The 69415-nt window shown below is 37.1% G+C and overlaps 9 protein-coding genes across 19 annotated transcripts; 7 read left to right on the top strand and 2 right to left on the bottom strand.

Moving 5' to 3' along the window:
- The first annotated feature begins 17465 nt into the window (after positions 1-17465).
- On the top strand, positions 17466-19716 carry LOC140004089 (uncharacterized). The gene is made up of 4 exons (XM_072074405.1): positions 17466-17785; positions 17935-18016; positions 18915-19091; positions 19206-19716. The coding sequence occupies exons 2-4, from the start codon at positions 18005-18007 to the stop codon at positions 19455-19457; spliced, it is 441 nt and encodes a 146-aa protein (XP_071930506.1). The 5' UTR covers positions 17466-17785; positions 17935-18004; the 3' UTR covers positions 19458-19716.
- A 1949-nt stretch (positions 19717-21665) lies between these two features.
- LOC113726063 (protein NUCLEAR FUSION DEFECTIVE 6, mitochondrial-like) lies at positions 21666-23256 on the top strand. Its single transcript, XM_072074404.1, has 3 exons — positions 21666-21881; positions 21993-22128; positions 23119-23256. Exons 1-2 carry the CDS (start codon positions 21730-21732, stop codon positions 22123-22125), a joined length of 285 nt encoding a protein of 94 aa, XP_071930505.1. The 5' UTR covers positions 21666-21729; the 3' UTR covers positions 22126-22128; positions 23119-23256.
- Positions 23257-24284: 1028 nt separating this feature from the next.
- Positions 24285-26514, top strand: LOC113726062 (protein NUCLEAR FUSION DEFECTIVE 6, mitochondrial). Of its 3 annotated transcripts, XM_027249560.2 has the most exons (4): positions 24301-24694; positions 24785-24909; positions 25766-25799; positions 26201-26514. In XM_027249560.2, exons 1-3 carry the CDS (start codon positions 24543-24545, stop codon positions 25783-25785), a joined length of 297 nt encoding a protein of 98 aa, XP_027105361.1. In that variant the 5' UTR covers positions 24301-24542; the 3' UTR covers positions 25786-25799; positions 26201-26514. The 3 variants fall into 3 exon arrangements, with proteins under 3 accessions (XP_027105362.1, XP_027105363.1, XP_027105361.1); XM_027249561.2 differs by lacking the exon at positions 25766-25799 and having other exon boundaries at positions 24285-24694; XM_027249562.2 differs by lacking the exon at positions 26201-26514 and having other exon boundaries at positions 24290-24694; positions 25378-25795.
- Positions 26515-28127: 1613 nt separating this feature from the next.
- On the top strand, positions 28128-31939 carry LOC113726060 (protein NUCLEAR FUSION DEFECTIVE 6, mitochondrial). Of its 5 annotated transcripts, none has more exons than XM_027249546.2 (4): positions 28128-28395; positions 29330-29454; positions 30224-30257; positions 31577-31939. In XM_027249546.2, the coding sequence occupies exons 1-3, from the start codon at positions 28244-28246 to the stop codon at positions 30241-30243; spliced, it is 297 nt and encodes a 98-aa protein (XP_027105347.2). In that variant the 5' UTR covers positions 28128-28243; the 3' UTR covers positions 30244-30257; positions 31577-31939. The 5 variants fall into 5 exon arrangements, with proteins under 5 accessions (XP_027105347.2, XP_027105349.2, XP_027105346.2 ...); XM_027249548.2 differs by having other exon boundaries at positions 31352-31939; XM_027249545.2 differs by lacking the exon at positions 31577-31939 and adding an exon at positions 30795-31092.
- A 1527-nt stretch (positions 31940-33466) lies between these two features.
- On the bottom strand, positions 33467-35490 carry LOC113726059 (uncharacterized protein At4g28440-like). The gene is made up of 2 exons (XM_072074402.1): positions 35027-35490; positions 33467-33911 (listed from the first exon to the last, which is right to left on the bottom strand). Exons 1-2 carry the CDS (start codon positions 35343-35345, stop codon positions 33718-33720), a joined length of 513 nt encoding a protein of 170 aa, XP_071930503.1. The 5' UTR covers positions 35346-35490; the 3' UTR covers positions 33467-33717.
- Positions 35491-37500: 2010 nt separating this feature from the next.
- On the top strand, positions 37501-43128 carry LOC113726056 (protein DEHYDRATION-INDUCED 19). 5 transcript variants are annotated; one of them, XR_011839002.1, is made up of 6 exons: positions 37501-38071; positions 38181-38320; positions 39978-40055; positions 40196-40479; positions 42456-42578; positions 42999-43128. XR_011839002.1 is itself a non-coding variant. In XM_072074400.1 (5 exons), the coding sequence occupies exons 1-5, from the start codon at positions 37963-37965 to the stop codon at positions 42508-42510; spliced, it is 666 nt and encodes a 221-aa protein (XP_071930501.1). In that variant the 5' UTR covers positions 37501-37962; the 3' UTR covers positions 42511-42770. The 5 variants fall into 5 exon arrangements, 3 of the variants coding, with proteins under 3 accessions (XP_071930501.1, XP_071930502.1, XP_071930499.1); XR_011839003.1 differs by having other exon boundaries at positions 37503-38071; positions 42467-42578; XM_072074400.1 differs by lacking the exon at positions 42999-43128 and having other exon boundaries at positions 42456-42770.
- A 660-nt stretch (positions 43129-43788) lies between these two features.
- Positions 43789-44271, bottom strand: LOC113726058 (SART-1 family protein DOT2). Its single transcript, XM_072076750.1, has one exon. The coding sequence runs from the start codon at positions 44269-44271 to the stop codon at positions 43789-43791; it is 483 nt and encodes a 160-aa protein (XP_071932851.1).
- Positions 44272-55903: 11632 nt separating this feature from the next.
- LOC113726055 ((+)-cis,trans-nepetalactol synthase NEPS2) lies at positions 55904-59966 on the top strand. The gene is made up of 2 exons (XM_027249540.2): positions 55904-56461; positions 57185-59966. Exon 2 carries the CDS (start codon positions 58817-58819, stop codon positions 59600-59602), a length of 786 nt encoding a protein of 261 aa, XP_027105341.1. The 5' UTR covers positions 55904-56461; positions 57185-58816; the 3' UTR covers positions 59603-59966.
- Positions 59967-67997: 8031 nt separating this feature from the next.
- LOC113726054 ((+)-cis,trans-nepetalactol synthase NEPS1-like) lies at positions 67998-69113 on the top strand. Its single transcript, XM_027249539.2, has one exon. It carries the CDS (start codon positions 68051-68053, stop codon positions 68843-68845), a length of 795 nt encoding a protein of 264 aa, XP_027105340.1. The 5' UTR covers positions 67998-68050; the 3' UTR covers positions 68846-69113.
- Positions 69114-69415: the final 302 nt, after the last annotated feature.

Below are 69415 nucleotides of genomic sequence, written 5' to 3'. Positions count from 1 at the left end.
TTGGCACAAGAAGATGGATGCCACAAGTTTGACTTCTAATCAATCAACAAGAAGGTGTAGAACCCTGCAATTGCACGGCAGCAGGCAGGGGTACTGATGATGTTGGGGATGCATTGGTGAAACTTTTATAATATCGTGTTAAAAGTGGCATGTGGTGTGGGTGGCATGTACAATAGTTCCCATAATGATCGCTACCATCATCTTGGTTGTACCACACAAACAAAAGACTGCAATTTAGTTCATGCGCAGGGTTTCTTCTCTCAACGTGACAACTTGACAATTTGGCTTAGAAATCTTGTGTCCTTCCTGACAGGTTCACTGAAATTGTAGTGAAAGCACATGAGGGAAATTGCATATATAAGCCTCCTAGGTCTGTAATGAGAGTTACGTTTGACGTTACTTAGTCTAGATTATCTGCTTCACTTGCCCTGACCTCTAGGTTATGTTGGAAATAAGCATAAAGTAATTTCACTTCTGTCCTTGTCCTCAATTTGTCTTTGCCTATGCTCATGTGCTTTTTATGTGTAGGACAACTAATTAAGTTACGGTGTAGAGGAATGGATTATGCTTTGTGTAACCTAAAGTCCTTTGCCTTAGCCATTGTAACAAATCTTTAGGCACGCTAGGACTATGGTTGAAAAGGTTTCAAATCTTTTGTCAATCAAATTGGTTTAATTCATAAGGACGGACATATGCCTAAATCATACGTTCAAATTTTGTTGTCGATGTTTGGGTTGTATTGATAAACGATTTATAATAATTCCTACAAGCGATTTATATAATTTCGAAGCACGCCCTACTCTGTGATGATAATTGAAACCCAACCTCCCAAACTTTTAATTACCAAAAAGAAAAAATCATGCCAAGAAGAGGCTTCCCTGCCATGCCAAGAAATCATGCATGGTTACTGAAAATCTAAATCCAACTTTTTGGACAATTTTGGCAAAAAAAACTAAGGAAGAGTACTTAACTAGCTAGAATTCCAAAGTTTTATCTTCTTTTCGTTCGTGTTTAATAATGGGATCAAAACATTTAGGTTGAGATCGCAGTCCGAGTGTCCTACCACGATAAACTTGGTGGGAATTAAAGACTATCAGAGACTTGTTATCGAACAACACAGGACCTACCCGTAGGGACTAGGGATTGTAGATTACACAAACCTACCCTTCCACTCATCTCCACTGCTTGTATCAGCGTATGAATGCAACATGCCATCCACTACGTGCTACAATTCAATGTTGGGTGATCAAATAGGGTCCTCCTGAACTCCCACCTCTGCTAACAATAATGTAAGCACTTACTATGCTAATGTTCTCAAAGCAAAAATTCTCCCGAGTCCTAGAATGTAGAGCTACGGTTTCTCCAATTTGCCACGATTATATCCAATTTTAAATTGTATAGTTACTAGTAAAAAATAGTTCGATTTGTTCTCCAAATCCAGTTTAACTTAAAGAGATATCCCTCAGTGACAATGATGTTTTTTTTGGTAAGCAGGTGGCAATGAAGCTATTAGTTCCGCTCTCAGGTTTTTTTTTTTTTTTTTGTGTCATTATCTTTTTTTATAAGAGTTGGAGTCTCCTTTGAATTTAAAAATGGATTAATTCCTCGACTACCAGGAAAGAGAGAGAAGAAATATCGCACTAGAATGCGCAGGTAACATTGGGCCATTGTTAACTGAGATAGATATTTTAGCCCAGAGGCTTAGGCATTTCAGTACCATTGTGTGAAGTCAACAGATTAGATCAGTCTGGCGTTATGGTCCAAAAGCCTCAAATACATTGACCCAAGTAGAAATGCACTTCTTGGGGGGCAAAATGGAATTGCGCAAGATTAATACTTCAGCCCAAATTAAATGGTAATGAAGTAGTAATACGAAATTAAATTTCGAATTCACTCCTCTTTTTTTTTTTGGTCTAACTATACAAAGTTATTTGGATCTTGCCTAGGTAAGACAAAATTTATCCACCAAAAGGGAGTGGTCCTAATCCAACGGGAGCTTGATCACAATTAATGAAGTGATAGATGGATTTCACTCCTAAATTTTACCAAAAAAGAAAAAAATTAGCACATTTGTTTCCCTCTCTAGAGGTGTGCTAGAATAGTGCCTGCATATTTTGGGATAATGACCCACAATCTTCCACCAAGGCAGTAGTTATGGTGGAGTCTCATGTTTCCAATCCATGAAGTCTATTGCACTCTTTGAGTCCGATTCAACAATGATCTTGGAGATGCCTTATCTTTCGCGACTTGAAGTCCTGCCCTCAATAGTCCAAAGCTCGGCAACAAGACTTGTTGTGGTGCCAATTCTTCCATGTTACCCACTAATCCATGATCCTTGCTCGTCTTTAAGTACGCTTCCAAAGCCTGCATCCCTTGGGTTTCCTTTAGCAGCTCCATCTATGTTGAGTTTAAGAAAACCTGACAAAGGAAAGGTCCAATGTATTAGTCTTGTTGTTTTAGTAATAGACCAAGTCGTCCTTAGTAAATTGTGGGTAACAATACTTGATTTAGTTTGATCTTGACCGACACTATTAGATGATTGAATAAGGCCACTTTGATCCCAATCAAATGAATGAATTCGGCTGCGTATGCTAAGGACATCCACGATGCTTTTCCGGTAGGTGAAGGTTCCCTTTCTTGAAACTAGACTCAGTCTATTATTAAAACAACAAAGGTTGAACCCCAAGAGTTAAAGGTCCTCACTTCATAACTGTGATTTGTGATCTTGTATGATACTAATGTTTGGCATGCTAGTTGTAAATATATATTGTTAGCGACTTTGTAATAGTAGAAACGAAAAAGAGTTCACTTGATGTAGCTCCATAAAGCTTCCTTGCCTTTACTATTTTTTTTCATTTCTATGAGATACCGAGCGATATTATAAGCTCAAGGAAGGATAGGTTGAATAGTATGTGTGCGCGGGGGAGGAGAATTTAAATGAAATGTCTCGAGTTGGAAACCTCCTGCTTACACTTAAAAAAAAAAAGTGATACAATAAGTCCTGCAATCTTTTTTTCTTTACTAAACAGTCTAAGCATTGTTTTTTGATTATCAGATTTGCAATTGTTGTTGGCAAAAGAACCTCAGTGATGTATAGTGTTGCTGCACTTGTTCTTAGAGTCATCCATGCATATATTGTCTATTCTGTAGACCGCTCCCAGCTTATGCAATGTTTAAACATTGTTTGGATTGCTATTTTTGACAGAAAACTTTATGTTTTTTTTTTGTAAATATTCCTTTTTATACAGTTTCCAATCATTTTTTACTCAAATATGTCGCATTCTAAAAAAACCACTATAGTAATTTTTTCCTAAAAGTTCTTAAAAAATTGAAATCCAAACACCTCTTAGAGTTCATGAGTTTCGGTTTAACCCCTTCCTCTAGATTATTAAAACGTGATGTATTAATTAGTAATTTATGTTAACATTTCCGTTTGAAGTTGATTTTCAAGCGTACTAAGCCACTTACAAATATGAGTTGCATTTTACAATAGTTATCTGGTTTAGCTACAGAGCAAATGAACAGAAGTGAAGCTTAATGACAAATTTCGTGACAATCCAAATCGGTGGTTAGGCTGGAATCAGTATCAAGCAACATAATTCCTTTATCAATTCACCTGATCCTGTATGGAAGAGGAAACAAATTTTTAATCCTATTCAAGTTGGGTTGGATTCTTTATGGAGAGAAACTTTATCACTGTTATTCTTTCCATTTTCATGGATTTTGAATTCGAAACCTCATGAATAAGAGATATAAGCCCTTTTCACTTGCATCAACATCGATTCAACATGACCATTTTCTTTCCTTAGCCGAAATCAGCTTCGTGGAGGCCACCGTTACACATAGGGATGGCAACGAAGGTAGGTGCCCACGGACGCCCGTCTCGCTAGTGGAGTAATGTGGCGGGGATGGGAGGAATTTTTCTTCCCCAGTTTTAAATGAGGCGGGAGACGGGGGGCGATACTCCCGCCTCGTCCCCCGCTTCAATTTATTAATATAAAGAAATGTAATATATTATGAGTAAATTTTATATACACCGATAATATATACAGTGTCATGATTGGATACACGACACATATGCAAAATTTGGATTTCAAATTTAAATTCGAATTATATGTCATGCATCTAATGGTGAAAGTATATACACTGTCAGTGTATAGAAAATTAATCCATATATTATATAATCTAATAATAATAAATTTAGAATATTTGGCAACTAAACAAAACCTTTATCCCATTTCTATCCAAATTTCTAGTTGATATTTGGCACAAACATGTTACGCATTCTATGAGTATTCCCAAATATTATTTATAAAATTCAATTGAGTTTTTAAATTTTTTTGGTGTTTTATTTCAACAATTTTCTTGTTTCATTTTTCTTTTATCACTTTTTTTAGCTCCATAATTTATTTTATTTTTGAATTTAGTTTTGAGCTATTGAATAAAGGTTTTTAGAAAAAAAAAATCAATTTATCACCCGCAAGCACTCGTAAGGGAAGCAAAGCAGGGCGGGGCAAGGTAGGCATAGGGGGAAACGAAGGCAAGGGATGGGACAAGGCCGAGGGGAGTTTTTTGGCAACGCGAGGGGGTGGGGTGGGGGAGGGAATCCCCTGCCTCAAACTTGCCTCGTTGCCATCCCTAATCACACAAGCCAGTAATGGCAGGATAGGCCGAGCATGAACCCTGCACACACTTGATTTGGACTCGATTGAATTTCCTGTCAGGGACTTGAATCAATGGTGGCGAATTGTTAGTGAATCAGTAAGGAAGAAAAGGAAATCTGGGAAAGAGGGAGAGAGAGAGAGAGAGTAGCGAGAGAGAAAAAAAGATTAGAGAGAGAAAGGAGACAAATTCAATTCTGATAACTAAATCTGTTACAAGCTGTGGGTCCCATTTATTGTCAGAAACTAACTAATCGTAACTAACTGATCAATTGGCCAAACGATGCCGTTTGGCTAAGTAATTGCCCTAAGCTCCTAAACGGTGCCGTTCCACCCAGTAATTTCCCCAATTCCTTAAACGGTGCCGTTCCAATAATGTCTTCATATCTGCTGGGCTGACAATCCCTTCCCCTTGCGAACAGGCTTGTCCGCAAGTCTGCAAGAAAATTCTGGAAATTGGTGCTCGATGAAGGTTTTATCTTCCCAGGATGCTTCATCAAAACTGAGGTGATTCCACTTAACCAAGAGTTGTACCACAGGCTGTCCATCACGTAATATTGCTCTACTCTTCAGGATCATCTCTGGTTGGAGGGGGCACAGATCATGCTCATCCCACTCTGGTAATGTAGTTGATAGTGGTTGGAGAGGACCTACCTTCTTCTTTAGTAAGGATACATGGAAGACCGGGTGCACCCTGGCCCCTGCAGGGAGTTTCAGTCTATAAGCTACATGTCCAATCCGTTCTTCAACCTGGAAAGGACCATAGTACTTAGCAGAAAGCTTCAAGCACTTGCGCACAGAGATAGATTGTTGCCTATAAGGTTGTAATTTTAAGAATACCCAATCCCCTACCACAAATTCTCGCTCAGTCCTGTGTTTATCAGCAAAGTGTTTCATCCTATTTTGAGTCTTGGATAAGTGTTCCTTGATGCTAGCAGTGATTCTGGCCCTGTCCTGTAATGTCTGAGTTGCAGCAGGTATCGCTGAGTCCTGGTATGGTCCTAGAGGAAGAGGTGTTGGTTTATAGCCAAACAAGGCTTCGAATGGGGAAAGTTCCAAGCTGGTGTGGTAAGCAGAATTGTACCACCATTCTGCAGTAGGTATCCACTTGCTCCACTGGGATGGAAATTCACAAGTCATGCACCTCAGATAGGATTCCAGACATTGATTGAGCCTCTCACTTTGGCCATCTGTTTGCGGGTGGTAAGAAGAAGAGTATTTGAGCTGAATCCCCATTAGCTTGAACAATGCCTTCCAGAAACAACTGGTGAACACTCTATCCCTGTCAGTGATGATCGATTCTGGCAACCCATGCAATCTGAAAACATTATCCAAGAACACTTGTGCGACCTGCCTAGCTGAGAAGGGATGTGTCAATAGCAAAAAATGTCCAAATTTGGTGAACCTGTCTACTACAACCAGTATAGTGTCATAGCCCTGAGACTTGGGAAGCTTCTCAATAAAGTCCATAGAAATGTGGGACCAAGCCTTTTGAGGGATGGGTATGGGCTGAAGTAGGCCAGGATATGGAAGATGTTCAGACTTGTTTCTTTGGCACACATCACACTCTTGTATATAGGCAATAACATCCTTCTTGAGCTCAGGCCAGTAAAACAGGGATTTGATCCTATGCCAGCAACTCTTCTGTCCTGAGTGCCCCCCTATTGCAGAATTATGTAGAGCTGAGACCAATTTGCTCATGATGTCATTTCCTGTCCCTACATACAGTTTCCCTTGGTATCTGAGTACTCCTTCTGCTAGTGTATAGGATGGTTGAGATGTAGAGTCTAGCAGTAGTTGGGACATAATCTCTTGCCAGTGAAGGTCACTTTCATAACTTTGAATTAGTTCCTCCATCCAACCTGGCTTAACAGCAGATAGGGCCAAACAGAAACTAGTATTGCTGTCCCTTGAGGCATCCCTCCCCTGTCTCCTTGAGAGTGCATCAGCAACCAGATTTTCAGCACCCTTTTTGTATTGGATTTCGTAGTCCAATCCCAGTAACTTAGTCAGCCACTTGTGTTGTAGAGCAGTATTGAGTTTCTGGTCCAATAGGTACTTCAGAGACTGGTGATCTGTCCTGATGATGAAGTGATGTCCTACCAAATAATGCTTTCATTTAGTGACAGCCATTACTAGAGCAAGGAGTTCCTTTTCATACACAGATAGCCCAAGATTTTTGGGAGATAGTGCCTTGCTCAGAAATGCAATAGGATGGCCATCCTGCATTAATACAGCCCCTAGACCTCCACCACTGGCATCAGTCTCAAAGATGAAAGGCCTACTGAAATCTGGCAGTTTAAGAACTGGTGCAGTGACCATTAATTCCTTTAATTTCTCAAAAGAATTCTGAGCACCTGCATTCCATATGAAACTATCCTTCCTCAAGAGTTCAGTCAAAGGCTTGCATATTTGTCCGTAACCTTGTATGAACCTCCTATAGTACCCAGTCAACCCCAAAAAACTCCTCAATTCCTTCACAGTCTGAGGTATAGGCCACTTCAAAATACAGTCAATCTTAGTTTGATCCATACTAACACCCTTTTCAGAAATAGTATGCCCCAAATAGTCTACTGTTTTCTGAGCAAAAGAGCACTTAGATTTCTTTGCATATAGTTGGTTCTGTCTCAGAGTATCAAGCACTATTTTCAGATGCTGCACATGTGACTCCAATGTAGGACTGTAAACCAATATATCATCAAAGAATACCAAAACGAATTTCCTCAAATATGGTTGGAATACCTGGTTCATCAGAGATTGAAAGGTGGCTGGCGCATTGGTAAGGCCAAAAGGCATCACCAAGAACTCATAGTGGCCACAATGAGTCTGAAATGCTGTCTTGTGAGTATCCTGAGTCTTGACACGAATCTGATGATACCCTGCTGTTAGATCCAGCTTTGATTTGAACACAGCTTCTGCCAGCTCATCTAATAATTCTTATACATTTGGTATTGGATATTTATCCTTAACAGTCATTTCATTCAATTTTCTATAGTCTACACAGAACCTCCAAGTGCCTTCTTTCTTTTTAACTAGCAGCACTGGAGATGCAAAGGGACTGGTGCTATGTATAACTATTCCATGCTCCAACATTTCTGTAACCTGTTTTTCTATTTCTTCCTTTTGAGAGTGAGGGTAACGGTATGGCTTGAGCTTGACTGGTTGGGATCCTGGCTTCAGAGTAATTTCATGGTCAATGCTCCTTTTAGGAGGTAAGGAATCAGGGGTCTTGAAGACATCAGCATATTCACTGAGGATATTTTCCACTGCTCTGGGTATAGTATAGTCGTCTCCATCTTTATTTTGCTTCCATTCCATGGCTGCACACATCTGCTTCTTATACTCAATGAAATATCTCAAATCCTTTCCTCTGATCAGGTCCATGTCACAGTTCTCTGCTTGTCCTTGTAGGTGTACTGTCTGTCCTTGGCTGAATAGAGAAATGCTTAGCTGATGAAAATCAAATGTGATTGGACTGAAGTGTACCATCCAATCCACTCCCAATATAATATCCCATCCTCCCAACTCCATTACTTTAAGATCAAACCTAAACTTGTACTGATTGATTTCCCACATCACACTTGGACAGATTGCATTACTGTTAACACAGGTGCCATTCCCCATGATCACAGAAAAAGGATTTGAAACCATTTGGTACTTGATATCCATGCCAATGACTAACTCACTGTTGATGTAGCTATCAGAGCTACCAGTATCTACTAAAATCAACACCTCCTCTCCATCCAGCTTCCCTGTCAGTGTGATAGTCTTTCTTTTTAAGGCCTCCGACAATGCATGCAGGGACATGTCCATCACTTGACCAGGGTGTCCAGTTTGGTCGTCTTGTTCTCCCAATGCATCTTCAAACATTGATTCCTCCTCCTCTTCGCTGATCAGAAGGTTTAAGTGTCCTGGCTTACATTGGTGTCCAGGTCCATACTTGTCCCCACACTTAAGGCACAGTCCCAGGCTCCTTCTGTGCTGAATTTCTTGAGGTGAAATTCTCTTAGAATCCTGAAGGTCAGTTTGTACATTCTTAAATCTGGTGTTCCTGAAATTTCCAGTTGAGGGTATCTGGTAAGTGTTGGTGCTGCCTGCCATAGGAGTCGTGCCTTTGGTCATGCCAAACTTACTTTCTGCAACATTTCTGTGGCCTTCTCTAACTCCTCTGATCTGGATTTTGATGTTGCGTTCTTGCCACAGCGAGATCTCAAAGGCCTCTGATAGTGTAGTCGGTCTCAGCATCTTCACCATAGGCTTAATTTCTTCTTTCAAGCCACTGATGAAACTGGAGGTAAAGTAGCTCTCATCCAAATTACTGTTCCTGGCCAACATTAGTGGCTTTAGTTCCTCAAACCTCTCCTGGTACTCTTCCACACTCCCTTCCTGTTGTAGTTTGTTGAATTCCTCAATTATGTCCTTATAACCATTCTCATTGAATCGTTTACACAGAATCTCCCCAAATTCTTCCCAGGATAGTCTAGGTTTCTCAATCCTAACCCCTTGGAACCACCTATCTGCCTTACCCTCCAGATACATCTCTACAATGGCTAATTTCTGCTCATTCGGAATTTGGTAGTTAATGAAATACTTGTTACATTTTCGCAGCCAATCTCTCGGATTTTCTCCTGAGAATAATTGTAAATCAAGTTTTGGGGGATTTGGCGCTAGAATTCTACCTTCATGCCTGAAAGCACGCGTAACTTCTGCGTCTGGATGCAATCTGAATTGCGGAGGGGGAGTCGGCAGCAGTGGCGGTGCCTGTTCTGTTCTTCCCCTGGCTTCTTCATCTGGCAGCTTGTCCCTCGCAACAGCCACATTCAGCATGATTGAGCTGAATTTTTGTTCCAAGAAAGCGCCAAATTTCTGCTCCATTCCAGTTATCAAGCTTTCCATGCGCCTATTGTTCTCTTCCAGTTCTTGACGAATCTCTCCTCTGAGCTGCTGCTGCGACGATTGCGAAGATTGAAGATTCTCCATGATTTCTTGTAGCTTAGCCTCCTGTTTCCTCACTTGTTCTTCCAAGGTCTTGAATCTGGTGTTTTCCGCCATGATTGTGTCCAAGGATTCCGCTAGCTCTGGTACCAATTTGTCAGGGACTTGAATCAATGGTGGCGAATTGTTAGTGAATCAGTAAAGAAGAAAAGGAAATCTGGGAAAGAGGGAGAGAGAGAGAGAGAGTAGCGAGAGAGAAAAAAAGATTAGAGAGAAAAAGGAGACAAATTCAATTCTGATAACTAAATCTGTTACAAGCTGTGGGTCCCATTTATTGTCAGAAACTAACTAATCGTAACTAACTGATCAATTGGCCAAACGATGCCGTTTGGCTAAGTAATTGCCCTAAGCTCCTAAACGGTGCCGTTCCACCCAGTAATTTCCCCAATTCCTTAAACGGTGCCGTTCCAATAATGTCTTCATATCTGCTGGGCTGACATTTCCACTGGCTGCAGCTTGAAATTGATGCTACCACTTAATGCACAAGTCTCGGAACTTTTAGACCAACGGTCCAAAGCCAAAATGCGTTGAAATGTTTTGAAATAAAATAATTTACTTCACAAATTTCAATCACATTTTTATCTCATGTACATCACATCATAAAAAATGTTACAGTAATTATTTCAAATAAATCACCCAAATAAACTCCTATCCAAACAAACACAGAAAGCAAAGAAGGAAAAAGTATCAGGTGGGTTTTACATTAATGAGGAGCCAATTGCAAATTGGCATGTTTGTCGAAGGTTTGCACAAACTTGCCTTCATGTATTTATTGTCTTGTTTTTAAGCTTTGAAATGTCAAATTAGTTATTTAGAATACTTTCATACCTTGCGAAGTATACTTGGATTGATGATTCTCAAAGACGCAATCGGTCTCCATGTGATAACAATTTAGGAGATTGTTGTTAGATTTTTATTTCCTATCTTAAAAAAAAAAAAAAAAGGGTTAGCGTGCTTATTCAAATCGAGACATTGCACCACTTAACCACCATCACAAATTATACAATATACTGAGGAATGAGGAGGCCATTGTCACAAATAGCAAATTGGCACCTTTGTTGGAGCTTAAACAGATTTGCCTTCATTATTTGTTGTCTTGTTTTTACGTTCTGAAACATGACGAATACTTTCAAGTAATTGGACTGATAATTCTCAAAGACGCAGCGACCTCCATATGATATCAGTTGGATTAATTTTTTTTACCATCTTTTCTTCTTTCTGGGAAAACCAATCTAAGGTAACTCTAAATTTATCTAACCAAGAAATCACTTGCAAACATTTTCTTTTTCTGATAATGCTACGACAAACCCTAAATGGCTGGACCAATATTATGGTATTACAACATGCAAGAGTATATCAAGCCCGCAAATAATAAGACAAACACTAACATGTATAGTAGACAAAACTCGATTTCCAGGATCTCTCTAACTGCTATTGTTTCAAGTTTAATTGTATTATTATTATATTATTAAACCAAAGCCTTGTAATCTCATCGACTACAAACTAATTCTTTGAGGGCATAAAGTTTGATGAACATGCAAGGAAGATCGACAAGTATTTGATTGTTTTGTTGCACTTTAACTCACAAGTACATGTTTGTGTTTATATATTTGTGATAATACTAGCCTTAGAATGAACTCAATGAAACGTGTTCTGAGAAAATAAGTAAACAGATATGCTGAAAATTATAGTCCTCTAAAGTAATCTTTCAAAACAAATTTTGAAAAGATGAAATTTAAGAAGTAGGAGGAGACATGGGGATTAAAATCCAGGACTCTAAAAGTATGATTTCCTTGTGGTGCAAAAATGATGCAGTCATACTTTTTCAAACTAGAGATACTGCACCAGTTATTTTTTCTTCTTTTCTTTTTTTTTTTTTTTTTGGAGAACTAGCAAGCTTTAATAACAAAATAAGAATTTACACTCTCATCGTCAACTTTCCCCTCTTATTTTCCCCTCTACAATTCTAAGAAGATGAGGGGAAAATTTTGACTCAAAAATAATTTTATCCACCCTATTGAGATAACTAATCATAAAGTCAACAGTTTGATTACATTGGTGATATACAAAATATATAATTAGCTCCTTGAAGCATGAGATTAAATCTTTTACGATCAGAATATGCAACCGGAGCCCTCCAAAAAGGGGTCAATTTTGCTGTTTAAGATATCTGCAGCAAATTTTGAATCAATGCGGCCCTCAATCAGTGCACCGGTTAATTTCCGTCACAAGTCGAGTAAGAGTGCCGTTTCAGTTGGGTTTGTCGAATTGGCAATAAATATATGGGGTGTGTTTTGTTTTTTTTTTGGGTGAAAAGGAAACTAGGGAGTTGATTTTAGAAAAACGTTGTAGGTGGGAGTCCGCCAACAACCAGAACAAGAGTCCAATGCGTGGTTGTGCCATTTCCGCTGCGGCAACTGTCAAATGATCGTATTTATTGCTTGTGCGTGGGGAAGGAGGTGAAAAGTGCAACTCATAAATGTGTCACACTTCAAAGTTTTTATAGTAGTATTAGATTTTTTTAAAGTATTTCACTTTATTTTAGATTTTGATTTTAAAAATTGTTTTACCTTTATCCCTTAAATCATATTTTTCGAATAAGTATAGTTTATTTTACCAAGAGTAAACTTTTTGTTGATTCTTTTTAATTAGCCTTTTTACGAAATCTACAGAGAATTGCCACCGTACTTGCCATGCGCGCGTTGACAATTTCCTCGACGAACTCTTTATTAATGATGACCAACAATGTATAAATTCAAATTGAATGTCCGCATCAGCATAAATTTGCACCGAGAAAATTTTGAACTTGAAAACGTATTGATAACGGCGATGACTTTGAAAGATTTTATAAACAGGAGAGAAGGGGAAAATAAACAACTTATAAAACGTACTTGATTATACTTTTTTTTTAATATCAATTCAGAGTTAAAAATGTGATCTAATTCTATCATGAATAGAGTTTTATTATTATTTCATCGGGTAAATTATTATGCACACACTGGCAAAGTAGAATGTATGCACTTGATCATAAATCAACATTATTTTTTTTTCCATAGAAGGAGAGAAGAGGTGGGGTGAGGAATAAGACCTGTTTGGAGTTATGGTGGTATGTTTAGAGAAAAAAAAAAAAAAAGCGCTTACAAGCACTAAAAGTACTTGTAAAGTGTTTGATAAGTAATTTTTCACAATTTAAGGAGTCCAATTTTTAATAATTTAAAAGCATTTTTGTTAGAAACAGTTGTGTTATGTTAAAAGTGTTTCTTTATAAATGACCGCAACTCAAAATGGACTCTAAATAGAGTCTCAAGAGGTTGCAAAATGCCACCGTTTATTTGAAGTCATCCACCCCAAGACTCCCACCATCTTTTTTCCTTTTTCTTTTTGGTGTGGGAAGTATGTATGTATGTATGGTGGTTAGATCATAGATTAATTGGATACAGCATTGATGTACTCCAAATCGCTGTCACTTTTTTTTTTTTTTTTTGGATAAGAAAAAGAAAAAAAAATTTTTATAAATGAACTTGCTGAATAGCATCCAACAGCAATTGTCGGATACGGTCCGTCACTAATCAAGTGCATGACAAACGGTATCAAATAGAAGCACTGATTATCATTATCTTTTCTTATTGCTATCCTAATCAAAGGAAGGAGATTAGAAAGCTGGTACAATGGTGCCCCGAAGTCCGAACCTCCATTGCTTTGGTGCGCTACGGAGCAGGCAAGCTATTCAACTGCAATACTGCAATTACGCAGTCGCTCTCCCAGTTTTGGACAGAATGTTATCTGGCAGTTGTCCTCCAATTTTGCATGGATTGTAGCTGGACAGTTGTCCAGAACAGTTAACTGTCGGCGTACTTTTTTGGATATTACTAATATGATTGCCATAGTTTTGTTTTGTTGTACATACAAAAAATAATCAAATCCGAGACCTTTAATCTCTCTAAGGATGTGTTTGACAAAATCAAAATTTGAAAATTGAAGTCTGAAATCTGAACCCATTAAATTATTAAATTGTTAAGTATTAAATCTAATACATTTGAGTGCATATCACATTTAGTGATAAGTGAGTATTTTATCATTTAATTTTAGAAGCAAGTTTAACTTAAGAAATTCAGTACCACTTAATTAATTCAGGTATTCAATTTTTTGTTATCAAATGATTTGAATATGTGAAGATCTGAATCCATTAAATTTAAGTACTGAATTGGGTTATCAAACAAGACTTAAGTTTGCTTTTGACAACAACATAAAGAGTTTAGTGCAAGTTAGGCGTCCGAAAAATAAGATTATCAGACATGTCTTGCCCCTTAATAAATCAAATTTATTTTGGCAATGGACCCACCTATCTCTTCATTGACCTTAGGCGTACTTAGTATTACCCATGCCTTAGTTGAATTGGTACGAACGAACAATTTTCTCATTAAAGGTTGTGTATGGAATTCAGCTGCTAATGTAAAGATTATGTTTGTATTCAGTTACAAATGTGAGGATTATATTAATGGATATTATGAAAGTACTTTGTAAGTAATTTAGGAAAATGCTACAATTCTTTTTGGTAGGAATGACAATTGGAGTGAATGCCTTGGGGTGGGGCAGGGGAATTTTTCCCCTTGTTAAAAAATGGGATAGGGGACGGGGGAGTATATCCCTGTCCCCTCCTTTGCCCTGCTACCCATTAAAAAAAATTAAACATATATATAAAATTATATATAATATATTAAATTTAATTAGTTACAAACTTATAATATTATCCTATATATATATAAAAAGGAGTTGGTATTTGACTGTTGGGTGATTTTCATCTGATATTTTGAGGGGCAAGTTAGTCAATACATCAGGAGTTTACAACTAAGTAAGGGTTCAGTACCAGCATGATATGCAGATTGATGCGCACTTTGCCTATCTTACCCTTAGTGGGCTGATGTTCCAGCTTTTACTCTTGAAAGTGGCCGTTAGTGTTGCAGTTAAGACAAAGAGGTCTTTTAATGGAGCTTGCAAAAAGAGTTGGAGGGATTACGTTGCATGCATTTATGTTGAATGCAGTTACACAAAACCAATTGAGCAAGTCATGATTAGTCTAACATGAATGCATTTACAACACGATTAATTATCTATTTGATAGTGGAAGTTTAACTGCAGACTTTGTCTCTTCTAAAGTTTCACAAAACCGATTGATTGAGCGGTAAAGAGTTGGATGATTATAGTAAGCAATTATAGGTTATTTAATGAAATAGTAATGGACGGAAGATGAGAGACCTATTGGAAAGCATGTCTGAACTAAAACGGAAATCCTCTTGATTTTTTGAAGCATTTGCTGAGCAGTTTTTTTTTTTTGGGAACCTACAACAATAATAGGGGTTGTTAACAAAAAGTGTGGTTGTATGAGGTGCTTAACTAAATGGGCAAGGTTTTTGCTCTGTGTTTTTCCATGTACATACCAGATGTGTGCATATCAAATATCTAAATGAACTAGTGAATTCATCGTTCCATTTAGAAAGGCCAACTATATTTGTAACTTTATTATGTAATTTCCCTGTTTTGCAGATTAAGAAGCAAGAGAACTGTACTACAGAAACTTTGTCATCAAGGTACTTTCCAACAGCATTTCTGTCCTTGACATATTATATCAAATAATAGTTACAATTAACTCATTATTTTGGTGTGCATGACTTGCTATTATTTTAACTGCCTTTTAATTTGTGTGTTCTTCTCTTTTGTGTGTTAATGACCATGGCAAATTGCATCTGACCACTGCAATTTGGACTTTGGAATTAGCCTTATTTCCTCTCTTCCAAATTATGTGCATGGCTATGTGTTTATTGAATTGCAGTAGCTATGGTCACAATTTAAAGGCTTATTCTATTTGTGTTAGCACTTAGGATGGATATCAAAAACTACTGATAAACTTAATTGTAAAAGACAAGCTCACAATCAAAAGGCTAGAGAAAAGTACGCTGCCTTATCAGTGGAAGATAAAGAAAAAGTTCGACAGAAGCAACGAGATGCTTACAATAAACGCAAAGCATCAAAACAAAATAGACTTACCTCTTCCATTAAATCTGCATCAATGAGGAATGATAAGTTACAGATATTAAAAAGTATTACAGTTGATAGACATCTTTGTTACCTTACTAAAATCCACTAACAAAAAACTGTGTAATCCAATTATTGTTGGATGTCGAAAAGGAGATTATATACTGAATACTACAAACTGTGGTGATTAATGCAAACACAATACACAGTGAACAAGTAAAAATATTTGAAGGAAAGGATGATATGTAGAAACATAAGGAACATGCTACTACATTTTCCACCTATGAAAGAGGTTAACATATCTGTCAAAATTCAAATACAATTAGCAGAAAATATAAATTCATGTATAGGATTATGTTACAGCAAAATGTTACTTTTACATATAGGCTCTACATCTAAACTTTGCTACCAAAGAACCTCAGAAGAAGCAACAGGAACAAAGCAAATAGGTTTTCTCATTAGTACATTTGCTGTTCAAGATAGCAGTGTTATAAGTAGACTTATAGCAATAACCACAACTTATTTATGTTATAGATATCCATCCAATCTGCAATAGTTGCTATAATGATTAACCTTTCTTTTTTTATTACAATAACCTTTCTTTTTTTCTTTCTTTTCATCTATATGACGATTAATTTGCTATGCAATAATAAGTCCACAATTTCAATTGCATAATCACCTACATGGTTGACTTAATTGAGTAGGCAAACTATACAATAGCAATTCTTACAATTACATTACTATTGATTGCAATTTCCGTTTACAAGCTACATCCCCCGCACAAGTTACAACTCCCGCGCCAAGCGCGGGTGCCACCCCTAGTTATTATTAGTTATAAGTATTATATAATGTATATTAGTATAGATAATATAATTAATATTATCAATTATATTAATAATTGTACATGTCTACTAATAGAAATTATTAATTAGTTATGCTAAATTTACTAATATATTTATACTAAATTCCTAATTATAACTAACACATTAACACTTTTTTTCTTAAAAAAAAACACAATAATGATTTGATGATTATATTTGTCTCAAAAGTGAAAACTTTACTACTTTAGTTGTATTTGTTTCATCATGTTGGATTGTATTCAAATAACTTTTATTTTATTATTTTTATGAGTTTCAATTATAAAATTATAGTGGATAATGATTTGGTGATATATTAATATTCAAGTACTTAATTTTTGGCTAAAATTTAACTACAATCAATTATAAAAAAAAAAATTTTTGCTTCTCCCTCGTAGGTGCCCCGTGAGAGAAGCATGACGAGGTGGGGATGGAAAGGGGGAGGGGGAACTAGTGGACAGCAAGATAGGATAGGAGCGGGGGGAAATAGTAGGCTGCAGGGCGGGAGGTGGGGAAAGGATCCCCATCCCACCCTCACCCCGTTGACATTCCTATTTTTTTGGATATGATACCCATGATTCTAATCCATTTATATTTTACTATATCATTTCGTGATTTTAACTCTTGAAATAATCCAAGGATTTATTACGATTATTTCATATCAAATAGTGAATTTTGCTCTAAAGGGGCTGTAGAATTCCTTAGTGACTTATAGTTCATAGCATGCCCTTGACTTTGATGGCGGCCGAAGTCGAATCACCCAAATTCTTTCTTACCCGAGAAAAAAAAAAAAAGTACTACTGTCTTATATACCCCAAAAAGAAAAAAAAAAAAAACCGTATACCGAAAAGATACAAAGAGGTGACCGACCATGCATGGTGTCAATGAATCAGCAACCCACATAATTATTTCTTATATCACTTCATCCCCGTAGTTTTATTCCACCAAATTGAAGTGCAGCTCTTCAATCACCATAATTATCTGACAGTTGAATCGGCCCCTCAATCTTAATTGCTTCAAATTGCAAATAATTCGTAAGTAGACTCAACACCTTACATTGGCAAACCGAAAGCAACTTCAATTCAAACCCTTCAACCGCTTGGAACAATGGCGGTAGATTAAAGCAGCCAAAAGGGCCCTCCATGGATACACGTAATTATCAGCTCGGAAAGCAAACGAGAAACGAGAGGTGCAACTGTACAAGGAAGAGTGCTATGGTACAAAGACTGAAACTCTGAGGTGGGACCATAAGGACTAATCAATTTTGGTGGCACTACCTAATAAATTGTTTCAAGGAAGAATGTGAGGGGTGTGTAGATAGAAAGCTTCTTTCAACGTATTTGCTGGTCTTTACCTAACAAGCTTTCCTCTTTGCTTTTGCCTTTTAGGGGATGATTCTGTGATCATCATCATTGCTCATCTTTCTCCCAGCACAGAGGCTTCTTTCTGGTCTGCAACATGGTTGTCGAGGTACTTACAATTTACAAACCAGTCTTTATCATGGTTTAGTTTGCTGATAGCATCATGGATTTAATTGATATTGTTAATTTGCTGTCGCTAGATATATTTCGTTCTTTGAATTTGAAGCTGTGAACCTTTTTTGGTTGTTAAAGCTTTTTTTTCCCCTATGTTGCTGCTTTATTTGCACTTGCTGGAAATTAAGAAGTATTACATAGTCTCTGCTTCTGAAATCATCTGGTAATTGTGGTTCATCTTCTACTGTTCAAAGGATTAGGTGGAGAATAAGTTGGATACTTGAGAAAAATCTGAGTAATCCGGCTCAGAATTTCGAATTACAGATGAATTTGAGAATATTTGGCTTGGAGGAATCTATGCTGTATCATCATATATACCTGCTTCGTTTAAATCTTGGTACTTAGGACAAAAGAAAGTTGGATGGAATTCAAAACCGTGCATTTGCATTGGTCCATCTTACCATTACTACTACTACTACTTAACCATTGGTTAAAGACTTGGGCGATTTGCTAGGCAAAAATACCTAGTGCCATCGCTTGAATCTTGTTGAAAATTCCGTTTTCTCACTGCTTCATTAGTACGAGACATGCTTACCTTCAATTAAAGTTGCAGGACTGACTGATTCAATTTGCAACCATCCTGTTTTGTGGATGATTGAACGTGTATTCGATCGATCAGAAACAGTTGAAAATGTGGTGTTTGGGTAGACTTACATGTAGTAATAAGCTTGTAACACCGATTATTCACCTGATAAACGGATGTACAAAGGAATCCACGACCTTCTCATCATCGCGACTGTTGATTTTATCCTCTATACAAGTTAATTTTTGTTACTAATTCGATTGAACCTCCTAGTATGCGACTATGTAAGCCAATAAATAGTCCTATTCAGGTAATGGAGACAAGAAACGGATGGCCACTTGGGCTAGGTAACATTAATCTGAGACTTAGAGCCACACTCAACTTTGAGGCAGCAGCACAAGCAGCACCAGCAAACGAATTGTCCTCAGAAATGCCCTCTCCCAGTCCCAGTTTCACCTCATTTTCATCCTCCAATCTTGATACTGAGGTACACTAAAAATTGCTTCCAGCTCTTTCCCAACTGTTTTTTCATTGTGTGAGTATCCCCTTCTCATTTTGTAGTTTCTTGGCTGGTATTGTTTTTTTTCTCAATATGCACTAGTCCACAGCATCATTCTTCCAAGATCAGAGTGTGCCGCTGGGACGGCTTATAGGAATAAAACCTGCGAGCCGAGGAAGTTTGCAGTTCCCGAGTACAAATGACTTCAGACAGCATAGGAGTTTATCTAGTGGAAGATCAAATGCAGAGGTCTCCAGAAATCCTGGGGTGGAAACATCTCAGGGGCTTTGTGTCCCGTTATTACACAATGTCATAGAGAAGATGAGCCGAAGTAAAAGCACCTCAAGGCATTAATTTGAGACCAAACATCTATTTTTGGTCCATATTTGAGATCCAAATGATCGTCACACACCTTTGATTGCTTCCCTATTGGATGACTCATTTGTAATTGTTCTTCTGTAAATTTTTCCAAATCAGCTGCTTGCTGCTTTGTCCTGAGGACTAGTTCAAGTTTCTTGTATCAAGTTAGGTAACAGAATACATGACCAGTTCAAGTTTCTTCAAGTCAACTTAGGTAAGAGAAATAAAGGATTACGCATCATTATTTAGCCAAGTTCAGCTATGGGCACCATTTTGAATATTGTAAAACACTAAGCAATTCTAGTTGGACTTTCCTCTGCTCGAAACAGTCAAGTCAGGAGGAAAGATGGGCACAAAGATACTTCAAAAGACTGTACCTTAGGATTTTTTTTTTTTTTTTTTAAAAAAAACCTTATAAATTCTCAAGTAGATAATTGTTGCATAATTGAAATTTTAGTTACACCAAAGCGCACACACAAAAAAATCTAATAATAAAGGACACTAAAGATCCTTCGGATGTTTGACATAACTATTGGTTTCAAGGCTTAAAATTCCAGTTTACGGAAGGCAGTATCTAATCTTTGAATTGCTCTGACAAAGAGTGGGCTAAACATAGCACTGTCTTTTTGTGAAAGGGTGGATTGGACCAAATTTCATAATTAAAGGGCTGATTGAGTAAACAAGATTTAAGGGTGAGTTTGATAAAATTGAAATCTGAAAATTGAAGTTTGAAATCTGAAATCTGGATCCATTAAATTATTGAATTGTTAAATATTAAATCTAATACATTTGAGTGCATATCACATTCAATAATAAGTGAATAATTTATCACTTAATTTTGAGAACAAGTTTTGCCTAAAAAATTCAGTGTCATTTTAATAATTCAGATGTTCAATTTTTCATTATCAAAAGATCTGAATATGTTAAGATCTAAATATATTAAATTTAAGTGTTGAACTTAGTTATCAAACAGGGTCTAAGTATTTGCTTGGCTGAGGCAATTGTAATGTTGGAAGTTATTTTGGCAAAACTAGCACGAGAGGTGCTCAGCAGATGCATTGTTGGATTTTAAGGAACAAATTGAAATTCTTTTTAGAGGGCATAAGAGCATGACTGGAATTAACACTAATAATTATCTTCTTAAACGGCTAATTAGCAAGAGGATATAGATATGGTAGAGATTTATCACAAATTTGTCCATATATCTAAACATAAATGTGAAAATAATAGTAGCAAAGATTATAGTAACAACCTTGAAAATTTGCCTAAAAGTTCCCTAATTTTTAAAACTTTTTGTGCCATATTCAGAACATTTTCCAAGTAAAAAGGATGAGAGTTTCTAATATTTATTGTGGTTTGCTTTGAAGGATGGATCTTCAAGTATAAATATCTGATTCAATCCTTTAAAAGCCAATTTCTTTTGAATGCAACGGATATCATAGCAAAAAATCAGAAGAATGAAACTTTTCTACGACCAATAAAATCCTTGGCTTTGGAAAGTCATCCCAAAAGGTCCCATCCCCATGCACTTTTAATAAGACTAATAATTTTATTTCATTTATTGTAAGATGGTGTTATCAGTATTAGAAGTATTCCATCCCATTTTACCTCTGTCATCTTCAAAAGTATTTCATTTATGAGTAAAACGTGTTAATTAAGGAAATCCCATTATCTTCAAGTACATAATCATTTTGAAAAGAATTTGTATACAATTTATGGAAACTTCGATATTACAAGATGGAATTCATGTTACAGTTTATCTTGTACTACTTGGATTGTACCCTTTTTTTTTTTTTTTTGAAAGACACAGCAAAGCATTATTACAATTTATTACCTAGATTTTTTTTTGAAAGGTGAAAATGATTGTAAGTAGAAGAACTCTTGCTTTTATAACAATAATAATAATAATAACAATTATAAATTCTGTCTGAACCTGAAATTAAATACATTCTAACATGACCATTCCAAAAATTAGTTGATACTTGATATTTGAAAGTTGAAACTACAAAATAGGGAAAGGACCCACGTAAAAAGGCTTTTTGGTCATGGGAAAAATTGCACAAGATTATTGGTTAATGATTTCCATAGAATATTTCAATAGAACATTGGAAAAAGAAGGGGCGTAAAAAGAAAGAGGGAAAAGGTTTAATTATTATTATTACGTATTTTTTTTTTTTTTTTGTCGCTTAAACCCTTCACAAAGCCAGGACCCTCATTCGAAAGTTATTTCTCCCGTACCCTCGTTCGACCTCTTTGTTCAGCCACCATGGCCGCCAGCGCTGCTAGATCTGTGTTCCGTTCTGCCACCACATCCGCCCGGACTGCGGCGGCGAAAGTTTTTACCGGGGCCAAGCCAAAGCCCAGTCGCTCAACCTTCCGCATCCCCGGTCAAAAACCCCTCTCGACTCGCATATTCAGGTAGTCAGGTAGATATAATCACTTTTTTTTTTTTTCCAGATGCAATAGGATATAATCTTTAAAATGAAATGGGAAATATGGAAAGATGATTTTGTGGGGTGGTGTTTATAGGTCCCCAGTTGAAATGAGCTGTATAAGCGTGGGATCGATGTTTCCTTATCACAGTGCAACCGCTTCGGCATTGCTAACTTCTATGCTCTCCGAGGTTTCTCCTTGGACTTATAATTGGTCCCAAGATTCTTGATAGGTATTTTTCCACTTGAAGTTAACATATATTCATTTTACTCTTTTAACGTTAGAAAAACGTGTTGAGTGTTTTTGGTGGTGAATGGAAAATGATATTCACATTCAAATTCCCAATCTGTTTTTGCAGTATTAAACCAGCTGCTGCATTATCTGAGCATAGAAATCTTAGGGTGTCAATGGCCACTTGCTTTTTGATGAAAATTGGTGCCTTTTTCAGAAAATTTGGGATTTATGCCCTCAGTTTGTTTGATAAATAGGTTGTTTAGCTCGTCTCTTTTCAAGGTTCTGTTTCTCCTTTCCTGTTGGCTACGTCCTGGATGTAAGTAATTTTTTTTCTTCTTCCATTGTTGGTCCCTTTGGGAATCATCTGGACTCAATAACGACTGAGATATGGCTAGACCGAGGTAACTGATTGTTAAGAAAGTCCATGGTTTCTAGAATTTACATCATCTCGTTGTTTTCTTTTGGAAGTTGAATGTGTTGAAGGAGATAATCTTCAGGATGAAGATGTCGAATACAATATTTTATATCTTCAGCTTCTGTCGGGATCCTCCCACTCTTCTGCGTTTTCTCTATCCCTCCCTCCCGAAGTAAAAGTGTGTGCTCATTATACCTTGAATGGCAGAAGGAGGTGAATTAATTGAAATTCATTTCTGTTATATTTAACTCTAAAGTACATTGCCAGTATTTTCTAGTATCATTTTTCAGGAAAACTTATTCAATATGAGCAAGGCTTCTTAAGTTTGATTATCAACCGAAAAGCATTTGAAAGTTTTTGGAATGGCAAGGCAATAATACCATAAGGCCACTTCAAATGTGTTTTCTGCCGGTGTACGAAACGGTAGTGTAATACGCATAATTCACAAGTTAAATGAGAAATGAATCGTCAACCTTCGGCTGGAGAACTGCTGATTTTAAACTCTGGAAAAGTAATACTTCTCTCCTAATTGATTTAAGCTCATTTTAGCTAATGATCAATATTTTATATCAGGTTATTGAGGCACCAAATAGGCAGCCACTTGGACTCAGAAACTTCACCATGGGACTTTGAGCTGTGGAGAACTCTCGGGTAACACCTGCAGCAACGGCAGAATTATTGTCTTCTACACAAGCGCCCTCACCTAGTTTCTCATCATTTTTATCTTCCAGGCTCTACGTTGATGTACTTGTCAACCAAATTCCACATTTATAGTAGTGAATATTTTCTTTCCAGTTTCTGATCTTACGTTCGCATGCTTCTGTAATCAAAACATCAACATTACATATTCATACTACCTTAGCCAGCTCTAGTGTTGTAGAGTTTGCATTTTACCGCAATGAAATTGCTTGGAGCTGAGCTCTCTCGCAATTTGGTTTTGTCTTAGTACTTGAAATTTCTTGGTAGCTTTAGTTTGGTTTCCAATAGAACTGTTTGACAGCATCGTTCTTCTAATATCAGAATGTCCTATGGTGACTTGTTGGAAGACGACTTGGGAACGGAGAAGCTCGGAGTTTCCAAGAGCAGTCTACCTCAGACAGCACAGGAAATTATTTACCCGAAGATTGATTTGATTAACAGAGATCTCTGTTTCCAATGGTTGCAAATGCCATAGAGAAGATGATAATACGTAAAAGACCCTCAAGATAATACTATGATTGGCCTAGCATCTTTATTGGTAATCCATTCTAAGACGAGGGTTGATTGATGTTCCTAATGGATAATTCTGTACATCTTTGCTGAGAATTTTACCTAGACCAGTCCCGTTCATTCTTGAGTCATGTTCGGTAAATCTTTCATTTGGTGCGCTTTCTCACTAAAGCTTTTCAGTTAGTAGCAATAATATTCTTTCCTAGCAAAAAAATGAAGATTGATGAGGATCTAAACATCTTTGAAATGCTCAAGCAGACAACTGCTTACTTCCTGAATGTATTAGACGCCTGCTCATATTCAAAATCTTTCTAGCAACCATGAATAAACCTGATGCGCCTACAAATTTGCCCTTCAAACTTGTTTCTTTGTTTTAGTGCTACTGCTCTCTTACAAGCCTATCGAAGGGGCCAAGGTGGCATGACATTTAGAATGATAAAACTGCAATAATTTCAGGGGCTGAAAGTAGAAAGCTAGTGTTTAAGGTGGCTAATTAGCAATTATCACGACCTCTTATATTGGGGGACCAAACTGCAAACCTGTATGTTGAGACGGTTTAATTGATACACAAACATATTTTGAAGGGCTTAACCGGAATTAAACTTCCTTTCGATCTTCTACGAACAGTGATGAGATTTACAGAAGACAAAAGAAAAGAAAAGTATATTCCCCTGTTGTAGTCCCCCAAAACCCTGGACCTGTTCGAAGGACGGCCACTTCTCTAATAGTCTAAACCCTACTAATTCAGGTTTGCTACTAATTCAGGTTTGTTTGGTTAATCCGCCACCATGGCCACCGTCGCCGCTCGGACTATGCTTCGTTCCGCCACTACATCTGCCCGTACTGCGGCGGCAAAAGTAGTTACTGGTGCCAAGCCGAAGCCCGCTTTTTCCCCCTTTAGCATTCCCACTCAAAAACCCCTCTCCGCTCGCATCTTCAGGTGAATTTAATTTGAGTTCACTTATTCACTCGGTATAATACCAGTATCTAACGAAATGGGAAATATGTTTTTCTGTGGTTTAATTTATAGATCGCCGGTTGAGATGAGCTGCGTCAGCTTGGAATCGATGCTTCCATATCACACTGCAACCGCCTCAGCATTGCTGACTTCGATGCTCTCCGTTTCTCCTCGGAGTTACGATTGGGCTCTTGATGGTAATTTGTGAAATTAAGTGTATGTCAATTGATAATTCATATTTGATTTGTTTGTACAAGATTATGGATCTTTTTCTTCTGTTGAATTACTATATGGGATTATTGTTATGTCTTTGGCAAATGTGGAAAGCATAATGTATGTTTTTCCATACAAATGGAATCTACGAGAACCACAATCTCTGCCACGTGAGTCACATAGGAAACTTTTAGTACGATTGAATAAGTACCATGTAGCGTTACAGATTTTTGAATACTATTGTAAAGAAGTAGAGGACTTATTTTGCGTGCAGTTATCCTTTTCAGATTGTTTGTTGACAGTTTGGTGATTCTGGGCTTTTATATATGAACCTTTAATCGATGGGATGTTCAGGTTTTCTCATTTTGATGCGTTGTTGCTCATTGCATGTAAAACACATTCTGGATTTTTCTCTTTTGGTTTACTTTTGTCTCGTCTCTGCCTTTTTGTAGTTATCTGGACTTCATAAGATAGAGATGTGGCAGCGTTGAGGTTGCAGATTGTTAAGAATGTCCCAAGTTGCTCGGGTTTAGACTGTTTAAGTTGCTTTTGTTTTCTGAATTCTGTGAAATTGATGTATGTGCTCATAGGTAGTTAAGGATTATGATCCTTTGATAAAGATTCTTTCTTCAAGTAGACAAATATGTACTCTGCAAAATTTTCAGACTTCGTGTTTCAAGCCCAATATATAAACTATTAGGTTCATCTTCAGGAATGAAGGAATTGAATATCGAATACCTGCATCTTAAATTTCTGTCCAGATCCTCCCTTTTCTCAATTCTTTGTCTGCTTTGTTCCCCACCTCTGTTGTAAAAAGAGTGCATTCTTTTCATCTTGTAGGGAAGGAGAGGACTAGCTGAAGATTGAAAAGGAGGTGAAACAATTTAAATTTTTTCCTGACATGTTCAATTCTAAAGTACTCCGCCACTGTTTCCCACAGCAGTTGCAAAATTTCCTTTCTTAAATTCAACATGGGAAAGCTTTCTAAAGATTACTTTGTCATTTGAAGTTTTTGGATCAGGAAGGTGATGACTTTTTAGTCATTTCCAGAATGTGTTCTCTGCATATATATATATATATATATATATATATATATATATATATATATATATATATATATGTAATGGTAATTTCAACAAGGATGATTGACTAGAAGAATGGCCGACAAAGGGATCAGTGGCCTTTAAGGAGAATAACTGGTTTTAGACTCCACAATTTCACGCTGTTCACTAAATTGATTCAACCTCATAAGCTGATGATCACTAGTTCTTTCAGGTGATTGGGGCACCAAATAGATGGCTACTCGCACTTTGAAACACCAACCTGAGACTTAAACCTCTGGCAGTGTCTCAGCATGATAGGGACAACTCTACCAAAACGCCTTCTCGTGGTTTCTCATCATCATCATTTTTCAACCCGATTTTCTCAAATGGTATCTTGCCAGCAGCACATACGGATGCGCGGTCAAATTTTTTGTCTAGTCATTTTGTTTAGCAGCAACCGTATGTTTGTTTAACAATTAGAAGTAGTATGCTTCGAACAAATTACCGCATTACCCAGTAATTCTATCAGTTGTTCTTATGTCTCCATATTTGAAAGTTGTTGAAGGTTTGCCTTCTGGCTCAATATACAGTAGTCCATAAAAAGATCGAATCCACTTTTGGCATAGAAAGGTCTCTGTGTCACTTTGTTAACTGATTGTCCTAATGGTGTAGTACCGTGGTACTTGTTCTATAAAAACTTTTCAAATTCTCTCATCATTAAGAAGATACAAACTCTCTCATCAGGATCAGGTAATGCCAAAACATACATAACAACCTACCCGCCCGTCCACCTCCCCTTTTCATTGTTCAGTTCAATTTTCGGCCACAGTAATTCCCCTTGCGAAAGCGTATTCTAAACCACGGTTATATATGACAACATATATCATGCAGAGGCTCAAATCCTTCTTCGTTTGTACCATGAAAAGTTGGTTCACAATTCTAGTTCGGTTGAAGCATTGTCGAAGTTCCAAGTCTGCTTTGGTTCTTTATTCTGGCTGATTAGACTGTGTTATTATGTGGCTTTTGCCTGTGCACTATTTCTTGAACATTTTATACAAATTGTACCAGACACAATTATCATACATGTTGGTTTGATAAGTTGGCGAAATAAATTTAAATGAACTCCAACCAAGTCAAGTTTGATGTGAATTGCAAGAGCATGTAAATTTCTCTTTATATACAACGCAAGAAGGTATTCAGGAGTATTTATTAGTGGCATGAGCCTTGATTTACATAAGCCAAGTTTTGAACTGATTTTGGAAAACCTGACTTTACCTTTTGATTTTTGAAAAGTTTTTTTTTTTTGCTTTCTTGTAATCACATTTTAGAATTAATTATCTTGCGCAAAATTTAAAGCAAACGTCCTTGATTCCAATCCAGCACGTATGTTCCAAACCAACAATTAATTAAATAACCATTAAGAATGAAATAATCTTTTAGTTTCATTTTGGTTAAAGTCCCTTGACTTACTTGATTTTCGAAAAACTATTTTGTTCTATTCTCAACTAATTTTAAAGACTGATTTTACATATTTTTTCGGCCAAAGAAATGCTGAAGATCAGGTACAGGTCGCAAGGTACTTCTTCATATAGACAAAATTATCCTTCAAATTTTAACATAGTTACTAAATTATCTAAAAATTAGATAACTTTTTACGATGTTCCCATTTTCTTTCTATTCTTATCTCACTTCCAAATTCATCCATGTCCCTTGTTTTACTCATCTACCGTTTAATCTTCATGAGAAAATTAATTAATTACATCAAAAATTATTTGATTAGTACAAAAATTCAGTTATGTAGCATATAAGGGTAAATGGTTATGTTTGTTGTCAAAATCAGCTTTTTACTTTTTTTTTCTTTTGAACATCTATTAAAATAGCTTTTTTTAACAGTAAACGAGAGCACTTAAGTTATTCTGAAAAATCTGATTTTCAAGAATAATTCTACAAAATTAGAATAAGTTGACAACAGCACATAGTCAAATTTTATGGGGGAAGTAATTAGGAAAATATAATAATTTAGCAGCCGGTAATTGGGCTCAATGTTGTAGAGCCATAGATTGAGATGGTAAATGCGTTGGTTACTGGCTTGCCCGGTTCCCCTTTTCTTTTCTTTTTTTTCTTTTTTTTTTTTTTAAATCTAAAGGTGAGAAGGCTTTTCTGGCTTAAACCCCCAAAATCCAGATCCCAAAACCCTGGGCGCAGTGCGAAAGAGGGCCATCTCTCTCCCATTTCTCTTCGGCGTCCTCACTCCTCTTCGTTCAGCCGCCCATCCATGGCCGCCATCGCCAGTAGGACTATGCTTCGCTCCGCCACCACTTCTGCCCGGACTGTGGCGGCAAAAGTGGTTACTGGGGCCAAGTCGAAGCCCTCTTCCTCCCCCTTCCGCATCCCTGCTCAAAAACCCCTCTCCGCTCGCTTCTTCAGGTATTAAAACTTTAATTGCAATTAATTTTCTAATTTCTGCATTATGTTTACTCAGCATTCAGTAATTCTCGAACGAGAAGATGGGGATATGTTCTTGTGTGGTGATTGTACGTGGGGCTATTTATCTTACTATTGAGGTTTTGGTTTTAATAGAGTTCAAAAAAATATAGAAGTCGACTCTTTAAAGTCTATTTGTATGAAGCCGGCTCCTCAGAAGGCAAATTCTAAGTAGTTTGAGAAGTGGATTTTGAAGAGGAAGTCGACTTCCATTTTCCACAGGTTTGCTGCCTGCCTTCACTTGATCTTATTCCCATGATACATTACATGAAAAATGAAAAAAAAAAAAAAAAAAAAACAGATTCCAGATTACGAGAAAGAGTGCTATAAAACTGTTATTCTTATCAGAAGAAAGCCAAGGAAACAACAGATCACAGAGTAAAAAATTAATCTTCTCGGAACATGATGGTTACAAACTCAAGCACACTGCTCATTGGACTTATTTATAACCTCCCACAACGATGAATAATTCTTCAAAATTTAGGCAAAATTTAACTTATGAGGCAGTCAACACTTGCAAAATTTCCCTCGAAGGATAGCAGAGCAGTTATAATAGCCGGAGAAAGAGGAAACAAAATTTAGTGAAAAAAGGCGCATAGGGCAAAAGCGATACTGATTAAGAAAGGAGAGAATGAGAAAGGAAGGAAGAGGCAGAAGATTGCATCAGTTGAAGAAGGCAGAGGGAGAAGATTGGGCTTGTTGAAGGAACAGGTGCCAAGATAAATTTAGTTGAAGGGAAGAAGAAATAAATTTTTTGTCTTGGATAACATAAGTAAACTTCCATGGTTTTGGAAATCTATAAAAACCAGCAAGGTTTTCTACTTTTTAATAAAGAAGCACCGTTTGGGTAAATAATCCCATGTACTTGTATTCCCAGGTCACCAGTTGAAATGAGCAGTGTTAGCATGGAATCGATGCTTCCTTATCACACTGCAACAGCTTCTGCATTGCTAACTTCAATGCTTTCCGTTTCGCCGCGGAGCTACGGTTGGACTCTTGAAGGTGATATTCTAATTGAGTTAATTTAGTCGTAATTATTTGTGTTTTCATTTGCTCTTGGATTGGAAATAACCTAGTGGTGTTAAAGCTCTTCGCACTCTTGTGTGTTAGGATGACGGTTCACTTCTAATGATCTGAATTCCATCCAAACCTTTTCCTTGCAAAGAAATAAGAAAAAAAAATGCTTGTTATATTTCGTATGATCTCTATAGTAATCTAGTGAAGTTTTTCAAAGTTATCTGCAATCTGGAGATTGGTTGTCAAAGTTGTGATCCCATTTTCTTTGAGTAAATGGTCTTTATACCTTTCCAAATTTTAAAGTGGTTGTTTTCTTTTCCGTATTTTATTGCATATAATATTCTGGATCTATTCTTTTGATTTTCTTTGATTTGGTCTTTATGTAGTTACCTGGACTTCGTGAGATAGAGATATGGCTGCAAGGTAGCAGGTTGTTAAGAAATTTCACAGTTGGAGGATTTAAATTGTCTCAATTCTTTGATTTTGGAACTCTGTCCATCTGTTTCTGTTGAAAGAGGGACATGATCCCAATTTAGATTCTTTCTTTAAGTATAAAAAGACATACTTGAGAATGTTAAATATTATTGTCAAGTACATTTGGGTTCTAATGTGGATAACCCTTGGGATGAAGTTAGGTAAATCGCGTATTAATTTCACAATTTGCTGGTGGGGCCTTTTTCTTCATTCTATTTTAGTATTCTGTGGTCCCTCCCCTCTCAAAATAAAAGAGTGCATATTCTTTTTCATCTTGTAGGGCAGGAGAGGACTAGATGAAGATTTTAAAGGAGGTGCAGTGATTTGGATTTCTTTCTGTTACATTGAACTGTGACGTATTTTCTCATTGTTTTCTGCAACTTGTGAGAGAGCTTCATTTCTAAAATTTAATAGGACTTCTTTCTTCCCTTCCAAAAGTTTATCTTTAGTACGCATTATGGAAGACTATTTCCTACAACTTATGGATCAGGATCCAAGAACACCATAGGGTCATATTTCAGTATGAAAGCATGTAGGTATATGTCCCTTGAGTATATTAACTGTTGTACCATTATGTGGATTTGGTTTAGGGGTTGTAAAAGTCGACAGAAATATTGGATCTGATGCTCTTCATTAGTCATTTCATTTTTTTCCTTCTATTACAATGCCAACAGATTTGCTCTAATGTTGCTTTTTCATGTTAATGGTTAGTAAAATATCATATTTGAGCAATGCAATAACAGAATCAAATCATCTGAGGGACCAAATCTGGTTTTGTGTATAATTTTTACCTTTTCCATTGCAGTTATTTGATCATATAAGGATCATGCTAATACATGGTATTCACTCAGATTGCAACGATGATGTATGATGATTGGATGTCCAAGCGAAGTTTTTATCCATGTGCTGTAGGAGAGAGCACTGGATTAGCTCCAGAGGAGAAATAATATTATTCTAGATGTTGTTTTCTTTTGAGTGCCAGCCTTACTTTGTGTAAAACTACAAATGTGACATTAGTCAAGTTTGTTTTCTGGGAGCCATGTTTTATTACATTTTCAGCAATGAATTTAGAGAGGTTCTGTATAGACTAGATTAAGAAGATTATTTGATATATACTTTAGGAAATGTGAAATTTGTCTCCTTGCTTGATTTGGATCGCTAATACTGGTTTTAACTGTTGGAAAGATATCATTAGTGTGATATCAACCTATAATGGTGCAAAGAGTTGCAGAAGTGTACAGGTCAACATGTCATTATCTGGATTCATGACTGGGAATGTTACCAATCACTTTAGCATAGTCATGAAACTAGTTGTTCTACTCCTGTTGCAACTTAAATGATTAAGATTTTTTTGGCTGCAGAGTTTCCATATTTGTGACTTTTTGTGACTTGGTTTTTTTCTTTTTAGGGCTGTGATTACTGATCATTGGTTGACATTCGGCATGAAGATTTTCTTATGATCTTTCTGTCTTATCCATGTCAAAATTAGTATAGTATCTTTACAAGACTCAGTTAATGAGCAACTTCGATACATGTTTCATGTTTTCGTTGCATCTTCTAGCTTTTCATTCTTGTGGAGGGACCTATTCATTTACATGACCGTGTATAAGATCCATTTTTTCTTCTGTTGTAGATGGATGACTGTTTCAGTGATTTGGATTGCGGTGCATTATCGTCATAATTCCATGGATGTCAATGGAAAGTGTAACCATCTGTAGGGAAATTATTTTGCTTGTTCGTATCTGGAATTCAAAGGTCAACCTAGTTTATGATAGTCTTAAAGTAGCCTCCTAAACAAGGAGGAACCATTTGTCTTTTCCAGGGCAGCATGTTATGCCTCCTTTATTCTGAAAATGCTAGGGTTATTTCTTTTCCTGTTTATTCTTGATGTAGAGTCAACTTCCTTTTGTGGGGATTGGGGCTTTTCAAGGTACTCGTGTGGGGCAATTTTAGAGCTGTCTTTCCATGATCAGATATTCCAGAAACATTGTGCTCATTGCTTATTGATGTTTAGAGTAAAGGTATGGCACCATCTTTGACATAGAATATTTGATGCTTAACTACAGAAACCCGCAGGTTGTGCTTTGTCGCGCATAGGCGTCCATCCTTTCCCCGCTGAAAAACGTTCCGATTGTAACTAGGATTTGATAACCTTTATGGTCGAGTTTTTCCTCGTAAGGAGTCTTGCCTACCTTCGCATAATCACCTTTGACAAGATGATCATTCGTATTTAAGAATCAATTAATTGCCTTCTATCATCGTGTGTATTATCGGAAATACTCTCCAGCAATTTCAATCAAAAGTAGCTTAAGGTGGTGATACAAGAGTAAATAGTCAAAATCATCATTAAACTATTTAAAATGATATGAGTTGGTCATTGAATGTTTTTTGGGCAAAGAGATCACTCAATTTCCTAAAACGAATCTGTAGGATCAATTTAACCAATTTAGCCAATAAATCAATCGGAAAAAAAGCAAACTTGACCTATTATTGTGGGTTTCCAACATTAAAAATGTCAATATCTAATTGACAATTTTTTTAAAAGAAAAATCAAACTTTAGGAGTTAATCCAAATTTTAGCAAAACTTCATAGGAGGATAATGTAAATAACATAAAAAACCATCAACACATCATCTTTTTCCTCTTTCACCCGCTGCTACTATCGCATAACCCTCTGGTACACCCTCTCTAGTCAAAGCAACCAGATCTGGTCGCGAGGGAAGCAAGGAAAAGAAGGGAATGGGAAGGGAGGAGAGGGGGTGCAAGGGGAAGGAGGAGAGGGGGGGCGGAAGGGAGAAAAGAGGAAGAGGAAGTGGTGATGATTGGGAAGGAGGAGAGAAGGGAGGAAGAGGGGAGTGATGGTGGCATGAGAGGTGGTAGAGGAGGGAGAGGGGAGAAGGTGGTGGAGGTGACAAGTTGGCAGAGGGTCTTGCTACGTCAAGAATGGAGATGAGACCGAGGTGGCATTCTTTGAACATTTTTTTGCCCCTAAAAACTTGCAATTCAGGTTAATTTAGCAGAAAGTGGTCTAAATGATTCGTTTTAGGAAATTGAGTAAACCTTTTTAGCCAAAAAAAGGAGTTGAGTAACCAACTCATGCCATTTTGACTAATTTAATGACTATTTTGGCCATTCTGCGGTGATGCAAAGGTCATGATACACTGAAATGCCCACTATAAAACTCTTAAAAGTCAACATGTTTCAGATCCAATGCTCGAATGAGCATCAGTAACTCCAAAAGTCTCGAATGAGCATACAAACAAGACTCCAAGGAGGCCGCCAAGACTCAAATGAGCATCAGTAACTCCAAAGTCTGAGGTAAGTCGATGGATGCAAAGAAAAAACTAAAAGCAACTTATCTATTGGTGCAGAAACCCTTCCTTCAGATGAGGTGTTAGAATCTAGCGCCGAAATAAGCTAACATGATACAAACACAAAAGCAAATGAAAAACAAAAATAGCAAATTTCACTCCACCAAAACAGTAAAAGAAAAAGGATAACTAAAAATTTGAAACAGCACAACTTGGAGAGAAGTACAAAAACTGAATTAAACACAACTTGGCAAACTCTCTGCAGTCCACATTCTTGCCAGGCAGAGTCAGTTAATATTCTTTTTAACATACAAACTACAACATATAATATTAGATTAGTCCTATCACATGTTAATAATAAGAAAATACTCTACTGATTGAGTGAGCTTGTATACCAATATACCCATAGACAAACAAATCATTACCCAAAATAGACTTGGTGACAGAAAATCATGAAACAAATTCAAGATTCTTCGGCTACATTCACCAACTCATACTCTACCAAGGACAAATTGTTGTCTTCTTTAACTGCAAATTTTGCAGGTTCTGTCACCTCAATGCGGCCCCATTTATCAACAGCTAGCCTCATCGAACCCTTGAACATGTCAATTTTTGCATTGCGAAGGATGACAGTATTGCCTGGCTTCATCAATTCAACTGCAATGAATAAAACAGTCAGGAAGCTCACTCTTCTTCTAGCTAGAAGTTAACAATTTATAAAATGCCTGAACTCTTTTAGCACAAGAACACAACCTTCAAAGTAAGTCATATATTCTAATAAGCTGACAAAGCAACATGTTCACTTAGCCGCTGCAAGTATGTAGTCCCCTAAATGGCAATGAAAGTAAATAACCCCACTAGAATAAACAAGGGGATGAAATTCTAGAAATCAAGCACTTCAAATTGAAAACACAAATGCAAGAAGCATTACAAATTAATACCATTTCCACAAACACTGCAGCCATTATGCTGGGGACGTAAGATGACAACAAAGTGAAAATCATAAATTTTTCGGTCCATTTAGTCAAGTATAATGTGAAAGACATCTAGTTCAGTCACAAATAGCCCCCTAACATAACCTCACCAAATTGGCCTAAAAAACGCTGACAACCAGGGAGGAACATAAGGTTAAAGACTATCAGCTGTATTGCACCATCAGAAGTTCTACAGCTAGCGCACCTAACCCTTCAAGCAGGAGCTTAAAATGACAAACAAATAACAACTCGACAAGTCAAAATAAATTCAAGAGAAATTCAGCCCTTCTCATCTAAGTTTGAGTTTTTGGTGACATTATTATTATTTCTTTTTAGGTCTGAAAATCAAAGGATGCATATCTTCTCATTAAACGAAAAGACATTTCAGCGTGAAAAAATCATCAGAAAACAGTGTTTAAACATTCAGATATCTTGCACAACATACACAGCTCATATTGTAATTTCCCACATTTGAAACATTGTCTACGCACAAAGTAAAAATTTTGAATGAATATATCATCAAATATTACTAAATTTACACCGAGTGAACCAAGGTGCACACCTATTCGGTCTCCTTTCCGCCGAGTACTAATTATTTCCTTGACTCCATACCGTACAACAATAACTAATCCACCTTAAATTCAGACCGGCAAGTAATTCACCAAACCCAAGAACTAACCAAGCACCTCACCACCCCCCCCCCCAAAAAAAAGAGAGAGAGAGAGACCGGGGAAAAAGCAAAAGAATAAATAAATAGATAAATCATCTAAAACCTTTTAAAAAAATTTTAGATTGGACCTTGCTCGTTACGGGCAGTGAAGAGAATAGTTCCCGTTTCATCACCAACAAGACACTCAGCGATGCGACTGGGCTGCTGTTGTTGGAACGATGGACCACGAAACGACGATGGGTTTCGGGGCTTTTTATTCAGAACAGTGTTGGATTCCAAGACCTTAACAGTTAAAGTGTGCCCAGCTGTCCCAGGTTTCAAATGATCCACCTTTACAAACACTGGTTTTCTTAATCCCGGCTTCGCAACAGCATTAGCTCCTCCTGCTCCGCCGCCGCCGCCGCCCCGCCTGGAATGTTGATAGGTTGCTGGGCCTCTGCTTGCCATTGACTTGAGATGAGATGTTGGTTGTCGAAAGATAGATATATATAGAAAGGGGGTTTTGGCGTAGGCGCTTCTGTTAGAACGAGGAGGAAAAAGCCCTAACCCTAATTTTGAGGCAATTGAAGGGATAGAGGATTTGACTCCCAATTTGGGCGATCAAGCGACGGTTAAAAGCAAAACGGAAACTGAAATAAAATTGTACGACGTCGTAAAAGTCACTTCTAGTTCCTAGTTACTCTTCCTGCTTATGACATTGCGTAATTTTTGAGTTCTTGAAATTTATCAGTTTTTTATTTTTTGCCCTTTTTGTTGGGTTGGGCCCCAACTCTTGGACCTCCCGCATCTTTTCACTGGGTTTCAAGGACCAATCGCTTGGACGAGAATTGGCGAACCCATTTGAATATAAAAAGTTTTTTGAGTTTTTGTAGACAAATATACGTGTAATAATATAAAGATTAATCTTCTATATACTGACAGTGTATACACTCTTATCATTAGATATATGACATATAATATATGTATTATGTATCCAACTGTAATAATATATATATCATTAGTGTACATAAGATTTACTCATAATATAATATATTTAAGATAAAAAGATAATTAAAAAAATATGTGTAACAAATTTTTTTGCAAAAACTTACCATCCAAATGTCATTGTTACTTCTGAGATATGATTAAAATTTCCTTAGTGTATCTTTTAAGAGGGCAAAAACTATTTTTCATTTTTTTGTGGTAGTTAACATATACTCTACTCTTTTTACCATGACCTCCCTATCTTATTAAACCAACTTTTTTCTTTGCCAAGCAAATCCCTATGTTGTCTTGGATCAATTATTGCACTTATTCCATCTCAAAGATGATTTATCTCTATTAACATGATATTTTAAGTGTTTATAAAAGCCAAATAAGGTCCTTTGTTTGATGAGTCAACTACCCAAGACAAAAGTAAATTATGTTTTATATCTTTTAGTTTTGCGAGTCAAAAAATATCTTTTAGTTTTGTAGTATCAATTCAATAATGATTTTAACGTAACATGTAATTTCACTTGACTGAGATTATTTGATTACTATGACAAACTAAAATATGTTGAACATTTGTTGCAATGTGTTATTTTAAAGTCTCTAATAGCAATTTGTTATTATAAAAGTCTCAGTACTAGAGTAAAAAATTCTCCAAGAGACTTTAAAATATTTCGATTGTAAATTTATGTAAAATCATAGTGTAAATTTGATTAAAAGCATATTCTATTAGAAAAAAGAGTTCAAAATCATGTCTATTTAATATAGTAGTTAAACACAATAAAAATATATGTCTTACGTATTTTAAAGAATGCATCTTGGAGAATTTTAAAAAATTGTTACTAAAACAGCTTATTTAAAATATTATATATGAGACAAAATTATAATTAAAGAACATCTAAAAAGAATCTTACTTTTATTACGTTTCTTTTGAAACATAGCAAAAGATTTAAAATTTCATAAACTTCATCTATGACATAATTAAGAACATATATGACATATTATGAACGGATTAGACTTCTCTCCATTGCATTCGAGAAAATTTCTCTCCATTATATCATAATAAAATTTATTTTTGAAAATCAACATAATTCATAATATTTTTTTTCATCACTTTTACTAACTATACATAAATTTTGTACAAAATTGACTCAGTTTTACTCTTTGATTAATCATTATAAATTTTGTTACAATTTTGACTCTTTTTTCACCATTTAAATACTTTGTGTAAATTGAAAGTTAAAGTATTCTCAAAAGAATGTTAATTTTTAATATGTTAATCTAGATATTAAAAGAAAAATAATGACAAAGTCAGATAACTTTATAGAGTTACTATAAAATTTTATATATAAATAAATGAAAGGAACAATGGAAAGAAATTACTATAACGCGTTATAAACAAGTATTCACACACAAAGTCGAGAAATCTTTAGTTTAGTGATTGCAATTGAAATTTCAAAAATTAGAGGTTCGAGATCCCTTTTTTTTTTTAATATTCTACTCCTTCCCTGCTAAAAAGGATAAAATAAAAAAATAAAGTATTGACACACCAAACATATATTGATTATTTCTGGTCCACAAACAAATCTTATAGTACATCCAACGCTTTAGGGGGTTTGTATTTTAGTATGCAAGCTAATAAGTAAAACAAAAAAAATCTCAAACCACTAATAATTATCCACAAAAAAAATCTAATCCAAAATTCCGACAATTTCTGATTTAGTCACTTTGCTGTCATCTCCACCCACTCCTTACACTTTGCCTTTTATAACAAATACCGCTCAGAGATGAGATGAATGTGCGCCACCAAGACTACCTCAAGGTTCAAGCCTGGGAAAACAAAAATAAAACACTACAATCCCACCCCAGATTGGTTTTTAAGCTCAGCCTATTGAAACAAACTAAAAAAAAGAAAACGAATAATAAACAAGATCATTGTCACCTTAATACATACAGACAGAGAAGAATGGAAAAGTTGGAAATTATTTGGTAGAAGACTTTTTTTTTTTTTTAAAGAATAGTACCTTGCTTAAATATTAGTCATATTTTAGCTGGACCCTTTTCTTCTTTCTTCATTTTTATTCCTTTGCTCTTCATGGACTCTGATTTCTGGACCTCTCGCCTCGCGGCTGCTAAGCGCCAATTCAACTTGCAGCATCACCATCATCACAGCCATAGCAGCCAACATCAGAGCTCTCAATTGGGTTGGTATTTATATTTCATTTCTGAATAAATATTTGTTGTGTTTTCTTTGAGTGATCTGAAACATGTTTTGGCTTTATTTTGTGGGGATGGCCGCGTTGAATTTTTCAGATCGGTTAAATATTGATGATTTCGAGGTGGAAGAGGAGATTCGACCCGATTTTCCATGCCCGTATTGTTACGAAGACTTTGATATTGCATCCCTTTGCTCACATCTTGAAGATGAGCATTCTTGCGAGTCCAAAGTTTCCGTGAGTTTTCTTTTTTTTTTTTTCTTTTTTAATATTTGCTACCTTTTGTTTCTGGGAAATGTGCTGATCACTCTCTTTTGTGTTGTCAAATTCTGATCTTTGTTGTACTTTTGTTCAAATTTGGTAATCTTGGCGCTGTAAATGAAAAAAAAAGTGATTTTAGGATTTGAAAAGGGATTGGTGCATGCAAATTTGAGCTTAGAGTTATATTCTGCTAATTTCTGTCTTTTTTGCCATTTTAGTGAAGGAAATGTTGGCTAAATGGGTGAAAAAGTAAATCTTGACTCTATTTAGTAGGTTGGGACGTCACCATCTTGGGTATTTATTTGGTTTGTATAGGCTCTAATACTTTTGTCTGCACATTATATAAGGAAGCAGAGTTAGGTTCAGATTTATTGCCAAAGGATATGTTTTGACCCTTTTTCCCCCTTTCTTGGGTGTGCTGCTTTTTGCTTTGGGGTTCGGATGAGGGTCGAAAGCATTGGTTTGGCGGGGGTTAGGGTGCAAGAGATTGAGGCATTGAAGGGAGTATAAATTAATTTTGTGTGAATTAATGAAACCACCTTTCTGTGGGTTTGAAGACTGAATCTGAACCTCCTCTGACTTCCTGAGTCCTGACCAATTGCACCAAACCTTTTGGGCATTTCTCTTATTCTTGTTTCCTCAAATTTGTATATTTCATTGTTGTGCATGAGAGGCATGAGTTTTGGGTAATTCTATTCAGGCTATATCTACAGTATAACCTGGTTTAAATGCGAAGGGAAGGAGAAGAGTTAAATCACCAGCACAGTGGAAACCTAAGGCTGGGAAGGATTCTCAAAACTTTTTCTTGGGGGTGGGGGGAACATTTGACTCTCCTAGGCTAGAATTTTGGAGATAGTCTAGGGCAGAATTTTCCTTAGTTTTCCTGGTCAGTAAGAAGCTAACTGTGGTTATGACTATTGGTTGTTTTCCATATCATTATGATAACTTTGCTAGATGGACGCAATATCTGGTAAATGGTATGCATGTTAACCCTTTCTTTTGGAAATATTTTAATTTTGTTGTCAACTCTTTTCTTTCTTGCAGTTGGCTATTATAGTTGCAATGAGCTTGCCACTAATCAGTTATAGGGGTGTTGAAAAAAATCCAAAACTAGAGGTGTTCTATAGGGTCATATATATGCCTGTTGCAAGTTAAAACAGCTTCAACAGCTGTTGTCACTGGTCTGGGTCACGGTTTTTCAAATGCTAGATAAAGTATGTAGTTTGCTAAATCCTTCACTAATTGGAAAGACATAATTCATTGTAGGAGTGCTTTTATGTTTAATGACTCACCTGAATGCATGGTAGTGTTGAGTAAATTTCCTATTTCCCCTTGTGCTTTACTGAAATGTTAATGGTTTCCAGGGATTTATACTTCAATTGTGGTCTAAGCGCTTGGGTTATCACAATTAGGTTGGTAAAAAAAGCACTTCCGGGATACAATTTATTGAACTCTGCCATTAGTCTGTTTGTTAGTAAAAGAGGGTGGTTGCCAGTGTGAGAGACAGCAAGAGAGTTTCCGTCTTCCATGCATGTATTCTTCTGTTGGATGCTTTTTGTATCACTTACTATTTTTTATTTAGTATTAACTTTAAAATGAAGACTGTCATAATGAATTCACATTTTTCTTGCAGGTTTGTCCAGTTTGCTCTATTAAAGTTGCAAGAAACATGCTGAGTCATATCACGTTGCAACATGGACATTTATTCAAGATATCCTTTAAAGTGGAACTTTTATATTCATATTCTATTGGCTTCATAGTAAACCTTCACATTACATAGTTAAAGCTGCATTATAATGAACAATTTGCTCGTCCTTCGATCATTTCATTATTTCTTTAACTTAAGATTACTTGCAGCGACGTCGTAGACTACGTAGAGTTGCAGTTCCCAGTAGTCAGGCACTCTCTCTGCTGGGGAGGGATCTTAGGGAGGCCCATTTACAGGTTCTTTTAGGTGGCAGTGGGTACCGATCGAACAATGCAACCTCATCTGGTGCAATGGCTGATCCACTACTTTCTTCTCTTGTTCTGAATTTTCCTGCATCTGAAGCGGATGAAATTTCAAAAACTTTGGTGTCCAGTATTGAGGACACATCAACGAAGTCCATGCCATTACAGCATACATGGAAATCGAGGTAGCTTAATCAGTATGTTCAAGTAGTTTATGTCTATATTATACACTAATTTGGAGATTACTGTAAGTCACATAGTTTCCACGACTAGAATACATGCATGCCACAGTATGTTTTAGAAGTGAATGGAAGAACCAGCTAGGAGCATAAGCATAATGGTATTCCATTTATAGGAAATGAGATGCTATGAGAAGAACACAAAGCTTAATTCCTTACCTTTAGTAGTTGCTCTATTTTCTTGTTGAAATTGGCCAATGATGGGCTGGATAGAGCTTGGATGAAGATTAATTATCTAGGTTGTTTGTTGATTTTGTAGTTCCTGCATTAATAGCTTGCAATTTTTAAGGCAGTATATCTCTAACTGCAGAAAGGAGTAAATAAATCCAAAATCTATAAGAGTACGTTGATGTAACTTAAATATTATAGCTGTAATTCTACTTGTTATGATTGATAAGTCTTCATGTGCTGTAGAACTGGCGCCCCTTGCCACAATGATTCATCATGAGGAATGGAAATGGAACAAATATTTTAGTTGCACCCATTAACTTGGCTTGGTGATGGTTTATAGCTTAAGAGAGTTACCAAAGAACCGCTTTTTAATTCAGTTGACTTGATATTCTAGACATATTTTGCTTGACTTTGGCCAATGGTCCTCCACAACTTTTGTTTACTTCCAGATTTATAGGAGGACTACTGAGCGTTTGAGATGCCATTTTCTATTCGCTGACAGGTCAATGAACTGTAAGAGCACTAGGCACCCAAAGCTAACTTGCCATTCATTTGGAGCATGCTTTGTCTGGTCGATCTGTTAGCATGAATGAATGAATCCTGTATGGATGGTGTCATGCATACACAGCTTCAATCTAGGACCACCCATTACTTAGTGCAATTTTTGTTTGAAGAGTCAAAACTGCAGGAGGTTAGGGGCTTCAAACCCTTACAACTGCATGACATTTTCTACTATGGTAAAAAATAAGACAAGATAGTATTGTTAAGCTTCAGTATTCAATCTTCGAGGAGTCTTTATGTTGTTCACCGCCTCAGGAAATGATCTTTGAGTTCCTGTATCTGTAACTGCAGACGGCTGTTTTTCATGATTAATTTTGTAAGGAAGCGAAAATGCTTAAACCTTTAAGAAAGTCCTCATTATTTTCCTGAGTTTAATCTTTGGGAAGAAAATTAAACAGCTCTGAGATGTTTTGTGGTATACAAGGAACAGAGCAACATGAGTTCTATCATTTCAATTCCAAGACTCATTTAGTAAAAGCAGAAGAGGGCTGGATAAGATCTTGGTCTTGTTTTATTACATAATAACAAAGGCTGTTTATAATGCTCACTTTTGGGTTTCATTTTGACTTGATGAAGACGTGGATTAATGAAAGAATTATCCCAGATAAAGCTTGATTTGCAGCCGTAGTAAAACGTAATAGATAATGTGAACTGAGGAACTTTCTTTATTTGTCTATAATGCCTTACCGTGAGTTGCTTTTTTGTATTCCTGCAACTGTTGTCTCTTGTCATACAATCTTTCTACATGTCTATCCACCACTTTTCTTTATCACCTATGTAACCATCTTTGCAGTTTCGAGTCATCCTTAAGTCACGAAGAGCGAGAAAAAAGAATGAGACAAGCTACTGGGCGAGCTGTTTTCGTTCAAGATCTGCTTGCCTGTACCCTGTTAGCCGAGTAACTGAAGCAGTCTGTCTCTGTAATTTGCAAAATAATGTTGAAATTAAGCTGAATTTTACAAGGATAATTGGGTCTGGACCTAATGATTCCTAATTCTTAACCACCCAATCCATGTTCTCATTTGAATCTTTCCCTTATCTGGTGAAGTATGAATGTCTTCTTTTAAGCTTCTCTTTGCAGGAGCACCTGTTATATTGAGATGCAAAGATTATCTCATGAGTACCCATTCTGGTTTTTATCTTCTTTTTCATTAGACTGTTAAATTTGCTTCTCACTTCTCTGTTTAAAGTATGCATTTAGAGTATGGGTGGAGGCATGAGGATTCAGTTACACTCAAGACATAAAAAGGACGAAAGCAACAGGACTCGGGTGGATGCATTACCTTAAATGTGTACTCTTGCAAACTTACAAGGTATAAATGCTATTATGTAGTTTCCAAGAAAGATCATGTTACCTGTGTTGTACTTATTGTAGAAATTCTCTTGTCCGGTTCTCTGTCTTCTACTACTGCTCCATTTGTTTCTGGACAAAGCGGAAACAAATATACAAGGTAGAAACAAAGAGAAGTTAAAGCTTATGCTACCAAAGAATGGTTTCCTTATCAGTTTGCCTTGTTCTACATCCATTCCTCTCTCTCTCTCTGGGCCAAAATTGTGGTGTCTTGTGTCTACATGTTTTAGGTGTTAAAAATAGAAGGGTGTGCCTTTGATCATCACTCTGTTTCCATTTAAATTTGCTTCATATTTCCTCGTCAATTAGGCAATTACTGGTAGACCGATAACGGACTGGATTTGAGGACCTGAGTTGTTAATTATATTGGATCGCATTACAGGATTTTTGCCAGCTGATTCGACCTGCAAACGAAACCAGGCATTAAACTTTGCTTCATTGAGAATGAGTGTGTTTGGATTGGAGATCATTTGAAAATATTATTTGAAATAATACTATAGTACTTTTTGTGATGTGACGTATGTTAAATAAAAATATGGTTAAGAATATAAAAAAAAAAGTTCGAAAAAATGCAAGTAACAAATTTTTGTGACAAATAAATTCATATCCAACTTATGATTCTGTTTCCACCCTACTTTGCTGTTGTACTGAACGTTATCAGTTACCGGTAAAAATAGCAGCAAAAATGTGCTTCCCCACCGATATGGGATGTGCTTGACTTCATGGCTTACTGTGCTAACTATTAAAAGACAGAATTTTGCCTATCCTGAGCCTATAAAACGTCAGGTATCACTCTTTGTATTTTGCAATGTAGCATGCTTAGTAAGACACTAAATGTTCCCTTGCAACAGAAATTGTGCATTACCAGAAAGGAGCCACAATTTTTACGCTTCTTGTATCACCAATTTAATAAGGAAAAAATTTTTAGTAAACATTCCCAAACAAGAAAAAGTTGGCACAGAACTGAACAAGAAGAAAAAAATGGTAAAAGCAATAGAGAAAAATTACCAATAGTGGATAAAGTGCACCGTGAAAGTAGAATATTCCTAAAGTTCAGGGTATTGCATTGCAGATCTTCACGGAACTTACTAGTTTTAGTGCTCTTGCGAGGAGCTGCATCTTGATGCTCAGGCCATTGACCTTCATGCGAGCCAACAGGTGGGCACTGTTCATCATGTAGCCCTTTTTTTCCCTTCGATAACAAGATAAGGTTTTTGAAGCTTCTTCAAAGCATTATCCATTAGCACCATACTTTCTTCAGAATTCTGGGACGATAGCTTCACATTCTTCTCCCTCTCGATCCTCCGCATACGCTTGTCTTGTTTAGTTTTACCAGGCCTCTTCCCTTGAAACTTATAACAAAGTTGGCGAAAAGCTTCTTTTTCATTCATGACATTTCCAAGCTCATCTCTTCTCTCAATGATTATCTCCCTTTGTCCCCGATCATCATAAATCCCGCCAAGCTTGCTTGTTTTCGAGCCCGTTTTCGGATTACTCAATTCTTTAGTTTCCTTGAGACATCCTTGATCTAACAACAGCTTCAGGGCTCCAGATAATCCCTTCCCAACAGAAACTTCACGCATTATTCCATCAGGGATTGCCTCCTCTCCCTTTTTGTGGGGATTTTCTTCATTCTTGCTCTCTTTGTCCTGCATGAAAACACAAGAATTTTGTGATTTTGGTTTTTCCACGTACTCTAAGGTCTGCATGATGATTTGTTTGATAATTAAGTTTCGGGGAGAACCTGCACTAAAATTAGAACAAAGAACGGAAAACAATCGATGCTATGAAAACGAACCTTTAATTGAGAATCTCTTTGGAGACGCTTAAAATCTGCTAAGATGTTTGGTTAGGGATATCGATTTTCTTGTTTTATAGACTCGACAAACTTTTCCTAGCCCTAGGATTTCGAGAAATCCAAGACAAATACTTCTAGTAATAGGAAAGAAGAGATTCTCTGAGACGAATCAGCAACAAGGCAGCTTGAGGAATTTGTTAGTTTTTACTTTTTAGGAAATAACTTAGGGACGTGGGCTCCAAGTTTCTAAAACGGTAATCAGCAATAAGGCAGTGCGAGGAATTTGTCAGTTTTTAGTTTTTAGGAAATTACTTGGGTACGTGGGCTCCAAGTATCCAGTGTCATCGGACTTTAATCTACAGCATGGGAAACAGGGAAAGATTAATAGCTGAAAAAAAAATGACAAATTATATGGTTTAACAATTATTTTATTGCTTCGTTACGAGACTATTAAGATTTTTTTTAAAAAAAAAAATTGTTCAAAACTTCCCTTACAGATCATCAAATGAACTTTTTCATCCTTCATTTTCTAAAATGTTAAATTCACATCTTTTATAAATTTAAGTCAGCAAAATTTAGTTCCAGCTTAATTTTTTGATAACTTTTTAGCTTAAAATCACCATTTGACTCACATGTAGACAATTTTTTACGTGCAAAAGGGTCATATTCCATTTTTGTAGTGAAAAAATGAATATGTATTAGGTCCTATCCCACTCTTTTAGAAAAAATGAATATGGTTTGGAACATATTCTACTTTTTTAGGGGTAAAAATAAATATGAATCGAATCATTTATTTAACTACAAATGGAATATAACTTTTTTATCCCTAAAAAAATGACTATGCATGAATCACGTAATGGATTCGAGGTAAAAAGTAGTCGGAAACTTGGATTGAGACCAAAATTTACTGACTTGCTATTTTGAACTTTTTTTTTTTTTCCTTTAGGGTACACAACTTTAATGCAATTCTCGTATTTAAGCCTGGTAGAATTGCACCACTTTATTTCGACCAAGAAAGAGTTGACTGGTATCTTCTTATAATCTTTTCTCTTCATTCTTCTCGTATTAACGCGAACAAGCTTACTTGTAATTAATTATCTCGTTCAACTTAAAGAACAGAAAACAATTAGAGCACTAAACAAACAAATAGATGACAGGTTGTTGAAGCCTGTACAATAATAAAACCTGCTCAAACTAAAGTTAATTCTGTAGATAGCGGTGAGCAGGGTCGAATCCACAGGGATTGGGAGTAATTGTTTCTTTTAGAGTCCAAAGTATGGGGGGTTTTGGAATAAATGCTAACTAAATAAATTAACTGCAGAAAATAATTAATTAAAAGAAATAACTAAGAGAAACTCTAGCCAAGGGTATACTTCAGAAATGGTTCATGCACTGATCATTGATGCAAAAATAATCCCAACATTTATTAATAGATTGGTTATAGTTGTTATGCACGCGATAAACAACCAACCCTTCCTTAATTTATCGATAGCTAAGGTACGACCGTTAGCTATTTCTCTAACCCAAAAACAACCCTAAGTACGACCGTAGGATTTAATTTCTAGATTGCATTAATAATTAGAAAGGCCCAATCCTAACCAACAAACACGCTACGAGGGTTTGTTTAAATTAGATCATATGCTCCCCTGACATAAACCCAATTACGCCAGTTGCTACTGAGGTAGAGATAACGAACAATTACGGATTCAATTACCCCTATTTAGCAAAAATAGCCTATATGAATAATTAATTATTGCGCACTAATCAATCATACACAAGGCCATAGCAATTAAAATCAAGGAACATATAAATACCAATAAATGAAGAAAATAATTAAAACAGATTCGATCTCACAGTAGTTGTCGAACCAAATCGTCAGTTGTCCCTTGACTAGAATTGTAGAATTAGTTCATAATTAATGAACTAAACCCACAAGAAATTGAAGCAAAGGCTGCGGCCATCAATTGGGAAGCTGGGCATTCAATAAAGAAAGGAAGCTACGAGAGTCCACTGAGTGTGTTTGCTTTTGTCCGACATTCGGAGAAGAGAAATTGAATAGGCAGAATCAAAAACAAAAGCTAAGCTTCTCAGCAATCTTCATACGTAAGAAAGAAACTAGCTAACAAAAACTAAGAAGAAAAGTCAACAACTACGGCTAAGCTACAAGACGAAAAGCTCTCCAATGTGCGGCGGCTCCCCTTCCGGAGAGGAAGAAGAAGACCCCCACTTCAGCCCTTCGTTCCTCCTTTTAATGCTGCGCTCTGCGAATTACCAAAAAGGACTTGTATCTCCTTGTTCCAAAAATGCCCTGGATGCCTGCTACTTGAACTCTTTCCTGATAACTGTCAAATCGGCACTTATTATGGTATTTTCGTTCTACTCCCTGAAATATATGTAAAATACTAAAAGTGAGTAGAAACTAACAATTAATCCAAATTGGGTCAGGTAATAGGAGAAATTAATAATAAAATAAATGATAAAATCGCAACCTATCAATTTCCCCCACACCTAAACCATGCTTGTCCTCAAGCATGAGAATAGTAAACAGATACCAAAATGTGATAATGGTCATTGCTCTATCCAACAAATTGCCAAGGTACCAAGAAAAATAAGAATCAAGCATCAATGGTCAAGTCCAAGAAACATCATTCCGGTTAGCTTCTAAACCACAAACTCCTCTAATTTTAAGTTAACTAATCTAAGAAAAAGGAATGATGCATAACATTTATCAGCAAATGGTCCAACTATTAACCAAAATCTCAACATTAAATCCATAATTCGGCAAGCTGACTTTTATTACACACTAACACAACCTTCACTTTTTTTTTCATATTTTTTTTCCCTACTTTTCTCTCTTTTTTTTTTCTCTTTTTTTTTTCTCTTTTTTTTTCAATAGTAACAAAAGACTTAGTCGCTAGCCATTTGAGCCTTTTGACGCGAACTTCAACATTGGCCGGATGAAGGAGCCCGGTTACTCAGCTTCTATCGCCACGTGACCACGTACTCATAGCAATTACTACTTTTTGACGCGAGAATCGACACTTTTGGTGAAAATCCCCGGTTACTCGGTAGTAAATACTAGCGGAGTACAGTCAAGTTTATTCATAGCTAAAAATCACAAAAACTCAATATAACACAAGAACCAAAAGAAAACTTGCATCAGCTAGCCTCATTTTCAAACATGGAGAACTAAAGTTAATAACCGGACCAATTCACATGAAAATGCCAATAATCATTCCCTATGCCTAGGAAAGTTAACCAAAAATTATAAGAGTAAAACAATCATCGATATTCACCAAAGAGATGTTTTTGGATTCAACCACATTAACTTGATACCCTTTTATTATTAAAATTGGCAATAGTAGAAATAGAGGTAATAATCCAACATCAAACCTTGGCATGCACTTACAAGCCAATCACTAAAAAGAAAAAAAAAATGAATGAAAGACACTAGCACCATAACTGCTCCCCCCACACCTAAATCCTACATTGTCCTCAATGGAGGTAATAAAGTAATGAAAACGAAGAGAACAATGAAACTTCCCTGTTGAACAGCTAAGGGATAGGAGGGAACAGTGGAGGGAAGCCGAGTTCTGAGACATCCTTGCCACTTGGCGGGTGATATTCGTCATTCGCTCATCTCCGTTGTGAACCTGTACTTGTAAGTGGCGCCACTCACCATTGACGCCAATTATCACCCCAAATAACAAAAGACAGAATATCCAACAAAGATAGCAACCAACAAATGCAAATCCATAGTCACTGGTGTTCCCCAACTCAATAGTCAAATGCAAAAGCAAACACGGGCCACTCAAGCCCAAATATGGTCAATAAAGCAACAGTTGCACTCCAAAATCAACAACCAGAAACTATTATCAATAACTGGGAACTAGCAAAGTCACGTCAATAAGCACAGGGACTACCTAATTCAGTCAGTCAACAAGCAAACTTGGCCATTCCTAATCTCAACAAATGCACTCTAAAATTTTAACGAATACCCCAATAATATGCTAAATCTAGCAATAGCAACCCTAAAGTTTATCAAGAGCAACATAGCCACAAGATCCTGGCAGTTTGATCGAATATCTAACCAGCTAGAGTAAACACATTCGGGGGAAAACACTCCAACTAGTACCACTGGCGGAAAATGGAATGCACAACTCAATCAACTGAAATTGTAGCAACAGCCCCAAGAAATAACAATGCAATCAATAATAACTCATAAATTCGACAGTAGCAGAGTAACTCCAAGTGCCCAGCCTCCAACAGTCAGCCAAAAGAGTAGAAGTGACCCAGCGAAGCCAAAATACCCAAACAATGGATGAAACAAGTTCAACGGCTACTAACCCACACTAGTGAGATCCCCCAAATAATGTAGCTCAATTCACACAACAAACAATGTATCCACAGGATTCTCAGTCAAATCTAATAATGAACCCCAGCATTTCAACTAGATGCACTGAACTGGAATAAGCAATGTAAATGGTATAGAGGCCTCCCAATTTAACAAACAAGTGCAATATTTCAGCTCACCCAAAGTCCCAACAAATGGCTCCAGTTGGCCAATTAATTGCACAATTTCACCCAACCCAAAAGAAATAGCAATTCCAAGCGAAAATAGTCCGACCAGTACCACTGGTGGAATTCACCAATTGAGAAAATAAACTTCAATCGTCAACAACATTAACTATTGAGCAACCCAGGCAGCACCAATTAGTTATTAAGAGAATGGGGGACAAGTTCCAATTACCTCCACCTTGGATGACAACCAAATGAAAGGGGACAGCAGCGGGTGGCGTGCGGCGAAGAGAGAGGAGGTGCAGCGTTTGGTGTCGTGAACAGCAGCGGTCGGAGGTGGAGCTGCGGGCGGCGGAACTCAGATGAGCTGGGCCTTCGCGAAGTGGCGTGCGGGCCCTGTCCGTGGCCTGCGTCGCGTGGCGGAACTTGGCGCGCGGACAGCGAAGGGGGCGGCTGGCAAGCTTCAGCAGCGGCGGCGCTCGATGGGTCCAATCGAGCGAGAGGAAGAAGCAGCGGACAGAAAGAGGAAGTTGCTGCGAGGGATGGCTTGTGGTGGTGGTCGACGCCGGGTGAGCAACAGAGCTCAGAGGAGCTGGAGGGAGATGGAGGAGAGCCGTGCAGTTGGAGCCGGCAGCGTGCGGCCGCGTCACTCTCGCGTCGGCAGTGACGAGCGGTAGGGGCAAATTTGGTGGTGGAGAGAGGGCTGAGGGCGGCACTGAGCTGGAGGTGCGCGTGTAGCAGGAGCGACGGACCAGCAGGAGAACAGAGTAGAAGAAAAAAAAGAAGGAAAAAAAAAGAAAGAAAAAGAAAGAAAGAAAGAAGAAAGAAAAAGAAAGGATTTTTTTTTTTTTTTTTTACGTTGACAAGTCAAGAACTAGCTACGGTTAAGGAGAGAGAAAAATTTTTTCCTTTTGATTCCGTATTACTTCCTCTTTTTTTCTTTTTTCTTTTTTCTTTTTTTATTCTTTCAAAATTTTTTTTATTTTTATTTTTTTTATTTTGTTTTTTTTTATTTTTTCTTCTTTTTGTAACAAAAAAGAAAAGAGGTAGCTACGGTTAAAAGAATTTTTTTTTTTTTTTTGAATCCTTACCTTTCCCGCGAACGTGACGCGGGCACGTCAAGAGAGCAAGAGAGCTCCCAGAAGTTGCTGATCGTAAGCTTCCTGCATGTCATCACGCGGGCGCGTCATGAGGGTAAGAGAGCTCCCAGAAGTTTGAAGTTTCTGATCGTGAGCTTCCTGCTCGTCATCACGTGGGCGCGTCATGCCTGGAGGTCACCTACAAATCAGCAAAAACGAAAATTAACACCCAAAATCAGTCAAATTCAAGGAAAACATATTTAAACTATCACACGAAATCAAAACAATCAATTTAAAGAAACAATTGGGTTGCCTCCCAATGAGCGCCTTTCTTTAATGTTTTTGACTAGACATTATCATGTTTTGTTCATGGAGGATAAAATCGTGTAACTCGTCTTAATGCTTCATCCTCTATATGATCCTGGTAACCCTCATAGATGGAGTAATCTTTGAGCACACGAGCTACAGTCTTCCATGGATTAGTTGATGGTGCCAAATAATCAAGCAGTGATCTCAATTTTTCCTCCACCCCTCCATCAAGAGCACTCAACGGTTCAAGATATTTGACCATAGCTACTCTTAACTTATTTCTGCCATGAGACTCAAAAACTTCCGGTATAACAAAATCAATCTCATTAACAGAAATCATGGAATAAAAGTTAAGAAAATGCGGGTTAGGGAATGGAGGTGGTGTCACCACATTTGATGATTCTTCACTGGATTCTTTCACTTCAATGGGTTGCGGTTGGGGTTCCATTTCTTCATTTTCGGCTTCTTTTTCAACTGCATCTGTAGATTTCTCATTTTGACATTCTTGCATCTCCTCATCCTTGTCCTTAGGGATCACAGGCTCAGGCCCTTGAACCTCTTTGCCACTCCTCAAGGTCATGGCGCTGACATTCTTCGGGTTCAACTCAGGTTGAGATGGCAATTCACCTTGGTTCTGGGAATCCAAACGATTGATTGTTGTAGCCATTTGACTTATCTGATTCCTTATATCCTGCATTTCGGAGTCCGTCCTTTGTTGATTTTGCATAAGAATTGCCTCCGTCCTTTGCTGATTTTGCGCCATGTTTGTCATCACTTGTTTTATCATCTCCTCCAAAGATGGACCAGAGCTTGGGGGCGGAGGTGGTCGGGGTTGGTATTGCTGCTGGTACCCTGACAGGGACGATGGTTGTTGAGACTCTTGCTGTTGAAAATCCATTGGCCCAGTCGCATAATCAAAACTGGAATTATCCCACCATCCTTGATCATACCCGTTTGAATAAGGGTCATACTGCATTTGATATTGGGGTGAAAAATCTCCAAAAGTATCAATTGGAGCACTTAGATTGTCTTGAAATGCGGGGCATGTGTCAGTTGAATAACCTGAGTCAAAATAAGCTCCACAATTTGCAACAGCCCATTGATCATTAGGAAAAACATGAGTCTCATAACCCCATTCAGGAACAAAGTCCAGTCTATCATCAAAATATGGAATGTTAGCAGCCATAAACTATATAAAAAAAAAATAAGAGAAAAATAAATTAAAAATGAAAACAATGTGAACTCAAAAAGAAACAAATTAATCTGACACCAGTCCCCGGCAACGGCGCCAGAAATTGACAGGTTGTTGAAGCCTGTACAATAATAAAACCTGCTCAAACTAAAGTTAATTCTGTAGATAGCGGTGAGCAGGGTCGAATCCACAGGGACTGGGAGTAATTGTTTCTTTTAGAGTCCAAAGTATGGGGGGTTTTGGAATAAATGCTAACTAAATAAATTAACTGCAGAAAATAATTAATTAAAAGAAATAACTAAGAGAAACTCTAGCCAAGGGTATACTTCAGAAATGGTTCATGCACTGATCATTGATGCAAAAATAATCCCAACATTTATTAATAGATTGGTTATAGTTGTCATGCACGCGATAAACAACCAACCCTTCCTTAATTTATCGATAGCTAAGGTACGACCGTTAGCTATTTCTCTAACCCAAAAACAACCCTAAGTACGACCGTAGGATTTAATTTCTAGATTGCATTAATAATTAGAAAGGCCCAATCCTAACCAACAAACACGCTACGAGGGTTTGTTTAAATTAGATCATATGCTCCCCTGACATAAACCCAATTACGCCAGTTGCTACTGAGGTAGAGATAACGAACAATTACGGATTCAATTACCCCTATTTAGCAAAAATAGCCTATATGAATAATTAATTATTGCGCACTAATCAATCATACACAAGGCCATAGCAATTAAAATCAAGGAACATATAAATACCAATAAATGAAGAAAATAATTAAAACAGATTCGATCTCACAGTAGTTGTCGAACCAAATCGTCAGTTGTCCCTTGACTAGAATTGTAGAATTAGTTCATAATTAATGAACTAAACCCACAAGAAATTGAAGCAAAGGCTGCGGCCATCAATTGGGAAGCTGGGCATTCAATAAAGAAAGGAAGCTACGAGAGTCCACTGAGTGTGTTTGCTTTTGTCCGACATTCGGAGAAGAGAAATTGAATAGGCAGAATCAAAAACAAAAGCTAAGCTTCTCAGCAATCTTCATACGTAAGAAAGAAACTAGCTAACAAAAACTAAGAAGAAAAGTCAACAACTACGGCTAAGCTACAAGACGAAAAGCTCTCCAATGTGCGGCGGCTCCCCTTCCGGAGAGGAAGAAGAAGACCCCCACTTCAGCCCTTCGTTCCTCCTTTTAATGCTGCGCTCTGCGAATTACCAAAAAGGACTTGTATCTCCTTGTTCCAAAAATGCCCTGGATGCCTGCTACTTGAACTCTTTCCTGATAACTGTCAAATCGGCACTTATTATGGTATTTTCGTTCTACTCCCTGAAATATATGTAAAATACTAAAAATGAGTAGAAACTAACAATTATTCCAAATTGGGTCAGGTAATAGGAGAAATTAATAATAAAATAAATGATAAAATCGCAACCTATCAATTTCCCCCACACCTAAACCATGCTTGTCCTCAAGCATGAGAATAGTAAACAGATACCAAAATGTGATAATGGTCATTGCTCTATCCAACAAATTGCCAAGGTACCAAGAAAAATAAGAATCAAGCATCAATGGTCAAGTCCAAGAAACATCATTCCGGTTAGCTTCTAAACCACAAACTCCTCTAATTTTAAGTTAACTAATCTAAGAAAAAGGAATGATGCATAACATTTATCAGCAAATGGTCCAACTATTAACCAAAATCTCAACATTAAATCCATAATTCGGCAAGCTGACTTTTATTACACACTAACACAACCTTCACTTTTTTTTTCATATTTTTTTTCCCTACTTTTCTCTCTTTTTTTTTTCTCTTTTTTTTTTCTCTTTTTTTTTCAATAGTAACAAAAGACTTAGTCGCTAGCCATTTGAGCCTTTTGACGCGAACTTCAACATTGGCCGGATGAAGGAGCCCGGTTACTCAGCTTCTATCGCCACGTGACCACGTACTCATAGCAATTACTACTTTTTGACGCGAGAATCGACACTTTTGGTGAAAATCCCCGGTTACTCGGTAGTAAATACTAGCGGAGTACAGTCAAGTTTATTCATAGCTAAAAATCACAAAAACTCAATATAACACAAGAACCAAAAGAAAACTTGCATCAGCTAGTCTCATTTTCAAACATGGAGAACTAAAGTTAATAACCGGACCAATTCACATGAAAATGCCAATAATCATTCCCTATGCCTAGGAAAGTTAACCAAAAATTATAAGAGTAAAACAATCATCGATATTCACCAAAGAGATGTTTTTGGATTCAACCACATTAACTTGATACCCTTTTATTATTAAAATTGGCAATAGTAGAAATAGAGGTAATAATCCAACATCAAACCTTGGCATGCACTTACAAGCCAATCACTAAAAAGAAAAAAAAATTGAATGAAAGACACTAGCACCATAACTGCTCCCCCCACACCTAAATCCTACATTGTCCTCAATGGAGGTAATAAAGTAATGAAAACGAAGAGAACAATGAAACTTCCCTGTTGAACAGCTAAGGGATAGGAGGGAACAGTGGAGGGAAGCCGAGTTCTGAGACATCCTTGCCACTTGGCGGGTGATATTCGTCATTCGCTCATCTCCGTTGTGAACCTGTACTTGTAAGTGGCGCCACTCACCATTGACGCCAATTATCACCCCAAATAACAAAAGACAGAATATCCAACAAAGATAGCAACCAACAAATGCAAATCCATAGTCACTGGTGTTCCCCAACTCAATAGTCAAATGCAAAAGCAAACACGGGCCACTCAAGCCCAAATATGGTCAATAAAGCAACAGTTGCACTCCAAAATCAACAACCAGAAACTATTATCAATAACTGGGAACTAGCAAAGTCACGTCAATAAGCACAGGGACTACCTAATTCAGTCAGTCAACAAGCAAACTTGGCCATTCCTAATCTCAACAAATGCACTCTAAAATTTTAACGAATACCCCAATAATATGCTAAATCTAGCAATAGCAACCCTAAAGTTTATCAAGAGCAACATAGCCACAAGATCCTGGCAGTTTGATCGAATATCTAACCAGCTAGAGTAAACACATTCGGGGGAAAACACTCCAACTAGTACCACTGGCGGAAAATGGAATGCACAACTCAATCAACTGAAATTGTAGCAACAGCCCCAAGAAATAACAATGCAATCAATAATAACTCATAAATTCGACAGTAGCAGAGTAACTCCAAGTGCCCAGCCTCCAACAGTCAGCCAAAAGAGTAGAAGTGACCCAGCGAAGCCAAAATACCCAAACAATGGATGAAACAAGTTCAACGGCTACTAACCCACACTAGTGAGATCCCCCAAATAATGTAGCTCAATTCACACAACAAACAATGTATCCACAGGATTCTCAGTCAAATCTAATAATGAACCCCAGCATTTCAACTAGATGCACTGAACTGGAATAAGCAATGTAAATGGTATAGAGGCCTCCCAATTTAACAAACAAGTGCAATATTTCAGCTCACCCAAAGTCCCAACAAATGGCTCCAGTTGGCCAATTAATTGCACAATTTCACCCAACCCAAAAGAAATAGCAATTCCAAGCGAAAATAGTCCGACCAGTACCACTGGTGGAATTCACCAATTGAGAAAATAAACTTCAATCGTCAACAACATTAACTATTGAGCAACCCAGGCAGCACCAATTAGTTATTAAGAGAATGGGGGACAAGTTCCAATTACCTCCACCTTGGATGACAACCAAATGAAAGGGGACAGCAGCGGGTGGCGTGCGGCGAAGAGAGAGGAGGTGCAGCGTTTGGTGTCGTGAACAGCAGCGGTCGGAGGTGGAGCTGCGGGCGGCGGAACTCAGATGAGCTGGGCCTTCGCGAAGTGGCGTGCGGGCCCTGTCCGTGGCCTGCGTCGCGTGGCGGAACTTGGCGCGCGGACAGAATACACAGATGTCTTCATAAATCAAAGTTTTAAATGTACCAAAATGAGTTCATTTCAGTATATACCTAAACACGTGCTGCTCTCAATTGTACCAAAAGTTTTAAAAAAGCTACACAACATTCCACATTCCCAAAAACCTATTATTCATACTGTTGAAATTCAAACTTCCTTTAACCACAACCCATTCTTATATAATATAAAAATAAGAATATTGCATTAATAATAGGGTTATTTTTTATTATAATGATGAGGTACACGTTATCGAATTTAAATACATGTCATATATACAAAATTTCAATTTAGAAGATTAATTCTTTAATAATATGTGGACAGTTGTAGAGGAACAACAAAACTAGCTCCACAGTTCCGTGAAAGGAGAAATGGGTTGGTGGCGACGGGTAGGTCCGGTAGTTTCTCATTTATTACTAATGGAGAATAAAAAGCAGAAAAATGATCGGAGAATACCCAAAAGCATTTCTTCTGTATCCAAAGGGGTTGTGATGAAGGCGATAGGAATAGTGTCAATCTTATTCATATCACCCTCATATGCACGCAGGATATATAGCTAAGATAGGAACGTCGACGTCATATACCCATCAATTATTGTCCAGACAATTTTTATTCTTCTGGTATATATATTTTATTAATCTATTACCCTCCTATATTGCACCGACTGGACTAAATTGTTGTGCTCTGGTCTCTTCAAAATACTTTTAACACATAAATATATATATATCTTCCTCTTATTGCAGTTTCCTCTTCTTTATTAATTACTATACGAGATAAGTTGGGCTGATTCAAGAATCTAAAAAGTTGCTGGCTGGCTTTCACCTTTTGAGTTTTTGGCAACAAGGATTTGGAAAACTGATCTTTTCCAAATTAAGTGAGGAAGCCACTAATTAAGATCAGGGAGGAGAAGGGAAGGAATGATGATGGAGTTTTTTCTGCTGGGTTGCACGGCAGTGGTGGTGTTGCTTCATGGAGTTAACTTCTTCTTCCACGCTCTCTCTTCTCACCTTGCCTTTCGTTCCCTCAGGTATCAATATACCCTTCAATCTACTAGTTTATTGCTTCATCAAATCTAGTGAACTTTTTTTTTTTTTTTTTGCTCTCTTGTTGTGAATTTTCTCTTGTAGTTTCATCAATAATCTTTCCCACCCTCTCCCCCAGGTCGATCATCCTCAAGAAAGCCGTGAGAAATTAAATCTTTTTTATTCTGGTTTTAATTGAATAATTAGTCGTCAAAGTTGGTTCGTACTTTTTCGAAGCCAATAATGAAGATAGGAGCACAAGATATATACGTCATTGCAGAAGGACAAAGTAGAGGAGATCAGTATCGAATTATCTTTTTATCTGATTGACATTATACTTTTCATTAGATCTCTACAGCAAAAAAAAGTGAAGAAAAGAAAGAAAAAGTTGTGGCATTGATTATTTTAGCAGAAAATTCAGAGGATGAGCTTGTGAAAAAATGTCAATTGATCTCCCACTCCGTCAATGACTCATATGCTATTACTTGTTTTGTTCTTGACACGGTGTCACATCGTGGACCCAGCAAAACTTAAAAATACTCTCACCCAAAAAAAAAAAACCCCTTGTAAATGAAGGAAGTATTTCTCTGAGCTGATGTTATGGAGCTATAGAGTGTATACTAGGATATAGTTTTCCTCCTTTTCTTTTTCATATTTATACTTTTCTTCCTTCTGATTTAAGTCATTTAACATCTTATTGATTTACAATCTTCTGTCTCGTGCTACAGTTTCTTGGGAGTGGTTAGCTGGTAAGAAAACTTGTAAAATACACACATTGGAGGCAGGAGGATGCTTCGGAATAGAGCACTCCACAGCACCATGAATTCATCAATGATGGAGGGATCATGAACCCCTGACCAGAAAACTTGTCAAATACACGAGTTTGATAGATAAGTGCCTTACTTTTAAGTAGGCCAGCAATGTATTCTGATCATATAGTTCAGTCTTTAGACTCATCCTGGATGTTGTTTCTTTTGCTTTTTTACTCAGATTGAAACCATAGCAAAAGTACTTCTAACTCTGTTAAGCGGAGGTTAATTTGTAAAGATTGTTCAATCTCTCGATATGTTGTCCAAGTTGCGGATATGGTCCAAAACAAGCCCGCGTATGATGGATGAATTGGGAGGAACAAGACTCTATTTCCTGACACATTCTACTTGTTATCAAAATAAGGAATCAGACCATCCCTTCTACTTGCTGTATTTCTTGGAGTGTCAGCTTTCAGTGAATTAAATGAAGTTATCTTGCTTATCCAAAAAAAAAAAAAAAAATTTTTTTTTTTTGAGGGATCATGCTAGATTTGATTATTTCCCCCAAATGCAAGCTTCATTTCAAAGGCTTCAAGTCCTCAAGCGAACACCCCTCCCTTCATCAATTACAATACTTGCATGGTGTGTTAATTGAATGAAATATGAATGAAGTCATGAACTTGGATTCAGTATTATCATGGGGGTTTTAACATTTGGAATTTGGTATATTAACTAGTTAACATGGATAGTAAGACGTCGTCCCCTGTATTTTCTGGACTGCCTGGCGCTTCATCTCATTCTGTGACAACTTTGATATCAAATCACTCTACAGTTCATGACTGACAGATTCGGCCTCTCAAATGGGAGTTTCTCCCAGAGGATTGTGGTTGTGATTATTTAGGAATGCAACATTAATCTCTACGGCATGAACATTGATCAGGCCCCAAGTGGTTGGCTAATTCAAGGCCAGACTTAGCCCAATCAGCTTACGTCCAGTTCTGCCAGCTGCTCTTGACTTAAATTTTCCTGAACGGACCCCAAAAAATAATAATAATAAAGGAGCTGTTTTGTTTGGTTATTAAAGTTGCAAACCAGCCGATCCTCTTGAGAAATGCTCTAATCAATTGAAATCTCTGCATTGGAGGCTTGAATCTGTCAGAGAACATATTAGACTCTGGATTGGAGGCTTGAATCAAACGATAGTCTGTTAAGTGGGTGAGATAACACAACATGTTAGACCACTGCTAAATGGATTCTGGGATCATCAATTTGTTCTGTAAATTATAGGCCTGCATAAAATTCCCAATTCTCAACACACCAACTCTCCATCGTTGACTTGGGCTCATTAAGTATTACCTAGAAAACATCAGAGATTCCAAGTACATAATGCCTTCCAACATGAGTTGGCAACTTGTTTGGACTTCCAATTATAGAGTAAAATACTCTATAGGCACAATGGCGCACGATTAGGCAAGGGTGGGACATATGGTAGTATTATAAAGCAGCAATCCTTGAAGTTTTACATGCATTGTACAACTATAATTTCTCCTAAAGAAGAACTAGCTTCCTGAAAAAAAAAATCTTTTTTTTTTCTTCTTTTCCTCGAGAGAGATGGCGCAACAACCTTCTAGCATCACCAAAAAGCTGGAAGCCAAAGTTGCCGTCGTAACAGGTGGTGCTAGCGGCATCGGCGAGGCAACTGCTCGACTTTTTGCCAACCATGGTGCCAAAGTTGTGATCGCTGACATCCAAGACGAAAAGGGCCGAACCGTGGCTGAATCGATTGGTTCAAAAAACTGCAGCTATGTCCGTTGTGATGTAGCTGATGAAGAGCAAGTCCAGAGAATGATAGATTCAACCATCCAAACTTACGGCCAACTAGATGTCATGTTCAGCAATGCTGGAGTATTTAGCAAGTCAAATCAATTGGTGATCGATCTTGACTTCTCAGAACTTGATCAACTCTTTGCTATCAACGTACGAGGCATGACGGCATGTGTAAAACATGCTGCAAAAGCGATGGTGGAAAGGGGAGTAAAGGGCAGCATAGTTTGCACGGCGAGTATAGCAGCCACTACAGCTGGAGAAGTTTCGACAGATTATTACATGTCGAAACATGCAGTTCTGGGGCTGATGAGATGTGCTAGTAAGCAGTTGGGGCCACATGGGATTAGAGTCAACGCTGTTTCACCATTTGTTGTTGCTACACCATTAGCGTGCAACTATTTTCATATGGATGTTGAGGAATTAGAGAAGATTCATCAGCCTCAGACTTCCTTGAAAGAAGCTATACTGAAAGTTGATCATGTTGCTGATGCTGCTTTATTCCTTGCCTCCGATGATTCTACATTTATCACAGGGCATAATCTTGTGGTTGATGGTGGATGCACAGTTTAATGATCAGCAACAACAGGATCTTTAATTTTTCACTAAATTTGTTTGCAATGAACAGCTGAAGTATGGGATTGTTGGATCTACAGCAGGAGTTGATCATTTCAAACTAGAATGGATCCATACTTGGAACTGCTATATATGTCTCACTGGCTGTCTCATTGATGTTGTTGTTCTATCAAACAAACAGCTATAAGTCTGTTTCGATTGTCTTGACCGCTAAACCAAGACTTGAGCGGTTGCAAAAGTAATTTTTTAATTTCGGCAAAAAATCAGCGGTTGTTTATGGCACCTTATAGTTGGTTTCTTCATTTAAAATTATAAACTAGTCGGTAACCCCCGGACAAAATGACTCCCCTTGTAGCGGATGCAAAAAAAAAAAAAAAAAAAAAAAGACCATCCTTTTGATTTTATTTTCATAGGCGTACTAATACAAAAAAAAAACCACTAGATAATAGTAGCTTTGTATCTTGTACTTCAAACAAAAAAATAAATAAATATTGTATTATTCAAGTTTTACCTATTCGAAACCAATGCTTAACCCCATATACAATTGCAAGGAAAATTTTTCAAGAAATATACCCAGCCTGTTAGCCAAAGTACATGTATGTTCACCAAGATAGTGCTACCTCCCAAACAAGCACGTGCAAAGCAGGAAAAAAACAAAATACTAGAAGTGATAAAATTAATTTAGTGATGCCAAAAAGTTACTCAAAGTGATAGTAAAATTTAGTGAAAGCATCAGGTTCAATTGATTGACGATTATCCACTTTTCGGACCGGGTCCTTTGTCCAAGTTTCCTATCCAACTTCTTTGTCTAGTCAAATATGTCACCATTTCTTTTATTAGATAAAGATGAATGAAGCAGGTAGGGATGGGCAAAAATACCCACTGATCCGAAAATCCTTCATATCCAATTCGATTTGAGAAAACCTTGCACATCCAATCCGATTTTATCCAAAATATAGAGTACTTGATCCGCATTATTTGACCGAATCAAAAGAATATCAAATACCTGCCTATAAGTGAGACGTGTTAGAGGTATATAATTAATAACATGCACGTACCGACATGCCCCACATATATATTTTTTATTTTTTATTTTATACACATACTACAAAATAATATTTTTAGCGCTAATAAAGTAATTTCATTGAACAAATTGTGCTACAAATATAGGAAATTATAGTTTATTTACAAGATTTATTTATAGAGGTAATGATATTATGGTTTTTAAGAAAGAATCTAATTGATGTGGAATATATATTTAAAAAAAGGTACTATTTATTTCAAATTTTCATTGATTTTGAATTCTTTTAATTTTTCTTTTTTTTTGGCATGTTCATTGCACGTTTGTTTTTTGGGAGGAGACTTTTTTTTTGAGAAAAAAATTCTTTATTAAATATTAGATGAATATATAAGATACAACATTAAATTAGTACAAATTATTTTTAAAAAAAATTAAATAATAAGCAAAGCAGGACAAGTACCCATTGATCCAACCCCATACTGAATACCCGCAAATATGCGGGGTAGGTAAGAGTCAGAAAATGACTGATCCGCAAAATGTGGATCGGGTCAATCAAATAATGCACGGAACGGGTACCCGATAAGCAAGGCAGGGCGGGTACCCAGTGATCCAACCCCATACCGGATACCGGGCAAATATATGGGATGGGTAAGAGTTAGAAAATGACTGATCCGCATAATGTGAGTCGGGTCAATCAAATAATGCATAGGACAGGTACCTGACCTATACTCAGCCCTAAAAGTATGTTTGTTTTTTGGGAGGAGACTTTTTTTTTTTTGAGAAAAAAAAATCTTTGTTAAGTTTTAGATGAATATGTAAAATACAAAATTAAATTAGTACAATTTTTTTTAAAAAAAAATAAATAATAAGCAAGCGGGACAAGTACCCATTGATCCAACCCCATACCAGATACCCACAAATATATGGGGTGGGTAAGAGTTAGAAAATGATTGATCTGCATAGTGTGGATCGAGTTAATCAAATAATGCATGGGACGGGTACCGTTAAGCAAGGCGGGGCGAGTACCCATTAATCCAACCCCGTACCGGATGCAGGATGGATAAAAGTTAAAAAATGACTGATCTGCGAAATGTTAGTCGAATCAATCAAATAATGCACCCATGCCTATCCCTGAAAGTATGAACCAGCAGAAACAAGCACAACCAGAAAATTTGGAAAGGGATTTGAGGTATGAAAACTAAGCAAAAACTGAAACACTTTTTATGGAAATGCCTCACAGGCACTTTGCCCTAATAAGCTAATTTACAAAAAGATACAGAAAGGCCTTCCCTGGTGCCCACACACTGAGGCTAAAACTCTGGAGCATGTGATGTTCTGTAACTGGCCATCGAAATATGGAAATTCGCTCCAATCCAGTGGGATGGGCTTGATGGGAAAAAGGTGGAATTCTGGGGATAGTGGGAAGGGATGATGGCAAGTAGAAACAGGGAAGAGGGACATGAGCATATAGGTTTGACTGTGATTATCCTATGAACAATCTGGAAGGAAAGAAACAGTTTCCAATTCAATGGTCACAGGGCAACTTTGTTGAAGCAGTATAGAGAGCTTGGGAGGATTGGAATGAATACAACATGGTCTTAAAAGCAAGCCAAACCAGAGTTTCAACTGCAAAGAATGTTAGCAGGGACCGAAGAATCAAAAAGCAATGACTAGATGACAATCAACATCAAAGTAGCTGGGAAAGGAATGAAGGAAAGCAACAGGAGAGTAGGTAGGGATCACAGCAACTGATTGGGAAGTGAAGCTTCGGGCTGTTTGGGCAATCCCTAAAACCAAAGAAGGATCTATAAACTGGAACCAGCCAAAGCAACTAAATTTGCAATAATCAAAGCTGTGGATCAGAGCTAGTGCAAAATTAAGATATCAAGTGATGTAAAAGGCTCAATGGACTGCTGAACGCAAGGAACTCCAGTGATAGCCTACTAAAACAGTGCTAGAAGACATCCTGGCGCTGTAACAGTACTTCAAGTAGGATCAATCGATATAGGCAAGAAAGAAGGTCTTAAATTAGCTTTAGAGTAATTTAAATTTGCTACTAAATTGCGTCTTGATGTTTGTTGGATACACAGTTATCCTTATGATCTAGAGGCTTTGTCCCTAGATGCTCCTATTTGGACACGTATCCAGTCTTTACTTGTAATATTTTTTAGTGAAATGAAATTCTTCTACCGTTTTAAAAAAAAAGGAAAAAGGCTGAGGTAAAAGAGAGGTTAGTATGGCAGTCAGTGCCAAAAGATTGCAGTTGGCTGCTAAGGAAAAGATGTTGTGGATAGCTAAATTGTTTTGCTTGCACCCTAGCAGGATAGCTTCTGCTTAGCTGAATGTTCAAGCAAAGGGAAAACAGCCAGCTGATCAAGAATCATGAAAGAGGACCATTGAGGCAGAAACTAAGATTGATGGAAACGCAGAAGAATCAAATGTGAAATTGCAAAACGGAGTGAAGAGGCGGATTACAAAGAAGATGAGACGGATGATGAAGACGACGAGACGGATGAGGAAGATTACGAAGAGGATATTGATGAGGGCGACTACGAATACAACCACGGCGAGGAACCAAACAAGATAGCCATCACGGCGGAGGCTGGCAAGCTTCCATTTTTGAAGCAGGCTAAAACTTTATCTGTAATCATAAAAGAGCTCTACTGCATTTTTTTATTCTTATACCCCCCCCCCTTCCCTTTCTTCTAACCCTCTCATTTGGCTTACATTTAACCTTTTCTCCCCCCAGTTTTCATTTTTACTGCTGGTGTCGCCTTTGTATGGTTGCAAAGGAGAGGACTTTCTAGTGTGAAAATGCAAGAGGTAAAAATCTAGCATATTCTTTTATGAGTCTTCTCATGTTTGATCAATTCGTCGATTTCTATATTATATTTACTTTAAAAATTTCGAAACTCTTCCGAAATCTAGAACTTCTTCTTAGCTGATAAGTGCTATTTCTAATTTATTTAGTTAATGATGTAAAAGCATTCATATATACACCTTAATTGAACATATATGGGTTAGAGATTCATTAAGCTAAATAAAGAATGAAAACCAGAGCAGAAAACCAAAGACAGGTAAAAGAGAGAACCCAAAAGGTTTGGAAGAGATTATGTTGTAAACAAGGAGAGAACTTAATAATAAGAAAAGAAAGTGAAAAAGATCTCTTTTTCCTAAGAATGTTTTACTTCTGTTCCCTGGCCGGGGGACAATGAAATGAAGAGTTGGAGAAATTTACGGATACATTTGGGACTTCTTTGTGTTCTTTTTGTGATTAATAACATGATGCAAGCAAGAAAACTTTTGTTAGGCTTGGTACTGTTTTACCAAAATGGTGCCATAGCGTTTTGAAAACTATTTAGTTATAAAACTCGGTTTTTCGTTGGGGAATACTTCCAACCATTTTTCTAGTACAGGGATTATTGCTAACATCTCTCTCTCTCTCTCTCAATTCCAAATCTGCCAAAAAAGCCTTCCATTTGCTTTACTGATGATGAGTTTCTAAGGAGAAAGATTTATGCTCCCTTCTATCGCTGTTATGGGGAAGATTTCAGCAGGCAGATATGTCTATCAGAACGATGCAGGAGAATTTTATGACGTGTGCCTGAGTTGGGATACTCAAATTGAGTGTGCCCTTATGAATGATGACAAGGATGAATTTGTCCATTATATAGATGAGTTTCATGAAAGTGCAAAGATGTGCCAGTTGGATTCTGGAACAGATTTTTGTACTTGATTCTGTCAATTGTTTTATTGCTGTGCAAAATGGAGAAAATGGAAGCAAATTTAGTTTCAATACCCATGAGGAGTTTCGTGGCTGTAGCAGACTTCCTCTTTTGCATTTGGCAGCGTATTTTGCATGCATCAAAATAGCAAAGTGGTTTCAGATGTATTTTCTGGGAGCAATTTGCTTGAATAATGTTAAGTTTGACGTAGTTCATCTTCAGTGAATGCGGGAAAAGACAAGGTCAACAGTTTGAAGGTTTTTGGATGCGAGGAGAGCAGGAATTTCAAGGGCTACACCGTGGAAATTTCTAAAATTCAGGGAATAAAATATCAAGTTATCTGTGGCAGAGGCAAAAAAATTTCTCAATTTTTTAATCTATCACCTACAGGATTAATTAACTCTACATGATTAATTAATCTATTTCTACAGGATTAATATATATTTAATCTCAATTTTTGTGGTTCTTTGAAATCATTTAATCTATGTGCAGTGAAAGTTACACCAATATGTCTGAATCTGGATATGTTTATATACCTGAGATGCAAAGAACCAATTTGGCTATTTCATTTTTGCATGGTTGAGATGGAATTAGCAGTTAGCTTGAGATATAAAAGTAAGCATCACGAGTTTTTGCCAAATAATTATTATATTCTGAAAGTGAGTTGTTAGTTTATGATGTTGGAAATTACAAATTTCTCTTGTTTCTCTATTGGCACATTGATGTAGTTATTATAAATGCTTTCACTGTCCAAGTTGAAAGTAGTCTCATGCATTAGCAGTGTTCATAGAAATTCAACTTGGTTATTGTACTATTATTGGTGCTCAATTTTAAGAAATTAAAATTGTGCATTGAAAGCTATATTATTGTGTCTGATTTTGGATGTGGTTTAAAGACTCGAATGCAAAAGGGCCGTTCTGGCTTGCTTTTCCTGCACGGTTAAAGTGGGAATTACTTATCAATTTCTAGACTACAAACATCTCATTTTACATACTCCCTCCGTCCCATTTTCGTAGTCCTGTTTCTTTTTTCACACAGTTTAAGAAAAAGTAGTTAACTTTATTGGAAAATTAAATTTAGATTGCTATTTTCCTAAAATACCCTCACATTAAATATGGTACAACTTTATGGAAACTTGAATGGGGTAGGTTTATGATAAAAAAAAGAATCAACTCTCATTAAATGGGGATAGGTTTATAGTAACAACAACTTACATTGAATAAGGGTATTTTAGAAAAATTAAAATACAACTGCATTCTTCAATTGGAAAGTGGACTATAATTTGGGACAGACGAAAAAGGAAAACGAGACTATTAAAGTGGGACGGAGGGAGTAACTTTTTCTTCAACAGTTACCTCATTTATTGTGCAAACAAGAAGCTCCGGTTGGTATTCCTGTTGGGTACGGTGCTCATCATATCATATCATACACTTGCTTCTATGGGAGGGAGGAAGCAAGGATCTTGGTTTTGCCGCACAACCAAAGACAGCATCTAACATGCGGTGCCCAATGCCCGCTTCACCAGGCACTGCTCTTTCTTTTTGACAACTAGGAAAAGGGCATTAGGGCATCTTCATATTGGACTTGGAGCTTCTCCTTGGCACTTCAAGTCATTCTAGGATTTTGAATTTAGTGAGGATACTGTTCATTCTGTGTAAGGTTGTGGGTTTTAACTTAGATGTATATCCTCACTGTTTGAGGATGATGTTGAATTTGGTTCGCTTATCTGTGTCCATAATTGTTATGCAGCCAGGAGCAAAGATGTTATGGAACCTGACAAATTATCTCTATCCATGATTGTTTTGCAACCCACCTGAAAACGTAAACCCCGCTGCTGTACAGTTCCATGTCTTCTGGGCCTCTTTTATTAGGGGGAGGGGGTGTTGGATAGGGTTGCAAATGAGCAAATCACTTGTGAGTCAACTAAATCAAAGCTTGACCTGAATTTCAGAATTTGAGGTTGAATTCAAACTCGAGTTTTACATTGAGAGTTCATTGAATTTGAGTTCAAATTTAATAAAATTGAGTCGAGACTATTCAATTAGATAAAAGTTTGACTCGAATTCGACATGTTTGCTACAACATCTGTCATCTACCCCTTTTTTGGCTTCTATCATATCATTTTCTTCTATCTCAGCGCATCCCTTTTAGTTCCTCTTGCTTTCCATCTTCTGCACCTATCATTAGGGGTAGGCAAAAATATCCATAAATCTGAAAATTAGTCATACTCAATCCAATTCGATTCAAAAAATAGAATACCCAATTTGTATTATTTGACCAAGTCAAAAAAGGTCGGATATTCGCTTAAATGCAGGGCACGTTATGACTACATAATTAAAAATCCGCCCGACCCACCCATCATATATATTTTTTTAGTTTTTATTTAATACACGTACTACAAAATAATATATTTAGAGCTAAATAAGTAATTTCATAGAACAAATTACACCACAAACTATAGTTTATTTACAAGATTCATTTGTAGACATAATGATTTTATGTTTTTTAGAAAAGAGTTTAATTATTGTGGAATATTTTTTTTAAAAAAAAAGGTGCTCCTTAGTTCAAATTTTCATTGATTTTGAATCCTTTTAATTTTTTTCTTTTTCTTATATTCTCTTCACATGTTTGTTTCCTGTGAGAAACTTTTTTTGAGAAAATTTTTTTTATTAAATCTTTGATGAATATGTAAAAAATTAAATTAAATTAGTATAAATCTTTTTTAAAAAAAATTAAATGATAAACAAGATGTAGCGAGTACTCGTTAACCCGATCCTGTCTTATCTGGTACTCGATAACCGGATGCCCACTAATGTGCGGGATGAGTAAGGATTAGAAAATGGCGACGGGCAATGTGTGAATGGGTCAGCCAAATGGTGCTACGAGAATCACCTCTTTCAGTAGTCAATCCTCCATAAACCGAAAAATCAATGCATGTCAGGTGATTGTGCAGTTCTTTAAGACGAGTGTAAACAGTATACAATGAAATTGGCTCTGTTCACATTGGATGACACCCGAAAACACCATATTTGATTAGGAAAAGCACGATTAGTTAAGGATATTAACACCCATCATTAAAGCCAATTAAAGCACAGAAAGTCATCATTGGTCCCAATTAATGCCAATCGTTCTCATTCTTTATTGGTTATTTTTGGAAACAACGAATCCCACTTGAGATCTCAACCGGAATCTTTCAAGTCCATCGTATCCAAAGTCTCTTGGAAGTAGGAGCATCTTGCTGGACAAAGACTTTTTATAGGCTACCAGCACGAGGGCAGCTCATCAAAAGATTTGCCGTCATCTGTGCCGGCGACCACACGATTTCCATATAATTTTGCTGCCAAAAAACTGAGTCCTCCTTGTCCTTGGCAGTTGGCACAACCATCAACTTCTATCCACGAATTTGAAAAGCAAAAGCAAAATGACAGTCTGAAGGAGGTTAATGTTAATGCAGGAACTCATATTTTATTCTCACATGGACTGCATGGGATCCAGAGCATTTGAACTGACAAACTCAGAGTTGCGTGCAAGAAACTTAAGATGTATTATTAACCTGTTTTATTAACAACATAATCTTATGGGTATGATATGCTCACTAAAAACAGCTAAGATAACCACAAAATCAAACACCAAAACACCCTTATAACATACGCTTAGGGATAACAATTCAATATACGGCAGCAGCCAGTTCAGTTAAAAATGATCAGCAAACCTTCACAAATCGCGAAGCTGCAGAATAAAGTCGCCATTGTAACCGGCGGCGCAAGCGGCCTAGGGGAGGAAACTGCCCGTCGTTTCGCCGAGCACGGTGCAAGAGCAGTGGTGATTGCGGACATTCAAGAGGAAAAAGGGCAGCAAGTAGCCGAGTCAATCGGCCTGCATTGCTGCACGTTCATCAAGTGCGACGTGGCGGACGAGGAGCAAGTCAAGTCCCTCGTGGATTCAACCGTCGAGAGGCACGGACAACTGGATATCATGTTCAGCAATGCTGGGATCGTCAGCAAATGCATGCAGGACATCTTGACTTTCGATCTGAGTGCTTATGAAAAGCTCTTCTCCGTCAACGTCCGCGGCATGGCGGCGTGCGTGAAGCACGCGGGCCGTGTCATGGTGGAGGGCGGCGTTAAGGGAAGCATAATTTGCACGGCTAGTGTTATGGCAAATTATGGCACCGGGGCGGCTATAGATTACGTGATGTCCAAGCATGCCGTTCAGGGGTTGATTAGGTGTGCTAGTAAAGGGCTAGGTGAGCATGGGATACGGGTGAACTGTGTGGCGCCGGGTCCGGTGGCTACTCCGATGATTTGCGGCCGGCTTCAGATGAGTGCGGAGGACACGGAGAGGTGTTTTGAGGCTGAGTTCGCTATCAAGAAATCAGGATTTCTGAAGGCCAGACATGTAGCAGATGCGGTGTTGTTTTTGGCAAGTGATGACTCTGTCTTTGTTACGGGGCATAGTTTGGCGGTGGATGCTGGCTATATACCTACCAATTGATCGGCCGGACAAAAAAAGTCTTCAATTCTCATAGGTCATCTCAACGGAAATGGATGTGATGTGCTGATTTCACATTTTTTTTCTTTCCGAAGCTCTCTTGCAACACTTTGTACACGTGGAGGACTTACTACCAATTAGCATCAATTAAATCACTTGGGATTCTCGGTGACATGTTTTCTATGCCAACCCAATATCACCAATAGTGTTGTGCCAAGTGTCATGTTATTATTTACATTTGTGTTAAACCAAGCCAAATTAAATTATTAGAAAATTAAAGTGTTAAACCAAGCCAAATTAAATTATTAGAAAATTAAAGTGTAAATAATAACATGACACTTGGCGCAATACTATTGGTGGCATTAGATTGGCATAGAAAATATGTACTTGGGATCCTCGGTGACATGTTTTCTATGTCAATCCAATACCACCTATAATATTATGCCAATTGTCCTGTTATTATTTACACTTGTGTTAAACCAAATCAAGTTGAATTATTAAAAAATTAAAGTGTAAATAATAACGGGACACTTGGCACAATACTATAGATGGCATTGAATTGGCATAGAAAAA

This window comes from Coffea arabica, chromosome 2c (genome assembly GCF_036785885.1).
Source record: "Coffea arabica cultivar ET-39 chromosome 2c, Coffea Arabica ET-39 HiFi, whole genome shotgun sequence".
Taxonomy (NCBI): Eukaryota; Viridiplantae; Streptophyta; class Magnoliopsida; order Gentianales; family Rubiaceae; genus Coffea; species Coffea arabica.
This window is presented reverse-complemented; position numbering and strand designations above follow the sequence as displayed.

What these genes read in the sequence shown, in the direction of transcription:
- LOC113726059 (XM_072074402.1), bottom strand. Translation starts at nt 35,345, where the DNA reads ATGGCAAGCAGAGGCCCAGCAACCTATCAACATTCCAGGCGGGGCGGC. An exon ending in CACTGCCCGTAACGAGCAAG is followed by an intron (nt 33,912 to 35,026) that starts GTCCAATCTAAA and finishes TATTCATTGCAG; the next exon opens with TTGAATTGATGAAGCCAGGC.
- LOC140004089 (XM_072074405.1), top strand. An exon ending in CCTCCAATCTTGATACTGAG is followed by an intron (nt 19,092 to 19,205) that starts GTACACTAAAAA and finishes AATATGCACTAG; the next exon opens with TCCACAGCATCATTCTTCCA.
- LOC113726054 (XM_027249539.2), top strand. Translation starts at nt 68,051, where the DNA reads ATGATCAGCAAACCTTCACAAATCGCGAAGCTGCAGAATAAAGTCGCC.
- LOC113726058 (XM_072076750.1), bottom strand. Translation starts at nt 44,271, where the DNA reads ATGCAGGACAAAGAGAGCAAGAATGAAGAAAATCCCCACAAAAAGGGA.
- LOC113726056 (XM_072074398.1), top strand. Translation starts at nt 37,963, where the DNA reads ATGGACTCTGATTTCTGGACCTCTCGCCTCGCGGCTGCTAAGCGCCAA. An exon ending in ACATCAGAGCTCTCAATTGG is followed by an intron (nt 38,072 to 38,180) that starts GTTGGTATTTAT and finishes TGAATTTTTCAG; the next exon opens with ATCGGTTAAATATTGATGAT. An exon ending in CAGCATACATGGAAATCGAG is followed by an intron (nt 40,480 to 42,058) that starts GTAGCTTAATCA and finishes CCATCTTTGCAG; the next exon opens with TTTCGAGTCATCCTTAAGTC.
- LOC113726055 (XM_027249540.2), top strand. Translation starts at nt 58,817, where the DNA reads ATGGCGCAACAACCTTCTAGCATCACCAAAAAGCTGGAAGCCAAAGTT.
- LOC113726060 (XM_027249546.2), top strand. Translation starts at nt 28,244, where the DNA reads ATGGCCGCCATCGCCAGTAGGACTATGCTTCGCTCCGCCACCACTTCT. An exon ending in CTCTCCGCTCGCTTCTTCAG is followed by an intron (nt 28,396 to 29,329) that starts GTATTAAAACTT and finishes TTGTATTCCCAG; the next exon opens with GTCACCAGTTGAAATGAGCA. An exon ending in CTACGGTTGGACTCTTGAAG is followed by an intron (nt 29,455 to 30,223) that starts GTGATATTCTAA and finishes TTCATCTTGTAG; the next exon opens with GGCAGGAGAGGACTAGATGA.
- LOC113726062 (XM_027249561.2), top strand. Translation starts at nt 24,543, where the DNA reads ATGGCCACCGTCGCCGCTCGGACTATGCTTCGTTCCGCCACTACATCT. An exon ending in CTCTCCGCTCGCATCTTCAG is followed by an intron (nt 24,695 to 24,784) that starts GTGAATTTAATT and finishes TTTAATTTATAG; the next exon opens with ATCGCCGGTTGAGATGAGCT. An exon ending in TTACGATTGGGCTCTTGATG is followed by an intron (nt 24,910 to 26,200) that starts GTAATTTGTGAA and finishes TAGTTCTTTCAG; the next exon opens with GTGATTGGGGCACCAAATAG.
- LOC113726063 (XM_072074404.1), top strand. Translation starts at nt 21,730, where the DNA reads ATGGCCGCCAGCGCTGCTAGATCTGTGTTCCGTTCTGCCACCACATCC. An exon ending in CTCTCGACTCGCATATTCAG is followed by an intron (nt 21,882 to 21,992) that starts GTAGTCAGGTAG and finishes TGGTGTTTATAG; the next exon opens with GTCCCCAGTTGAAATGAGCT.